Source organism: Ranitomeya imitator, chromosome 1 (assembly GCF_032444005.1).
Source record: "Ranitomeya imitator isolate aRanImi1 chromosome 1, aRanImi1.pri, whole genome shotgun sequence".
NCBI classification, from domain to species: Eukaryota; Metazoa; Chordata; class Amphibia; order Anura; family Dendrobatidae; genus Ranitomeya; species Ranitomeya imitator.
In genome coordinates this window covers 463,854,953-463,927,041 of record NC_091282.1, presented here as the reverse complement: position 1 = coordinate 463,927,041, position 72,089 = coordinate 463,854,953, and positions in this window count along the sequence as shown.

Below are 72,089 nucleotides of genomic sequence, written 5' to 3'. Positions count from 1 at the left end.
CCTCTTTCAGAATACCGACCGGCTCTAAGACCTCAGGAGAATCAGGCAAAAAACTCCTAGAGAGGGCATCAGCCTTAATATTCTTAGAATCCGGAAGGTACGAGACCACGAAATCAAAACGGGAAAAAAACAAGGACCATCGAGCCTGTCTAGGATTCAACCGTTTAGCAGACTCGAGGTAAATCAAATTCTTATGATCGGTCAAGACCACAATACGGTGCTTAGCTCCCTCAAGCCAATGTCGCCACTCCTCAAATGCCCACTTCATAGCCAACAACTCCCGATTGCCGACATCATAATTGCATTCAGCAGGCGAAAACTTACGGGAAAAGAAGGCACATGGTTTCATTAAGGAACCAACAGGATCCCTGTGAGACAAAACGGCCCCTGCCCCAATCTCAGAAGCGTCAACCTCAACCTGAAACGGAAGAGAAACATCTGGTTGGCGCAACACTGGAGCAGAAGTAAATCGACGTTTAAGCTCCTGAAAGGCAGAGACAGCCGCAGAGGACCAATTCACCACATCAGCGCTCTTCTTCATCAAATCGGTCAAGGGTTTAACCACGCTGGAAAAATTAGCAATGAAACGGCGATAAAAATTTGCAAAACCCCAAAATTTCTGAAGGCTCTTCACGGATGTGGGCTGAATCCAATCATGAATGGCCTGAACCTTAACCGGATCCATCTCTATAGACGAAGGCGAAAAAATGAAGCCCAAAAAAGAGACTTTCTGCACCCCAAAGAGACACTTAGACCCTTTTACAAACAGGGCATTGTCACGAAGGATCTGAAATACCATCCTGACCTGTTGCACATGAGACTCCCAATCATCGGAAAAAATCAAAAAATCGTCCAGATATACAATCAAGAATTTATCAAGATAAGTCCGGAAGATATCATGCATGAAGGACTGAAAAACAGATGGAGCTTTAGAGAGTCTGAATGGCATCACAAGGTATTCAAAATGGCCTTTGGGCGTGTTAAACGCAGTTTTCCATACGAACAAGATTATATGCCCCTCGAAGGTCAATCTTGGTAAACCAACTAGCTCCCTTAATCCTAGCAAACAAATCGGAAAGCAAAGGTAAAGGGTATTGAAACTTGACCGTGATTTTATTCAAGAGGCGATAATCTATACAGGGTCTCAAGGAACCATCTTTTTTAGCAACAAAAAAGAACCCCGCTCCCAACGGTGAAGAAGATGGCCGAATATGCCCTTTCTCCAAAGACTCCTCAATATAGCTCCGCATGGCGGTATGTTCAGGCACAGATAGATTAAAAAGTCGACCTTTAGGAAACTTACAGCCTGGAATCAAGTCAATAGCACAATCACAGTCCCTGTGCGGTGGAAGAAAACTGGACTTGGGCTCATCGAATACATCCTGAAAATCAGACAAAAACTCTGGAATCTCAGAAGGTGAAGAAGAGGAGATTGACATCAAAGGAACATCATTATGAACCCCCTGACAACCCCAACTAGTCACAGACATGGACTTCCAGTCCAACACAGGATTATGTACCTGCAACCATGGAAAACCCAGCACGATAACATCATGCAAGTTATGCAACACCAGAAATCGACAATCTTCCTGATGGGCTAGCACCATGCACATGGTTACCTGTGTCCAAAACTGGGGCTTATTTCTAGCCAAGGGTGTAGCATCAATGCCCCTTAAAGGAATAGGGTTCTGCAATGGCTGCAAGGGAAAACCACAACGCTTGGCAAACTCAAAATCCATTAAATTCAAGGCGGCGCCTGAATCCACAAACGCCATGACTGAAAATGATGACAATGAGCAGATCAAGGACACAGATAACAGAAATTTAGGTTGTACAGTACTGATGGTAATTGAACTGGCGATCCTCTTTGTCCGCTTAGGGCAGACAGAAATGACATGAGAAGCGTCGCCACAATAATAACACAACCTATTTTGACGTCTGAAACCTTGTCGTTTCCGTTCTAGACAGAATTCTATCACATTGCATAGGCTCAGAAATTTGCTCTGAGGATAACGCCACAGCGCGCACAGTTCTGCACTCCCGCAGGCGCCGGTCAATCTGAATGGCCAGAGATATAGAATCACTCAGACCGGAAGGCGTGGGAAACCCCACCACAACATCTTTAACGGATTCAGAAAGCCCCCTTCTGAACATTGCCGGCAAAGCATCATTATTCCATTTAGTCAATACAGACCATTTTCTGAATTTCTGACAATACAATTCTGCCGCCTCTTGACCCTGAGACAGGGCCAACAAGGTCTTCTCAGCTTGATCCATTAGGTTCATCATATAATAGTCCTAAAGCCTGAAAAAAGGAGTCAATATTAAGCAAAGCCGGATTCCCAGATTCCAGGGAAAACGCCCAATCCTGCGGGTCGCCATGCAGCAGGGAGATTACGATTTTTACCTGCTGAATGCAATCACCAGAGGATCGAGGTCTCAGGTCAAAAAACAGTTTACAGTTGTTTTTAAAACTCAAAAATTTAGAACTGTCACCAGAAAACAAATCAGGAGTAGGAATCTTCGGTTCTAAAGCCGGAGTCTGAACAATATAATCAGAAATACCTTGCACCCTAGCAGCAAGCTGGTCTACACGAGAAGCTAATTCCTGAACATTCATGCTTGCACCAGGCTCCTCAGCCACCCAGATATTAAGAGGGAAGAGAACACAAAAAAGACTGGAGAAAAAAAATGGCTCAAAAGCTTCCTTCCCTTCTTCTGAGATGCATTTAACTCATTGTTGGCCAGTTGTACTGTTATGATCCGGTGACCTTGGGGCTGCATGAGAACTTTCACTGGAGAAAGTGGCCACTATACTGACTGCAACCCTGAACTTAACACCGCAACTAGAAGTAGCCGTGGAGTGTACCTAACACACCTAGACACCTCTTCACAGCTGGAGGACTAAATACCCCTAAAGATGGAAATTGGAATACTATCTTGCCTCAGAGAAAATCCCCAAAGGATAGACAGCCCCCCACAAATATTGGCGGTGAGTCGGAGAGGAAAAAATATACACAGGCAGAAAAAAAGAGGATTTAGCACAGGAGGCCACTCTAGCTAAAATAGGAAAGGATAGGACAGAGTTCTGTGCGGTCAGTATTAAAACCCTTCAAAAATATCCACAGCAGAATATACAAAAAACTTCCTACATCTAACTAAAGATGTAGGAGCGTATATCTAAAACTCCAGTGAAACCAACCAGACTGAGAAAACACAGACACAGTCTAATCTGGACAAAAGAAAAACAAACGAACAGTACTGAAAATAAGCACACTGCATGTGTGCCACAGGAAAAGAAACAGACACTTATCTTTGCTGAACTGGCAGAAAAGCAGGAGAGGCCAGGCAGAGATCCAACACTTCCAAAGAAACATTGACAACTAGCAAGGGCTAAAGGATCCTGCACACCTAAATATCCCAGTCAGAATTGTAATTATCCGATACACCTGGCCAGGACTGCGAGTCAGAGACAACTGCATTCCCACCAACACCCACTGGAGGGAACCCAAGACCAGAATTCACAACAGTGTGCCATCTGTCTCTCATTTTGTGCCACAGAAAACCTACAGTGTAACACTGGGCCAGATTTTTTGACAATTCTCCCAGAAAAAAAAATAGTGGGAGATTAAGATTGGCATTTCTGCCTCAGTGCCAGTCCTGTGTGTGGAATCTGTCTCTCATTTTGTGCCACAGAAAACCTAGTGTGTAACACTGGCCTGATTTCTTGACAATTCTCCCACAATAAAGTAAAACAAGTGGGAGATTAAGATTGGCATTTCTGCCTCAGTGCCAGTCCTGTGTGTGGCATCTGTCTCTCATTTTGTGCCACAGAAAACCTAGTGTGTAACACTGGCCTGATTTCTTGACAATTCTCCCACAATAAGTAAAACAAGTGGGAGATTAAGATTGGCATTTCTGCCTCAGTGCCAGTCCTGTGTGTGGCATCTGTCTCTCATTTTGTGCCACAGAAAACCTAGCGTGTAACACTGGGCCAGATTTTTTGACAATTCTCCCAGGAAAAAAAATAGTGGGAGATTAAGATTGGCAATTTTGCCTCAGTGCCAGTCCTGTGTGTGGCATCTGTCTCTCATTTTGTGCCACAAAAAACCTAGTGTGTAACACTGGGCCTGATTTCTTGACAATTCTCCCACACTAAAGTAAAACAAGTGGGAGATTAAGATTGGCATTTCTGCCTCAGTGCCTGTCCTGTCTGTGGCATCTGTATTTCATTTTATGCCACAGAACACATACTGTATAAGAGCGGGCCACTTTTCTTCAATATTCTCCCTGAAAAAGTAAAAAGGGGGAGATTTTTATTGGTAGTGTGTTCATCTGTGTCAGTCCTGTTAGTGGCATATCTGTCTGCCACTGAAGCTGTGTACTGTTATACATTGGGCCTGATTTTCCCTGCAGTCTCACCCACCTATAAAGAGATATATAAATCCAACAGAAGTTTGAGTTCACCTTGTAACTGGTTTTACAGTAACAAATACCATTAGTTTGGTTACGTTTCTCAAACAATGAGGAAGTCTGGTTGAAGAGGTCGTGGCCGTGGGCGGTCATTGCCAGCTGGTAATGATGGTAGTGGTGGTGGAGCATCAGGTGGTCGTGGGAAAAGCAATATAGCACCTAAGTCTCGAGTTGTTGAGCCAGTTTCGTCGTCTGGCTACACAAGGCCTTGAACGCTCTCTTTTCTGGGAGTAGGAAAACCGCTTTTAAAGCCGGAGCAGCAACAACAAGTTTTGGCTTTCCTTGCTGACTCTGCCTCTAGCTCTTTCGCCTCCTCTTCTGAAACTGCTAAATGTAAAAGCAGCGTGTCGTCAGTGGATGTTCACGGTCAGGGACAAGTCGCTTCCTTGTCTTCTTCACCAAGAACAACAGAGAAGGATGCGTCAGGCGACACAACGGGTTACTCCATGGAACTCTTTACACATACCGTTACTGGGTTAGAAAGTGAAATAGTTAACAGGCCATGCCCATTACAAGTTGAATCGGACATGGAGTGTACAGATGCACAGCCAGATTACTATGCTGTTCCTTTGACTCAGACCAGAACATTGCCCTCGCAGTGTACTGATCCAGAATCTGCCCCTGATGAGACTATGGTTCCCCATCACGAACGCTATACGACCGGCTTACACGGTGACACAGACGAAGTTGCACACGAGATAGAAGAGGAGGTCATAGATGACCCAGTTGTTGACCCCGATTGGCAGCCATTGGGGGAACAGGGTGCAGGAGGCAGTAGCTCTGAAGCGGAGGAGGAGCCGCAGCAGGCATCAACATCGCAACAGGTTCCACCTGCCAGGCCCGTATCTGGCCAAAAACGCGTGGCAAAACAAAAACCAGTTGTAGGACAGCATGGCCATCTGGTTAAAGAAGCTCAGTCTGCAATGCCTGAAAAGGTATCCGATAGTAGAAAGTGTGCAGTCTGGCATTTTTTTAAACAACATCCAAATGATCAGCGCAAAGTCATCTGTCAAAAATGTTCAACTACCTTAAGCAGAGGTCAGAATCTGAAAAGTCTAAATACAAGTTGCATGCATAGACATTTAACCACCATGCATTTGCAAGCCTGGACTAACTACCAAACGTCCCTTAAGGTTGTAGCACCCTCGGCCAATGAAGCTAGTCAGCAACGCTACATCCCTTCCCTCACTGTAAGCCCACCATTTCCCGCACCACCTGCAGTAAATGTGCAGGTTTCGTCGCCAGGCCAAAGCAGTCAGGGAGTCACCAGGTTCGTGGTAGGAAACACTGCATGTAGGGCACCAGCAAGAATACCATCTCCAACCCTCTCTCAGTCTGCCATGTCCACCGGCACCCCCGCTAGTTCCACGATCTGCAGCTCTCCAGTCCAGCTCACCCTACATGAGACTCTCGTTAGGAAAAGGAAGTACTCATCCTCGCATCCGCGTATACAGGGTTTGAACGCCCACATTGCTAGACTAATCTTGTTACCGGTTAGTTGAAAGCGAAGCTTTCAAAGCCCTGATGGACTATGCTGTACCACGCTACGAGCTACCCAGTCAACACTTCTTTTCGAGAAAAGCCATCCCAACCCTCCACCAGCATGTAAAAGACCGCATCGTCCATGCACTCAGGCAATCTGTGAGTACAAAGGTGCACCTGACAACAGATGCATGGACCAGTAGGCATAACCATGGACGTTACGTGTCCATCACGGCACACTGGGTTAATGTGGTGGATGCAGGGTCCACAGGGGACAGCAATATTGGGACAGTTCTGCCTAGCCCACGGTCTAGGAAACAGTTGGCTATAGGCGTTGGCCCCCCTCCTCCTCCTCATCCTCCTGCAGAAGCGAGAACTCATCCACAGACCGCAGTCGCACGAGCACTCCATCCGCAGCTGCCACTGTTGCACACAAGGTGTCCCATTATGGGACAGCTAGTGGCAAGCGTCAGCAGGCTGTGTTGACAATGAAGTGTTTGGGCGATAACAGACACACCGCAGAAGTTCTGTCCGAGTTCTTGCAGCAAGAAACTCAGTCATGGCTGGGCACTGTACATCTTGAGGCAGGCAAGGTAGTGAGTGATAACGGAAGGAATTTTATGGCTGCCATAGCCCTTTCACAACTGAAACACATTCCTTGCCTGGCTCACACCTTAAACCTGTTGGTGCAGTGCTTCCTGAAAAGTTATCCGGGGTTACCTGACCTGCACAGACTTTGCTCGCATATCCGCCGTTCGTCCGTGCACTCCAGCCGTATGCAGAACCATCAGCGGTCTTTGAACCTTCCACAGCATCGCCGTTGCAACAAGGTGGAACTCCACACTGAACATGCTTCAGAGACTGTGCGAACAGAGGTGAGCTGTTATGTATTTGTGGGAGGATACACATACACGGGCAGGCAGTTGGATGGCAGACATGGAGTTGTCAGGTGTGCAGTGGTCGAAGGTACAAGACCTGTGTCAAGTCCTTCAGTGTTTTGAGGAATGCACACGGCTGGTTAATGCAGACAACGCCATAATAAGCATGAGCATCCCCCTAATGCATCTGCTGATGCAAAGTTTGACGCACATAAAGGAGCAGGTGTCTGCAGCCGAGGAAGAGGGAAGCCTTGATGACAGTCAGCCATTGTCTGGTCAGGGCAGTCTACAGGACGAGGCAGCGGGCGAAGAGGAGGAGGACGAGGAGGATGATGGGGATGAGTATTTTTTTAATGAGGAAGCTTCTCCGGGGCCAATAGAAACTGGTGGCGTTGCAAGGCCGGGTTCAGGCTTTTTGAGGGAGACAAGTGACGTAGATTTGCCAGAAACTGCCCCTCAACCCAGCACAAGCGCAGATTTGACAACTGGAACTTTGGCCCACATGGCGGATTATGCCTTACGTATCCTCAAAAGGGACCCACGCATTATTAAAATGATGACCGATGGCGATTACTGGTTGGCCTGCCTCCTTGATCCTCGCTATAAAGGCACATTGCAAAATATCATGCCACATGAGAACCTCGAACAAATATTAGCAACCAAACAAGCAACTCTTGTAGACCGTTTGATTCAGGCATTCCCAGCACACAGCGCCGGTGATGGTTCTCACACGAGCTGCAGGGGGCAACAGGGCAGAGGTGTTAGAGGTACACAAATCAGAAGTGGCGTTGGACAGAGGGGTTTTCTGACCAGGTTGTGGAGTGATTTCGCAATGACCGCAGACAAGACAAGTACTGCAGCATCAATTCAAAGTGACAGGAGACAACATTTGTCCAGTATGGTTACTAACTATTTTTCATCCCTTATCGATGTTCTCCCTCAATCGTCATTCCCATTTGATTACTGGGCATCCAAAATAGACACCTGGCCTGAATTGGCAGAATATGCATTGCAGGAGCTTGCTTGCCCAGCAGCTAGTGTGCTATCAGAAAGAGTATTCACTGCTGCTGGTTCAATGTTGACCGAAAAAAGGACTTGTCTGGCTACCCAAAATTTTGATGATCTAACCTTCATTAAAATGAACCACTCATGGATTTCAAATTATTTTGCCCCACCTTTCCCAGCTGACACCTAGCTTTCCTATAAAAGGTCTTGCTTGTGGACTGGTCTTACTGACTGTTCCAATCTCTTATTTTGCAGCTGCTGTTTGTCCAGCATACAACATGTTTACACCTCCCTAAATGGGCTAACTTCCCCCACGGGGCCGTGGTCTCGCCACTTGGCGCAAGCACCCGTGAGAGTGCTGTTTGTCTGAAGAAGTGGGTGTGCTCGGATTTCCGGTCTGCTTGGGCGGCGCATGCGCCGCTTAGGCGGCCGGGATTTACATCAGCGTCCTCAGATACCGATATGGTATAAAAAGCCCCTCGGTCATGTAAATACACACACCCCCTGACGAAGGACTGCGTGTCTGAAACCCGCGTTGGGGTGCACATTACCTAGCCGCTGGCAGCCTGGGAACATTCCCCTGACTTATTGTAAGTAAACTGGCATCTCTATTGCATCTGCACATAGCACTTTGTACTCATGGTTTTTTTGCTTGCATTTTGCACAATATGTTCCTCTGGTGAGGATTAATTTGTCGCACATAGCATTGCACTCAGTTTTATTTTCACTATGATCTTTTGTGATTTTTTGTGAGCTTTTTGGAAATTCTTTTATGATATTGATGCATATATTTATATATCACTGGTACACACTGGCTTTTATATATATACATTTTTTACATTTTTTATTTACCCCTGGTGTGCATACGTGTCAGACGGCCATCTTACCCTGTGGTATATTATGAGGATTTGGCTTGCCCTACTATTTGCGGCTTGATTTGTGCACATTTTTCTTGGAATATATCTATTTATATATATATTTTTATAATTTTTTTAAATGTTTGTCACTATTGCTATGAAATAAATAAAAATTGATTTTTATACTATAATCATTCCCTGTCACGTTCTCATTGGTTCGGGATTTTTTTGTTGAGAGCTTTGTTCTCTTCTCTTTAGTGGTTTTCCACTATAACTGTGGCACATGTGGTGACCCATTGATTATATTGGAACTTCTATTTTGATCTTTTAATTTGTCTATTATCTAGGTGTCACTACTGTGTCTTTTACTAGCTCTTGTTAAGTAGGTGTTGAAACAACACTGCATTTGGCCCACAAGTTGGTTCTGAGTTCTAGAGACGGTGTCTCCCGCTCCAAGGTGTTCTCCAGGTTCCCTCTCCCTGGCTTCTATCTTGAAGCTCTTGTTAAGTAGGTGTTGAAACAACACTGCATTTGGCCCACAAGTTGGGTCTGGGTTGTAGAGACGGTGTCTGCCGCTCCAAGGTGTTCTCCAGGTTGACTCTTGATAGCTTCTATCTTGTAGCTCTTGTTAAGTAGGTGTTGAAACAACACTGCATTTGGCCCACAAGTTGGGTCTGGGTTCTAGAGACAGTGTCTCCCACTCCAAGGTGTTCTCCAGGTTCCCTCTCCCTGGCTTCTATCTTGAAGCTCTTGTTAAGTAGTTGTTGTAACAACACTGCATTAGGCCCACAAGTTGGGTCTGGGTTGTAGAGACGGTGTCTCCCGCTCCAAGGTGTTCTCCAGGTTGCCTCATAATCGAAGCTGCATAGAGCCTATTTTGTTATTTTAGGCCTACTAAGTCTGTCTGTGGTCCCTCCTTCCAATATTCCTCCACTGACCACACCAATGCTGCGTGTGTACCCCTGGAACCTATTTAAAAGTGCATAGAGCCTATTTTGTTATTTTAGGCTTACTAAGTCTGTCTGCGGTCCCTCCTTCCAATAGTCCTCGACTGACCACTAGTGTTGAGCATTCCGATACCGCAAGTATCGGGTATCGGCCGATATTTGCGGTATCGGAATTCCGATAGCGAGTTCCGATATTTTTGCAATATCGGGAATCGGTATCGGGATGAATATTCATGTCTAAAATAAAGAATAAAAATAAAAAATATTGATATACTCACCCTCGGATGCACCCTGGTTGTAACCGCTGCAACCGGCAGCCTCTGTTCCTAAGAATGAGCGAGTGAAGGACCTGCGATGACGTCGCGGCTTGTGATTTGGTCGTATGAGCGGTCACATGAGCGGTCACGCGACCAATCACAAGCCGCGACGTCATCGAAGGTCCTTCACCCTGCATTCTTAGGAACGGAGGCTGCCGATTACACCGCTAAGGTCCAGGGTCCGCCGGAGGGGTGAGTATATCGATATTTTTTATTTTTATTCTTTATTTTTTACATGAATATGGATCCCAGGGCCTGAAGGAGAGTTTCCTCTCCTTCAGGCCCTGGGAACCATCGAGGAATACCTTCCGATATTTGTGTCCCATTGACTTGCATTGGTATCGGGTATCGGTATCGGCGATATCCGATATTTTTCGGATATCGGCCAATACAATCCGATACCGATACTTTCAAATATCGGAAGGTATCGCTCAACACTACTGACCACACCAATACTGCCTGTGTACCCCTGGAACCTATTTAAAAGTGCATAGAGCCTACTTTTTTTATTTTAGGCCTACTAAGTCTTTCTGCGGTCCCTCCTTCCAATTGTCCTTCACTGAGCACACAAATACAGACCGTGTACCCATGTAACCTTTTTTAAACCTGCATCGAGCCAACTTTGTGATGTAAGGCCTACTAGCAGTGTCTGTCTGTGCCACTCAATACAGCTGTCCTCTTAAAAAAAGAACCTGCAATTGTCAGGTTTTCAGCCTATCGGATTTTTAAAACTGCAGTGGGGCACTGGGGCTACAAGTTTGGTTGGGGCCTCCTAACAGTGTCTGCCGCTCCAAAGTTTTCTCCAGGTTAACTTTCCTGACCTTCTATCTTCAGGCTCTTGTTAAATAGTTGTTAAATGGAAGAAATGCAGTGGGGCTCCAAGTTTGGTTGGGGCCTACTAACAGTGTCTGCCGCTCCAAGGTGTTCTCCTGGTTTCCTGTCCTGAACTTCGATCTTCAGGCTCTCGTTAACTAGTTGTTAATATTACACTGTATTTGGCCTATTAGTGTGGTTGGGGCCTACTAACTGTGTATGCCGCTCCGTGCTGTTCTCCTGGTTTCCTGCCCTGAACTTCCATTTTCAGGCTCTTGTTAAGTAGTTGTTAATGTTACACTGCATTTGGCCTACTAGTTGGGTTGGGGCCTACTAACGGTGTCTGCCGCTCCTTGCTGTTCTCCTTCACTGAACAAAGCTGTGCCGCCTGTTTACTACTGTTGCCAATTTTGAACTGCATTTAGAATACTTACTGATTTGGGCCTACTCTCTGTGTCAGCCTCTCATTACAGTTGTCCTCCACTGAACAAAGCCATGCCACCTGGTTAGTCCTGTTACCAATTTTGAAATGCATTTAGCCCACTTTATTATTTGGGCCTAGATCTGTGTTTCCTCCTCATCCTGCTCATTGCCCAGCCAGTGCTAGATGACACTGCTGGTACATTGACCCAGACCGCTACATTCCCCTTGCACGCTACACAGCCAGATTCTGACCCTGCTGAAAGTGAGGTTCCCCTTCCCACATACTACACCACCTTACATGGGGACAAATAGGAAGGTGCAGATGAAAGTGCAGGTTCCTTCATTAGGTGGGGGGCCCACTTGTTCGCATTGCCACTGGCACAGGGCCCCTCATAGTACGCAAAAGTGTTGCTGCCGGTGGGAGGCGCCCCCGCCATGCAAACACACCACCGTACTTTGAGGGGCCCTGTGCCAGTGGCAATGCGAATGAGTGGGCCCCCCCCCATTCTTGCTCTGGATCACAGCACTTGCAAAGTTGAAATACTTACCTCTCCCTGCTCCACTGCCGTTACGTGGTCCATGTTTCCTGGGCCCACTAAATACTTGACCCAGCCATACCCCCACAAATTTTGCTATATTACCCCCAATGTCCAATGCCTAACTATTATTATAAGGTAAATTAAGATTGACAAGCTTCAGTACCAAGAATGGATGTTTTGGCCATTAAAATGGGCACTGTAGGTGTTTTCCTGGCCTCCACTCACTGCCGACTATGCTTCCCTATTGACTTGCATTGGGTTTCGTGTTTCGGTCGATCCCCAACTTTTTGCGATAATCGGCCGATTTCACTCGACTCGACTTTTGAGATAGTCGGGTTTCGCGAAACCCGACTCGACCCTAAAAAACTAAAAGTCGCTCAACCCTACTCTTGACCCCTTATATACTTATACATGGTTATTGGATCGCCCCTCAGTCGTCTTTTTTCTAGACTAAATAATCCTAATTTTTCTAATCTCTCTGGGTAGTGTAGTTCCCCCATCCCCTTTATTAATTTTGTTGCTCTCATTTGTACTTGCTCTAGTTCCATTATATCCTTCATGAGCTCTGGTGCCCAAAACTGTAAACAGTACTCCATGTGTGATCTAACTAGGGATTTGTATAGAGGCAGTATAATGCTCTCATCATGTGTATCCAGACCACTTTTAATGCACTCCATGATCCTGTTTGCCTTGGCAGTCGCTGCCTGGCAATGGCTACTCCAGGTAAGTTTATCATTAACTAGGATCCCCAAGTCCTTCTCCATGTCAGATATACCCAGTGGTTTCCCATTCAGTGTGTAATGGTGATATTGATTCCTTCATCCCATGTGTATAACCTTACCTTTATCATTGTTAAACCGCATCTACCACCTCTCTGCTCAAGTTTTCAACTTATCCAGATCCATCTGTAGCAGAATACTACCTTCTCTTGTATTGACTGCTTTACATAGGTTTGTATCATCTGCAAATATCGATGTTTTACTGTGCAAACATTCTACCAGATCGTTAATAAATATGTTGAAGAGAATAGGTCCTAACACCAACCCCTGCAGTACCCCACTGGTCACAGTGACCCAGTTAGAGAATATACCATTTATAACCACCCTTTGCTTTATATCACTAAGCCAGTTACTTACCCATTTACACACATTTTCCCCCAGACCCAGCATTCTCATTTTGTGTACAAACCTCTTGTGTGGCACAGTATCAAATGCTTTGGAAAAATCAAGATATACCACGTCCAATGAATCACCTTGGTCCAGTCTACAGCTTACCTCTTCATAAAAACTGATTATATTGGTTTAACAGGAGTGATTCCTCATAAACCCATGCTGATATGGAGTTAAACAGTTATTCTCATTGAGATATTTCCAGTGCAATGTTGGTACAGTTTCCCAAGTAATTACAGCTGAATACTAAACCATCTAGAATCGCAATCAGAAAAGTGCAGATATGACACCTCTTTCAAAGGGTCTAACCATTCCATATACTACATCTCCAAGATGCATGTTTGGCCACTTTTTTTTTAACGGCCTTTAACTTGATATCGAACCATGGCGACTTGATGGATGAACAATCTGTTGGAAAATCGATTTTGTTTAAGCCTAGATAGGTCTACCAGGATCTTCAACACCATTTTATTGATAATATCAATACCATCAGTTTTTGGATTTTCCTCTTTGCCTTGTTCCTTCTATTCTTCTGACCATGATCTCCTTATCCAGTGATTGCTCTCTTCGTATGAGGGGTCCAAATTAAGCAAGTCAAAGCTTGGTGATCCTTGCTTCAAGTGACATGTCTGGCTTGATTTGTTCAAAAATTGACTTGTTCTTTCTTCTTGCCTTCCATGGTATTGATTATGTATTAGACATATCTTGGTTGAATGTTCCTTGATTTTAAGACCTTGTACAGTGTCTTGATTGTTGATTTGGCCACAGCCATTCACCTATCAGCTTCCGTTGTCATTGCTGTTTAGTGATTATTGATACGAGTAGGTTGATGTCCTTTACAACTTTCAGTTTGTCGCTTTTCATCTCAAATCTGTGCCAGACAGATCAAGCAATAGCCAATATCTCTGTCTTCTTTGCATAAAGCAGCAGTCCCATGTTTGAGCTTTCCATCTTGACATTCTGTAATAAATCCTTCATTCCATCTACTCTTGTTGCTATCAATGTTGTACCATCTGCACATTTAAGATTATTGATGATTAGTGTTGAGCGATATCCAGAAGTATCGGTATCGGATTGGATCGGCCTATTATTCAAAAAATATCGGATATCGCCGATACCGATACCCGATACCAATGCAAGTCAATGGGACAAAAATATCGGAATTAAATTAAACCCTTTCTTTCCTTGTAGGTAAATTCAACATGAAGGAAAACAACAAAGAATAATGTAGGATGTATTGGGGGAGGTAGAGGAGACATTAAAGGCATAGGTTTAGGTCAATCAAATAGAATAGCAGGAATATTTTTTTTTTAAGACGTTCGGAGTTACAAAGATATTGACTATATTAAGATTTTTTATATTTTGTCAGATATTATGTTTCACTACTTCCATGCTCTTCACCGTCTTTTTTACTTCTCCCACACTTTCTTCTTTATCATCCTCAGCAGCAGCATCTTTTCATCAACTTCTCCTTCACCTTATTCATCTTCTTTTTCTTCTTCACCTTCTTCCTATTATTCTTTTCTTTTACATTCTTCATATTCTTTTTATTCAACTATTATTCTTCTTAAGATTCAACTTCTTCATCTTCTTCATATTCTTCTTCATCATATTCTTATTTGTGACAGGCCTTCCTGAAGTTGTTATCTATAAAAGTTTGAAGATTACACCTTCCGTTCTGCCTGTCACAAAAGATTTACAACAGGGTTTGTCCGCGTTCAGTTTGGCCTACAGCAGCAGGTTTTTTCCAGGGGCACCACGAGGAGGAATGGACTTACCCCCATACACTGCTTAGTCTTCTTCTGCTTATAATTTAGATAATATCTTTTGCTCTGACTTTTAGTCTTATGCGTAATGTTCTTCTGCTTTTTGTTCTGCAGCTTCTTGTTCTTCCGCTTCTCGGTTTTCAGGGTCGACGTCTCCAGGGTCGTTGTCTCCAGGGTCGTCGTCTCCGGGGTCGTCGTCTTCTTCGGGGTGGCCTTCAGGGTCATCGTCTTTAGGGTCTTGAACTTGGAAATGTAACGGAAGGTACAAGAAGGCTGAGGAACTGTTGAGAACCAGCTGACGACACTGGAACCCGGTTACTAAGCAGGAGGTACCCGTGCCAGAAAGCACTACCAAGGACCACCAGACGTTGGTGGAACTCGGAAACCCAGAAGGAGGCACCAAAGCCAAAGTCTCTGCCTGGAACCAGCTGACGGTACTGGAACCAGGAAGGGGAGCAGAAGGTACAAGAGCCAAAGACACTGCCGAGAACCAGCTGACGGTCCTGGAACCCGGATGGGTTTCCGAAGGTACAAGAGCCAATGGAACTACCGAGGACCAGCTGACAGTACTGGAACCCGGTTAATAAGCAGGAGGTACCCGTGCCAGAAAGCACTACCAAGGACCACCAGACATTGGTGGAACTCGGATACCCAGAAGGAGGCACCTAAGCCAAAGGCTCTGCCTGGAACCAGCTGACGGTACTGGAACCAGGAAGGGGAGCAGAAGGTACAAGAGCCAAAGACACTGCCGAGAACCAGCTGATGGTACTGGAACCCAGATGGGTAGCCGAAGGTACAAGAGCCAATGGAACTACCGAGGACCAGCTGACGGTACTGGAACCCGGTTACTAAGCAGTAGGTACCTGCGCCAGAAAGCACTACCAAGGACCCCCAGACATTGGTGTAACTCGGATACCCAGAAGGAGGCACCTAAGCCAAAGGCTCTGCCTGGAACCAGCTGACAGTACTGGAACCAGGATGAAGAGCAGAAGGTACAAGAGCAAAAGACACTGCCGAGAACCAGCTGATGGTACTGGAACCCAGATGGGTAGCCGAAGATATAAGAGCCAATGGAACTACCGAGGACCAGCTGACGGTACTGGAACCCGGTCACTAAGCAGGAGGTACCCATGCCAGAAAGCACTAAAAAGGACCACCAGATGATGGTGGAATTCGGATACCCAGAAGGAGGCACCTAAGCCAAAGGCTCTGCCTGGAACCAGCTGACGTACTGGAAACAGGATGGGGAGCAGAAGGTACAAGAGCCAAAGACACTGCCGAGAACCAGCTGACGGTACTGGAATCCAGATGGGTAGCAGAAGGTACAAGAGCCAATGGAACTACCGAGGACCAGCTGACGGTACTGGAACCCGGTTACTAAGCAGGAGGTACCCGTGCCAGAAAGCACTACCAAGGACCCCCAAACATTGGTGGAACTCGGATACCCAGAAGGAGGCACCTAAGCCAAAGGCTCTGCCTGGAACCAGCTGACAGTACTGGAACCAGGATGGGGAGCAGCAGGTACAAGAGCAAAAGACACTGCCGAGAACCAGCTGACGTTACTGGAACCCAGATGGGTAGCCGAAGATATAAGAGCCAATGGAACTACCGAGGACCAGCTGACGGTACTGGAACATGGTCACTAAGCAGAAGGTACTCATGCCAGAAAGCACTACCAAGGACCACCAAACGTTGGTGGAACTTGGATACCCAGAAGGAGGCACGTAAAACAAAGGCACTGCCTGGAACCAGCTGACGGTACTGGAACCAGGAAGGGGAGCAGAAGGTACAAGAGCAAAAGATACGGCTGAGAACCAGCTGATGGTACTGGAACACGGATGGCTACCTGAAGGTATAAGAGCTAATGAAACTACCGAGGACCAGATGACGGTACTGGAACCCGGTCACTAAGCAGGAGGTACCCATGCCAGAAAGCACTAAAAAGGACCACCAGACGATGGTGGAATTCGGATACCCAGAAGGAGGCACCAAAGCCAAAGGCTCTGCCTGGAACCAGCTGACGTACTGGAAACAGGATGGGGAGCAGAAGGTACAAGAGCCTAAGACACTGCCGAGAACCAGCTGACGGTACTGGAACCCAGATGGGTAGCAGAAGGTACAAGAGCCAATGGAACTACCGAGGACCAGCTGACGGTACTGGAACCCGGTTACTAAGCAGGAGGTACCCGTGCCAGAAAGCACTACCAAGGACCCCCAGACATTGGTGGAACTCGGATACCCAGAAGGAGGCACCTAAGCCAAAGGCTCTGCCTGGAACCAGCTGACAGTACTGGAACCAGGATGGGGAGCAGCAGGTACAAGAGCAAAAGACACTGCCGAGAACCAGCTGACGTTACTGGAACCCAGATGGGTAGCCGAAGATATAAGAGCCAATGGAACTACTGAGGACCAGCTGATGGTACTGGAACACGGTCACTAAACAGAAGGTACCCATGCCAGAAAGCACTACCAAGGACCACCAGTCGTTGGTGGAGCTTGGATACCCAGAAGGAGGCACCTAACACAAAGGCTCTGCCTGGAACCAGCTGACGGTACTGGAACCAGGAAGGGGAGCAGAAGGTGCAAGAGCAAAAGACACGGCCGAGAACCAGCTGATGGTACTGGAACACGGATGGCTACCTGAAGGTACAAGAGCTAATGGAACTATCGAGGACCAGATGACGGTACTGGAACCCGGTCACTAAGCAGGAGGTACCCATGCCAGAAAGCACTAAAAAGGACCACCATTCGATGGTGGAATTCGGATACCCAGAAGGAGGCACCTAAGCCAAAGGCTCTGCCTGGAACCAGCTGGCGTACTGGAAACAGGATGGGGAGTAGAAGGTACAAGAGCCAAAGACACTGCCGAGAACCAGCTGACGGTACTGGAACCCAGATGGGTAGCAGAAGGTACAAGAGCCAATGGAACTACCGAGGATCAGCTGACGGTACTGGAACCTGGTTTCTACGCAGGAGGTACCCGTGCCAGAAAGCACTACCAAGGACCACCAGAAGTTGGTGGAACTCAGATACCCAGAAGGAGGCACCTAAGCCAAAGGCTCTGCCTGGAACCAGCTGACAGTACTGGAACCAGGGCGATCTATTCAAGATTGTCTTCCTAAGAACCAGCTAGTGGCGCTGGAACGCAGCAGAAGGTCCACAGGAAAAAAAAAATTGCTAGGCCGCGAGGCGGCCGTAGTTACCGAAAACCCACAGTCCTACAGGGGGAGCTTGTCCTATTGGCACTACGGAACCAGCCTTGATTGCCAGTTCCCGCAGCCCACACAGGAAGCCCTTAAACTGCAGGCACCATAGAGTTGGCTAACCTGACTGCAACCTGACAGGACAACGTATTGGAGGCAAAGTGACCTTGACACTACCCAGAAACAGCTGGCGTGCTGGAACCGGGCTGGGCAGGAGGGAGTACCCGTTGCAAAGACACTTCTGAGCAGCAACTGGCAGTGTTGGAGCCCAGGGATTACATGAGAAACAGAATGTAGGCTGAGGCCTAATTGGAGCAAGTTGAAAGGGAACCTTTAACCCCCCCAGGCGTTTGCAACTAAAAGAGCCACCTTGTGCAGCACTAATGCTGCACAAGGAAAAGGTGTCTCTTTTGCTTATGCTCCTTGCACATGCTGAAGTTAACACTTATAAAATGTTGCCCCTCATACTGTGAAACTGTCCGGGAGGCAGGACTTTCCTTCCTAAGCAGATGCAACACAGCCATCATTCATACCCCCTTGGTGCCGTGCGCCGCCTCCTGAGCGTATTTTGAATCTGTCCTGGAGCCTGCAATGTTATGTTATCCCTTGGCTATGCACAGTTAGCGTTGCCCGTCTTCTGACATCATTTGTTGTCAGGCTGGCTGCGCTTGTGCAGCCGCCCTGCCCGAGATCCCGCCCCGCAGTGTCTTCTGATTTATTCACACTGCGGGGCTGGGATTCATGGGCATGCACAGTGCATATCTTCGCCTCTCACTCATATCCTTCCACCTTCTTCAGACTGTGCGGCGTCAGCTGATCCCTAAGTACATGGCACGGCGATTATGGATCAGCTGACGGCACACAGTCTGAAGAAGGTGGAGGCGGGGCGGGATCTCGGGCAGCGCGACCACACAGTCGCAGTCAGCCTGACATCAAATGATGTCAGAAGACGGGCAGCGCTAACTGCGCATGGCCAAGGGATAACATAACAGCGCAGGCTCCGGGACAGATTCAAACAAGTCTCAGGAGGCGGCGCATGGCGTCAAGGGGCTAATGAATGACAGCTGTGCGGCGTCTGAATAGGAAAGAAAAGTCCCGCCTCCGGGACTTTCACGGCATGAGGGGGCACATTTTATAAGTGTTTAGTTCAGCATGTGCAAGGAGAATAACTAAAACAGCCACCTTGTCCAAATGCAGCAGTAGTGCTGCACAAGGTGGCTCTTTCAGTTACAAACACCTGGGAGGGGACAGGTTCCCTTTAATTTCTGTAGAAGTGTGAGTGTAGAGAGAGCAGGAGAAATTGCCGGATACACTGCTGGGGATCAGCGGACGTTACTGAACCCCAATAACACGGCAGCAAGTTTTGACTGTGCAGACGGCACTTCAGGGCAGCAACTGGCGGTGTTGGAGCCCAGGGTCAATGCTAGGAGCAGAGTGTAGGCTGATGTCTAATTGGAGCTAGTTTAATATCGGTTGTAGTCTTAGTGTGGAGGGAGCAGGAGAAATTGCCGCACACAAAGCAGGGGAGCAGCTGGCATTACTGAACACCAATAACAGAGGAGCAACTGATGACTGTGCAGACAGCACTTCTGGGGAGCAACTGGAGGTGTTGGAGCCCGGGGTCAATGCAAGAAACTGAGTGGAGAACTTGCTGCACACACAGCAGGGGAGCAGCTGGCGTTACTGAACCCCAATAGCAGAGGAGCAACTGCTGACTGTGCAGACAGCACTTCCGAGCAGCAACTGGCAGTGTTAGAGCCCAGGGTCAATGCTAGAAGCAGAGTGTAGGCCGAGGCCTAATTGGAGCTAGTTTAATATTGGTTGTAGTCTTAGTGTGGAGGGAGCAGGAGAAATTGCCACACACACAGCAGGGGAGCAGCTGGCGTTACTGAACATCAATAAGAGAGGAGCAATTGTTGACTGTGCAGACAGCACTTCTGGGCAGCAACTGGCGGTGTTGGAGCCCAGGGTCAATGCAAGAAACTGAGTGGAGAACTTGCTGCACACACAGCATGGCGTTACTGAACCCCAATAACAGAGGGGCAGCTGTTGACTGTGCAGACAGCACTTCCGGGCAGCTAGTGGCGGTGTTGGAGCCCAGGATCAATGCAAGAAACTGAGTGGAGAACTTGCCGCGCACACACAGCAGGGGAGCAGCTGGCGTTACTGAACCCCAATGACAGAGGAGCAACTGTTGACTGTGCAGACAGCACTTCCGGACAGCAACTGGCTTTTTTTAAGTGCATTGAACAGCAAGGTGGATTGCAGCTCAGAGGAAAAAGAAAGAAAAATCTTTAAATCTTTAGCTTAGCGAGTGTGAATAAGCTGAGTGTGACCGGAGCGTAAGTGTGAACGGCGTTAAGTGTGACTTGTGATTCAGTGACTTTGGATTCAGGGAGTTTCCGAGGGAGGAATTACTGAATTGCTGTCTGTATTTTATTAATACTTTGCATTTGTTTGTTTTTTGTTTTTTTTTATTTAACGGTTCTGTCTGGTGCAATCCTCATTAGGAAATGTGCTCCACTATTGTTAATGCCATCCAGTGCACATCTTGCCACATGTATGCAGTCCTTGATCAGCCGGTCGAGCGTGCATACGGCTGTGCGAGATGTGAGCACGTTGTGCATTTGGAAGCCCAGATTCTGGATCTAAATGTGCAGCTGGCAACACTGAGATCCATTGACAACATGGAAAGGAGTCTTCTGCTCACTGAGCAGATGCTCAATGGGATAGATGAGGTGGGGGATGGTAGGATGGAGCTGCAGGATGGTGAAGTAGCAAGCTGGGTGACAGTTAGTAGGCCGGGTAGAGGGAAGAGTGCCAGGGAGGCTAGTCCTGATCTGGCACACCCCAATAAGTTTGCTAAGTTGACAGATGAGGGGGGTGCCAATACAGGGGTAGCACTGCTGCAGCAAGGCATGTCCTCTGAAAGCCGGAGGAGTGACTGCTCCAGTAAGGAGGGAAATAGGAGAGCATGGCAGGCCAGACAGGTGCTGGTATTGTGGGACTCAATTATTAGGGGAACAGATAGGGCAATCTGTCACAAACAAAGGGATCGTCGAACGGTGTGCTGCCTACCTGGTGCTCGAGTCCGACACATTGCTGATCAAGTGGACATATTACTGGGAGGGGCTGGTGAGGACCCAGCGGTCATGGTGCACATTGGCACAAATGACAAAGTTACAAAGTTAGAGGTAGGTGGAATGTCCTTAAAGATGATTTCAGGGAATTAGGCTGCAAGCTGAAAGCATGGACCTCCAACGTAGTATTTTCCGAAATACTGCCTGTACCACGTGCCACGCCAGATAGGCAATGGGAGATTAGGGAGGTTAATAAGTGGCTCAAGAATTGGTGTAGGAAGGAGGGGTTTGAGTTCCTGCAGAACTGGGCTAACTTCTCAGTTGGCTACAGGCTCTACGCTAGGGATGGGCTGTACCTCAATGGGGAGGGTGCAGCTATGTTGGGGGAGAAAATGGCTAGAAGGTTGGAGGAGTGTTTAAACTAGGGATTGGGTGGAGGGTATTCATTTTACAGGAGGGGAAGATAGTGCAGATAGAGACCTGGGCACAAATAAGGAAGATGGGGGTGGCGGTGGCATGGGGGGTGGGGTTAGAACAGTTAATAATTTAAGAAAGAATAGAGGTACAGAGAGGAACATCAAGTGCATGTATACTAATGCCAGAAGCCTTGCCAACAAAATGGACGAATTAAAATTAATGCTGTTGGAGCATAATTATGACATGGTGGAGATATCTGAAATGTGGCTGGATGAGAGCCATGACTGGGCTGTTAACTTGCAGGGTTATAGTCTGTTCAGAAATGACCGAATGGATAGGCGAGGGGGAGGGGTATGTCTATATGTAAAATCGTCCTTAAAACCCATCCGGCGTGATAATATAGGTGAATCTAATGAAAATGTAGAGTCCCTGTGGGCAAGGGGAGGGGGAAATAATAATAAATTACTGATAGGGGTTTGTTATAAATCTCCAAAAATAATGGAAGCAATGGAGAATATCCTCGTAAAGCAAATTGATGAAGCTGCGACTCAAGGGGAAGTCATTATTATGGGGGACTTCAACTACCCTGAAATAGATTGGGAAATGGAAATCTACAGTTCCAGCAAAGGTAATCAGTTTTTGACAACTATGAGAGACAATTACCTTTCACAACTGGTTCAGGACCCAACAAGAAGGGGGGCACTGCTAGACCTAATATTAACCAACAGGCCAGACCGCATATCAAATACTGTATAAGGGTTTGGGTCACTTGGGGAACAGTGATCACAAGATAATAAGTTTTCATGTATCCTTTAATAAAATGTGTAGTAGAGGGGTTACAAGGACACTAAACTTCAGGAGGGCAAATTTCCAACAGATGAGAGAGGATCTTGGTGCAATTAACTGGGACGATATCCTGAGACATAAATATACACAAAGAAAATGGGAGACATTTATTAGCATCCTGGATAGGACCTGTGCACAGTATATACCGTATGGGAATAAATATACTAGGAATAGGAGGAAACCAATATTGCTAAATAGAGCTGTAAGGGGTGCAATAAGTGACAAAAAGAAAGCATTTAGAGAATTAAGGGAAGTAGGTAGTGATGAGGTATTAAATAAATACAAAAAATTTAATAAATTCTGTAAAAAGCAAATCAAGGCAGCAAAGATTGAGACAGAGAGACTCATTGCCAGGGAGAGTAAAAATAATCCCCAAATATTCTTTAACTACGTAAATAGTAAGAAACTAAAAAATGATAGTGTTGGCCCCCTTAAAAATTGTCTGGGTGAAATGGTGGATGAGGATGAGGAAAAAGCCAATATGCTAAATGACTTTTTTTCATCAGTATTTACACAAGAAAATCCCATGGCAGACAAAATGACTAGTGATAGCGGACAACACCGTCTCTACAACCCAGACCCAACTTGTAGGCCGAATGCAGTGTTGTTTTCAACAACTACTAAACGAGAGCTTGAAGATTGAAGCAATGGAGAGGAAACCTGGAGAACACCTTGGAGCGGAAGACACCGTCTCTACACCCCAGACCCAACTTGTAGGCCGAATGCAGTGTTGTTTTCAACAACTACTAAACGAGAGCTAGAAGCTCAAAGCTATGGAGAGGAAACCTGTTATGAACAGGTAATTCAGAACCACAATGGACCTTGAAGTTCTGAGCACACAAAGTGACCTGACAATTACCAAAAACATAGGACGAGCTCTGAGACGTGGGAACTCTGCTGACCGCAATCCCTAATCCTATCACACCACACTAGAGGTAGCCGTGGATTGCGCCTAACGCTCCCTATGCAACTCGGCACAGCCTGAGAAACTAACTAGCCCTGAAGATAGAAAAATAAGCCTACCTTGCCTCAGAGAAATTCCCCAAAGGAAAAGGCAGCCCCCCACATATAATGACTGTGAGTAAAGATGAAAATACAAACACAGAGATGAAATAGATTTAGCAAAGCGAGGCCCGACTTACTGAATAGACCGAGGATAGGAAAGATAGCTTTGCGGTCAACACAAAAACCTACAAACAACCACGAAGAGGGGCAAAAAGACCCTCCGCACCGACTAACGGTACGGAGGTGCTCCCTCTGCGTCTCAGAGCTTCCAGCAAGCAAGAAAAACCAATATAGCAAGCTGGACAGAAAATATAGCAAACAAAAGTAACACAAGCAGAACTTAGCTTATGCAGGATAGAGAGGCCACAGGAACGATCCAGGAGGAAGCAAGACCAATACTAGAACATTGACTGGAGGCCAGGATCAAAGCACCAGGTGGAGTTAAATAGAGCAGCACCTAACGACTTAACCTCTCACCTGAGGAAGGAAACTCAGAAGCCGCAGTACCACTCTCATCCACCAAAGGAAGCTCATAGACAGAACCAGCCGAAGTACCACTCTCGACCACAGGAGGGAGCTTGGCCACAGAATTCACAACAGAAACCTGGGGAACACCTTGGACCGGCAGACACCGTTAGTAGGCCCTACCGAAGTAGTAGTAGTAGCCCCAATGCAGTTTTCAAATTCCTATAGGCTGAAAACCAGACTATTGATGCTCAGCTTTTTTAAAAGGAGGACAGCTGTATTGAGTGGCGCAGACAGACACAGGTAGTAGGCCTTAAACACAACATTTGGCTCAATGCAGTTTAAAAAAGGTTACAGGGGTACACAGGCAGCATTGGTCTGTTCAGTGGAGGACAATTTCAATTATGGACCACAGACAGAGTTTGTATGCCTACTATTAAAAAAAGGATGCTCTATGCAATTTAAAATAGGTTCCAGGGGTACACGGGCAGCAGTGGACAGGTCACTGGAGGACTAGTGGAAGGAGGGACCGCAGACAGGCGTAGTAGGCCTAACATAACAAAATTTGGCTGTAGGCACTTTAAAATTGGTTCCAGGTGTACACGGGCAGCAGTGGTCTGGTCAGTGGAGGACTAGTGGAAGGAGGGACCGCAGACAGGCATAGTAGGCCTAACATAACAAAATTTGGCTGTAGGCACTTTTAAATTGGTTCCAGGGGTACACGGGCAGCAGTAGACAGGACACTGGAGGACTAGTGGAAGGAGGGACCGCAGACAGGCGTAGTAGGCCTAACATAACAAAATTTGGCTGTAGGGACTTTAAAATTGGTCCAGGGGTACACGGGCAGCAGTGGTCTGGTCAGTGGAGGACTAGTGGAAGGAGGGACCGCAGACAGGCGTAGTAGGCCTAACATAACAAAATTTGGCTGTAGGCACTTTTAAATTGGTTCCAGCTGTACACGGGCAGCAGTAGACAGGACACTGGAGGACTAGTGGAAGGAGGGACTGCAGACAGGCGTAGTAGGCCTAACATAACAAAATTTGGCTGTAGGCACTTTAACATTGGTTCCAGGGGTACATGGGCAGCAGTGGACAGGTCAGTGGAGGACTAGTGGAAGGAGGGACCGCAGACAGGCGTAGTAGGCCTAACATAACAAAATTTGGCTGTAGGCACTTTTACATTGGTTCCAGGGGTACACGGGCAGCAGTGGACAGGTCACTGGAGGACTAGTGGAAGGAGGGACCGCAGACAGGCGTAGTAGGCCTAACATAACAAAATTTGGCTGTAGGCACTTTAAAATTGGTTCCAGGGGTACACGGGCAGCAGTGGTCTGGTCAGTGGAGGACTAGTGGAAGTAGGGACCGCAGACAGGCGTAATAGGCCTAACATAACAAAATTTGGCTGTAGGCACTTTAACATTGGTTCCAGGGGTACACGGGCAGCAGTGGACAGGTCAGTGGAGGACTAGTGGAAGGAGGGACCGCAGACAGGCGTAGTAGGCCTAACATAACAAAATTTGGCTGTAGGCACTTTAACATTGGTTCCAGGGGTACACAGGCAGCAGTGGACAGGTCAGTGGAGGACTAGTGGAAGGAGGGACCGCAGACAGGCGTAGTAGGCCTAACATAACAAAATTTGGCTGTAGGCACTTTTAAATTGGTTCCAGGGGTATACGGGCAGCAGTGGTCTGGTCAGTGGAGGACTAGTGGAAGGAGGGACCGCAGACAGGCGTAGTAGGCCTAACATAACAAAATTTGGCTGTAGGCACTTGTAATTCTCTTGCAGGGGTATGCAGGCACTATTGGTGTTGTCAGCGGAGGCCGATTATAATGAGTGTCTGCCAGTTAGTACTCCAAAAAAATAAATAGATGTTAATGTCTCGCATTACAACAAAACCAAAACACAAAAGGGTGGAATACTTAGGTACAGGGGTGAGCTCCTCTACTGAGTTTTAGACCTAGTAATTTGGCGCTAATTATTTACTGGTGTAAATATAGGACACTGCCCCTGACTATGTTAAGTACCATCATACATGTCAACACAATGGTATTGTCAGTGCCAGGCATTGAATGATGTCAGCGCATAGACTAAACATTGGTGGAACTGTGAGAGATAATTGTGCAAGTGGTAGAGCAATGTTTGAGCTGGGGGGGGAACTCTCTTGTGGCCGGCGGTACAGGCCCAGGGCCCCTCATGTTACAACAGTGTATCTGACGTTGGGTGCGCACCACCACCGCCAGAGACACTTTATTGTACTATGAGGGACCCAGTGGCAGTGCCGTCGACCAAAAGCGGGCACACCCACCTCTTCAGACAAACGGCACTCTCACGGGTGCTTGCGCCAAGTGGCGAGACCACGGCCCCGTGGGGGGAGTTTGGCCATTTTGGGAGGTGTAAACATGTCGTATGCTGGACAATCAGCTGCTGCAAATTACGCGATTGGAAAAGTTAGTCAGAGTAGTCCACAAGCAAGACCTTTTCATAGGAAAGCTAGGTGTCAGCCGGGCAAGGTGGGGCAAAAGAATTCAAAATCCAGTTGTGGTTCATTTTAATGAAGGTTAGATCATCAACATTTTGGGTAGCCAGACGAGTCCTTTTTTCGGTTAATATTGAACCTGCAGCACTGAATACTCTTTCTGATAGGACACTAGCTGCCAGGCAAGCAAGCTCCTGCAATGCATATTCTGCCAATTCTGGCCAGGTGTCTAATTTGGATGCCCAGTAATCAAATGGGAATGACGGTTGAGGGAGAACATCGATAAGGGATGAAAAATAGTTAGTAACCATACTGGACAAATGTTGTCTCCTGTCACTTTGAATTGATGCTGCAGTACCTGTCCTGTCTGCGGTCATAGCAAAATCACTCCACAACCTGGTCAGAAAACCCCTCTGTCCAACGCCACTTCTGATTTCTGCACCTCTAACACCTCTGGTCTGCTGCCCCCTGCAGCTCGTGTGAGAACGATCACGGGCGCTGTGTGCTGTGAATGCCTGAAGCAAACGGTCAACAAGAGTTGATTGTTTGGTTGCTAATATTAGTTCCAAGTTCTCATGTGGCATAATATTTTGCAATTTGCCTTTATAGCGAGGATCAAGGAGGCAGGCCAACCAGTAATCGTCATCGTTCATCATTTTAGTAATGCGTGTGTCCCTTTTGAGGATACGTAAGGCATAATCTGCCATGTGGGCCAAAGTTCCAGTTGTCAAATCTGCGGTTGTGCTGGGTTGAGGGGCTGTTTCAGGCAAATCTATGTCACTTGTGTCCCTCAAAAAAACAGAACCCGGCCTTGCCACGCCACCAATTTCCAGTGGCCCCGGAAAAGCTTCCTCATTAAAAAAAATACTCATCCCCATCATCCTCCTCATCCTCCTCCTCCTGTTCACCCGCCACCTCGTCCTGTACACTGCCCTGACCAGACAATGGCTGACTGTCATCAAGGCTTTCCTCTTCCTCTGCTGCAGACGCCTGCTCCTTTATGTGCTTCAAACTTTGCATCAGCAGACGCATTAGAGGGATGCTCATGCTTATTATGGCATTGTCTGCACTAACCAGCCGTGTGCATTCCTCAAAACACTGAAGGACTTGACACATGTCTTGTATCTTCGACCACTGCACACCTGACAACTCCATGTCTGCCATCCTACTGCCTGCCCGTGTATGTGTATCCTCCCACAAATACTTAACAGTACGCCTCTGTTCGCACAGTCTCTGAAGCATGTGCAGTGTTGAGTTCCACCTTGTTGCAACGTCTATGATTAGGAGATGCAGGGGAAGGTTCAAAGACCGCTGATAGGTCTGCATACGGCTGGAGTGTACGAGCGAATGGCGGATATGCGAGCAAAGTCCGCGCACTTTGAGGAGCAGGTCGGATAACCCCAGATAACTTTTCAGGAAGCACTGCACCACCAGGTTTAAGGTGTGAGCCAGGCAAGGAATGTGTTTCAGTTGGGAAAGGGAAATGGCAGCCATGAAATTCCTTCCGTTATCACTCACTACCTTGCCTGCCTCAAGATCTACAGTGCCCAGCCACGACTGTGTTTCTTTCTGCAAGAACTCGGAAAGAACTTTCACGGTGTGTCTGTTGTCGCCCAAACACTTCATAGCCAATACAGCCTGCTGACGCTTGCCAGTAGCTGCCCCATAATGGGACAACTGGTGTGCAACAGTGGCAGCTGCGGATGGAGTGGTTGGGTGACTGCGGTCTGTGGACGAGCTCTCGCTTCTGCAGGAGGACGAGGAGGAGGAGGAGGGGGTGCGAACGGCTACAGCCAACTGTTTCCTAGACCATGGGCTAGGCAGAACTGTCCCAAAATTGCTGTCCCCTGTGGACCCTGCATCTACCACATTCACCCAGTGTGCCGTGATGGACACGTAACGTCCCTGGCCATGCCTACTGGTCCATGCATCTGTTGTCAGGTGCACCTTTGTACTCACAGATTGCCTGAGTGCATGGACGATGCGCTATTTAACATGCTGGTGGAGGGCTGGGATGGCTTTTCTCGAAAAGAAGTGTCAACTGGGTAGCTCGTAGCGTGGTACAATGTAGTCCATCAGGGCTTTGAAAGCTTCGCTTTCAACTAACTGGTAGGGCATCATCTCTAACGAGATTAGTCTAGCTATGTGGGCGTTCAAACCCTGTGTACGCGGATGCGAGGCTAAGTACTTCCTTTTTCTAACCAGAGTCTCATGTAGGGTGAGCTGGACTGGAGAGCTGCAGATCGTGGAACTAGCGGGGGTGCCGGTGGACATGGCAGACTGAGAGACGGTTGGAGACGGTATTGCTGCCGCCGGTGCCCTAGATGCAGTGTTTCCTACTACGAAACTGGTGATTCCCTGACCCTGACTGCTTTGGCCTGGCAAAGAAACCTGCACAGACACTGCAGGTGGTGCGGAAAATGGTGGCCTTACACTGACGGAAGGGATGTAGCGTTGCTGACTAGCTTCATTGGCCGAGGGTGCTACAACCTTAAGGGACGTTTGGTAGTTAGTCCAGGCTTGCAAATGCATGGTGGTTAAATGTCTATGCATGCAACTTGTATTTAGACTTTTCAGATTCTGACCTCTGCTTAACCCCTTTACCCCCAAGGGTGGTTTGCACGTTAATGACCAGGCCAATTTTTACAATTCTGACCACTGTCCCTTTATGAGGTTATAACTCCGAAACGCTTCAACGGATCCTGGTGATTCTGACATTGTTTTCTCGTGACATATTGTACTTCATGATAGTGGTAAAATTTCTTTGATAGTACCTGCGTTTATTTGTGAAAAAAACGGAAATTTGGCGAAAATTTTGAAAATTTCGCAATTTTCAAACTTTGAATTTTTATGCAATTAAATCACAGAGATATGTCACACAAAATACTTAATAAGTAACATTTCCCACATGTCTCCTTTACATCAGCATAATTTTGGAACCAATTTTTTTTTTTGTTAGGGAGTTATAAGGGTTAAAAGTTGACCAGCAATTTCTCATTTTTACAACACCATTTTTTTTTAGGGACCACGTCTCATTTGAAGTCATTTTGAGGGGTCTATATGATAGAAAATGCCCAAGTGTGACACCATTCTAAAAACTGCACCCCTCAAGGTGCTCAAAACCACATTCAAGAAGTTTATTAACCCTTCAGGTGTTTAATAGGAATTTTTGGAATGTTTAAATAAAAATGAACATTTAACTTTTTTACACAAAAAATTTACTTCAGCTCCAATTTGTTTTATTTTACCAAGGGTAACAGGAGAAATTGGACCCAAAAAGTTGTCCAATTTGTCCTGAGTACGCTGATACCCCATATGTGGCAGTAAACCACTGTTTGGGCGCATGGGAGAGCTCGGAAGGGAAGGAGCGCCGTTTGACTTTTCAATGCAAAATTGACAGGAATTGAGATGGGACGCCATGTTGCGTTTGGAGAGCCACTGATGTGCCTAAACATTGAAACCCCCCACAAGTGACACCATTTTGGAAAGTAGACCCCCTAAGGAACTTATCTGGATGTGTGGTGAGTACTTTGACCCACCAAGGGCTTCACAGAAGTTTATAATGCAGAGCCATAAAAATAAAACAAAATTTTTTTCCCACAAAAATTATTTTTTAGCCCCCAGTTTTGTATTTTCCCTAGGGTAACAGGAGAAATTGGACCCCAAAAGTTGTTGTCCAATTTGTCCTGAGTACGCTGATACCCCATATGTGGGGGGGAACCACCGTTTGGGCGCATGGGAGGGTTCGGAAGGGAAGGAGCGCCATTTGGAATGCAGACTTAGATGGAATGGTCTGCAGGCGTCACATTGCGTTTGCAGAGCCCCTAATGTACCTAAACAGTAGAAACCCCCCACAAGTGACACCATTTTGGAAAGTAGACCCCCTAAGGAACTCATCTTGATGTGTTGTGAGAGCTTTGAACCCCCAAGTATTTCACTACAGTTTATAACGCAGAGCCATGCAAATAAAAAATATTTTTTTTCCACAAAAATTATATTTTAGCCCCCAGTTTTGTATTTTTCCAAGGTTAGCAGGAGAAATTGGACCCTAAATGTTGTTGTCCAATTTGTCCTGAGTACGCTGATACCCGATATGTGGGGGGGAACCACCGTTTGGGCGCATGGGAGGGCTCGGAAGGGAAGGAGCATCATTTGGAATGCAGACTTAGATGGATTGGTCTGCAGGCGTCACATTGCGTTTGCAGAGCCCCTAATGTACCTAAACAGTAGAAACCCCCCACAAGTGACCCCATATTGGAAACTAGACCCCTCAATGAACTTATCTAGATGTGTTGTGAGAACTTTGAACCCCCAAGTGTTTCACTACAGTTTATAACGCAGAGCCGTGAAAATAAAAAATCTTTTTGTTTTCCCACAAAAATTATTTTTTAGCCCCCAGTTTTGTATTTTCCCAAGGGTAACAGGAGAAATTGGTCCACAAAAGTTGTTGTCCAATTTGTCCTGAGTATGCTGATACCCCATATGTTGGGGTAAACCCCTGTTTGGGCACACAGGAGAGCTCGGAAGGGAAGGAGCACTGTTTTACTTTCAACGCAGAATTGGCTGGAATTGAGATCGGACGCCATGTCGTGTTTGGAGAGCCCCTGATGTGCCGAAACAGTGGAAACCCCCCAATTATAACTGAAACCCTAATCTAAGCACACCCCTAACCCTAATTCCAACGGTAACCCTAACCACACCTCTAACCCTGACACACCCCTAACCCTAATCCCAACCCTATTCCCAACTGTAAATGTAATCTAAACCCCAACCCTAACTTTAGCCCCAACCCTAACTGTAGCCCCAACCCTAACCCTAACCCTAACCCTAGCCCTAACCCTAGCCCTAACCCTAACCCTAACCCTAGCCCTAACCCTAGCCCTAACCCTATCCCTAGCCCTAACCCTAGCCCTAACCCTAGCCCTAACCCTAACCCTAGCCCTAGCCCTAACCCTAGCCCTAACCCTAGCCCTAGCCCTAACCCTAGCCCTAACCCTAGCCCTAACCCTAACCCTAGCCCTAACCCTAGCCCTAACCCTAGCCCTAGCCCTAACCCTAGCCCTAACCCTAGCCCTAACCCTAGCCCTAGCCCTAACCCTAGCCCTAACCCTAGCCCTAATGGGAAAATGGAAATAAATACATTTTTTTTTATTTTTCCCTAACTAAGGGGGTGATGAAGGGGGGTTTGATTTACTTTTATAGCGAGTTTTTTAGCGGATTTTTATGATTGGCAGCCGTCACACACTGAAAGACCCTTTTTATTGCAAAAAATATTTTTTGCAATACCACATTTTGAGAGCTATAATTTTTCCATATTTTGGTCCACAGAGTCATGTGAGGTCTTGTTTTTTGCGGGACGAGTTGACGTTTTTATTGAAAACATTTTTGGGCACGTGACATTTTTTTATCGCTTTTTATTCCGATTTTTGTGAGGAAGAATGACCAAAAGCCAGCTATTCATGAATTTCTATTGGGGGAGGCGTTTATACCGTTCCGCGTTTGGTAAAATTGATAAAGCAGTTTTATTCTTCGGGTCAGTACGATTACAGCGATACCTCATTTATATCATTTTTTTATGGTTTGGTGCTTTTATACGATAAAAACTATTTTACAGAAAAAATAATTATTTTTGCATCGCTTTATTCTCAGGACTATAACTTTTTTATTTTTTTGCTGATGATGCTGTATGGCGGCTCTTTTTTTGCGGGACAATATGACGTTTTCAGCGGTACCATGGTTATTTATATCTGTCCTTTTGATCGCGTGTTATTCCACTTTTTGTTCGGCGGTATGATAATAAAGCGTTGTTTTTTGCCTCGTTTTTTTTTTTTCTTACGGTGTTTACTGAAGGGGTTAACTAGTGGGACAGTTTTATAGGTCGGGTCGTTACGGACGCGGCGATACTAAATATGTGTACTTTTATTGGTTTTTTTTTTTTATTTAGATGAAGAAATGTATTTATGGGAATAATATTTTTTTTTTTTTTTCATTATTTTGGAATATTTTTTTTTATTTTTTTTACACATTTGGAAATTTTTTTTTTTACTTTTTTACTTTGTCCCAGGGGGGGACATCACAGATCAGTGATCTGACAGTTTGCACAGCACTCTGTCAGATCACTGATCTGACATGCAGCGCTGCAGCCTTCACAGTGCCTGCTCTGAGCAGGCTCTGTGAAGCCACCTCCCTCCCTGCAGGACCCGGATCCGCGGCCATCTTGGATCCGGGGCTCGAGCAGGGAGGGAGGTGAGGAGACCCTCGCAGCAACGCAATCACATCGCGTTGCTGCGGGGGGCTCAGGGAAGCCCGCAGGGAGCCCCCTCCCTGCGCGGTGCTTCCCTGCACCGCCGGCACATCGCGATCATCTTTGATCGCGGTGTGCCAGGGGTTAATGTGCCGGGGGCGGTCCGTGACCGCTCCTGGCACATAGTGCCGGATGTCAGCTGCGATAAGCAGCTGACACCCGGCCGCGATCGGCCGCGCTCCCCCCGTGAGCACGGCCGATCGGCTATGACGTACTATCCCGTCCAGGGTCAGATAAGCCCAGGGCACCTCGACGGGATAGTACGTCTAAGGTCACAGAGGGGTTAAGGTAGTTGAACATTTTTGACAGATGACTTTGCGCTGATCAATTGGATGTTGTTTAAAAAAATGCCAGACTGCACTCTTTCTAACATCGGATCCCTTTTCAGGCATTGCAGACTGAGCTTTAACCGGATGGCCACGCTGTCCTCCAACAGGTTTTGGCTTTGCCACGAGTTTTGGGCCAGATACGGGCCCGGCAGATGGAACCTGTTGCGATGTTGATGCCTGCTGCCGCCCCTCCTCCTCCGCTTCAGAACTACTGCCGCCTGCACCCTGTTCCCCCAATGGCTGCCAATCGGGGTCAACAACTGGGTCATCTATAACCTCCTCTTCTAGCTCGTGTGCAACTTCGTCTGTGTCACCGTGTAAGTCGGTGGTATAGCATTCGTAACGGGGCACCATAGTCTCATCAGGGTCTGATTCTGGTTCAGTACCCTGCGAGGGCAATGTTGTGGTCTGAGTCAAAGGACCAGCATAGTAGTCTGGCTGTGGCTGTGCATCAGTGCACTCCATGTCAGATTCAACTTGAAATGGGCATGGCCTGTTAACTGTTTCACTTTCTAAGCCAGGGATGGTATGTGTAAAGAGCTCCATGGAGTAACCCGTTGTGTCGCCTGCTGCATCCTTCTCTGTTGCTGTTTTTGCTGAAGAGGACAAGGAAGCGACTTGTCCCTGACCGTGAACATCCACTAACGACGCGCTGCTTTTACATTTACCAGTTTCAGAAGAGGAGGCAAAAGAGCTAGAGGCTGAGTCAGCAAGGTAAGCCAAAACTTGCTCTTGCTGCTCCGGCTTTAAAAGCGGTTTTCCTACTCCCAGAAAAGGGAGCGTTCGAGGCCTTGTGTAGCCAGATGACGAACCTGGCTCCACAGCTCGAGACTTAGGTGCTATATTGTTTTTCCCATGACCACCCGATGCTCCACTACCACTACCATCATTACCAGCTGGCAATGAACGCCCACGGCCACGACCTCTTCCACCAGACTTCCTCATTGTTTTAAAAACGTCACCAAACTAACGGTATTTGTTACTGTCAAACAACTTACAAGGTGAACTCTAACTTCTGTATGATTTAGATATCCCTTTATAGGTGGGTGAGACCGCAAGGAAAATCAGGCGCAATGTTACACACTCTGTTTTCTGTGGCACCAAATGAGAGAGATGCCACACACGCAGGACTGTCACTCAAGCAGAAAGGCCAATATTAATCTCCCACTGTTTTTTTTTTTCAGGGAGAATTTAAATACCAAATTTTTTTTTAAAAAACACTAGGCTTTCTATGGCCCACTATTTAAGAGAGATGGCACACTCAGGACTGGCACACAAGCAGAAAGGCCAATATTAATCTCCCACGGTTTTTTTTTTCAGGGAGAATTTAGATACCAAATTAAAAAAAAAACACTAGGCTTTCTATGGCCCACTATTTAAGAGAGATGGCACACTCAGGACTGGCACACAAGCACAAAGGCCAATATTTATCTCCCACTGTTTTTTTAATTTTTTCAGGGAGAAGTTAGAAACCAAATTAAAAAAAAACAATAGGCTTTCTATGGCCCACTAATTAAGAGAGATGGCACACTCAGGACTGGCAGACAAGCAGAAAGGCCAATATTAATCTCCCAATGTTTATTTTTTTTCAGGGAGAATTTAGATACCAAATTTTAAAAAAAACACTAGGCTTTCTATGGCCCACTATTTAAGAGAGATGGCACACTCAGGACTGGCACACAAGCAGAAAGGCCAATATTAATCTCCCACTCTTTTTTTTATTTTTTCAGGGAGAATTTAGATACCAAATGTAAAAAAAAACATTAGGCTTTCTATGGCCCACTAATTAAGAGAGATGGCACACTCAGGACTGGCAGACAAGCAGAAAGGCCAATATTAATCTCCCACTGTTTTTTTTTTCAGGGAGAATTTAGATACCAAATTTAAAAAATAAACCACTAGGCTTTCTATGGCCCACTATTTAAGAGAGATGGCACACTCAGGACTGGCACACAAGCACAAAGGCCAATATTAATCTCCCACTGTTTTTTTAATTTTTTCAGGGAGAAGTTAGAAACCAAATTAAAAAAAAAAACAATAGGCTTTCTATGGCCCACTAATTAAGAGAGATGGCACACTCAGGACTGGCAGACAAGCAGAAAGGCCAATATTAATCTCCCAATGTTTATTTTTTTTTCAGGGAGAATTTAGATACCAAATTTAAAAAAAACAAACACTAGGCTTTCTATGGCCCACTATTTAAGAGAGATGGCACACTCAGGACTGGCACACAAGCAGAAAGGCCAATATTAATCTTCCACGGTTTTTTTTTTTTCAGGGAGAATTTAGATACCAAATTTAAAAAAAGAAAACACTAGGCTTTCTATGGCCCACTATTTAGGAGAGATGGCACACTCAGGACTGGCACACAAGCAGAAAGGCCAATATTTATCTCCCACTGTTTTTTTAATTTTTTCAGGGAGAAGTTAGATACCAAATTTAAAAAAAACAAACACTAGGCTTTCTATGGCCCACTAATTAAGAGAGATGGCACACTCAGGACTGGCACACAAGCAGAAAGGCCAATATTAATCTCCCACATTTTTTTTTTTTTCAGGGAGAAATTAGATACCAAATTTAAAAAACAAACACTAGGCTTTCTATGGCCCACTATTTAAGAGAGATGGCACACTCAGGACTGGCACACAAGCAGAAAGGCCAATATTTATCTCCCACTGTTTTTTTTTATTTTTTCAGGGAGAAGTTAGATACCAAATTGAAAAAAAATTACTAGGCTTTCTATGGCCCACTATCTAAGAGAGATGGCACACACAGGACTGGCACTCTAGCAGAAATGCCAATCTTAATCTCCCACAACATATTTTTTTAGGGAGAATTTAAAAAAAAAAAAAAAAAAAAGGACTGTCCTACAATTACTATCTCCCTGCAGTAATCTCAGCCAGGTATGGCAGGCAGCAATAAGAAGGAGTGGACTGCTGCACAAATTAAATCAAATGTGTGGACAAACAAAAAAGATAGCTGTGCAGAAAGGAAGGAACAACAGGATTTGTGCTTTGAAAAAAGCAGTTGGTTTGCACAGCAGCGAACACACAGCAATGCAGCTATCAGGGAGCCTTCTAGGGCAGCCCAATGAGCTACAGCGCTGAGGAAAAAAAAATGTAGCTTCCACTCTCCCTGCAAACAAAAGGTGGTGTTGGACAGTGGAAATCGCTACAGCACAAGCGGTTTGGTGGTTAATGGACCCTGCCTAATGCTATCCCTGCTTCTGACGAAGCGGCAGCAACCTCTCCCTATGCTCAGATCAGCAGCAGTAAGATGGCTGTCGGCGGGAACGCCTCTTTATAGCCCCTGTGACGCCGCAGACAGCAAGCCAATCACTGCAATGCCCTTCTCTAAGATGGTGGGGACCAGGACCTATGTCATCACGCTGCCCACACTCTGCGTCCACCTTCATTAGCTCAGAAATGGCGCTTTAAGCGTCATTGAAACGCGACTTTGGTGCGAAAGTCGCGTACCGCATGGCCGACCCCACACAGGGGTCGGGTCGGGTTTCGTGAAACCCGACTGTGCCAAAAGTCGGCGACTTTTGAAAATGAACGATCCGTTTCGCTCAACCCTAATGGCTGAGCTGCGTCTCATTACGAAGGAAAGTCCCACCTCCGGGACGGTTTCACGGTATGAGGGGACACATTTTATAAGTGTTTAGTTCAGCGTGTGCAAGGAGCATAACTAAAAGAGCCACCTTTTCCTTGTGCAGCATTAGTGCTGCACAAGATGGCTCTTTTAGTTACAAACGCCTGGGAGGGACAGGTTCCCTTTAATATCTGTGGTTGTGTCAGCGTGGAGGTAGCAGGACAAATTGCTGGATACATATCTGGGGATCAGCTGAAGTTACTGAAACCCTATAACACGGCAGCAAGTGTTGACTGTGCAGACGGCACCTCTGAGCAGCAACTGGCGGTGTTGGAGCCCAGGGTCATTCAGGGTGTAGGCCGAGGTCTAATTGGAGCAAGTTTAATGTCTGAAGTTGTGTGAGTGTGGAGATAGCAGGAGCAATTGCCAGATACACAGCAGGGGAGCAGCTGACATTACTGAACCCCACTAACACAGGAGTGAGTGGTTTTCTCTGTGCAAACGGCACTTCCGAGCAGCAACTGGCGGGGTTGGAGACCAGGGAATCCAGGAGAAACAGAGTGTAGGCCAAGGCCTGCACTCGAGGCAGTTTAATATCTGTTGTTGTGTCAGCAGGAAGGTAGCAGGAGCAATTGCCGGATACACAGCAGGGGAGCAGCTGACGTTACTGCACCCCACTAACACATGAGTAAGTGTTTTTCTCTGTGCAAATGGCACTTCCGAGCAGCAACTGGCAGTGTTGGAGTCCAGGGTCAATCAGGGTGTAGGCTTTGGCCTAATTGGAGCAAGTTTAGAATCTGAAGTTGTGTTAGTGTGGAGATAGCAGGAGCAATTGTCGGATACACAGCAGGGGAGCAGCTGACATTACTGAACCCCACTAACACATGAGCGAGTGTTTTTCTCTGTGCAAATGGCACTTCCGAGCAGCAACTGGTGGTGTTGGAGACCAGGGAATCCAGGAGAAACAGAGTATAGGCTGAGGCCTACACTCGAGGCAGTTTAATATCTATTGTAGTGTGAGCGTGGAGGTAGCAGGACAAATTGCCAGATACACAGCTGGGGATCAGCTGACATTACTGAACCCCACTTACACAGGAGTGAGTGGTTTTCTCTGTGCAAACGGCACTTCTGAGCAGCAACTGGCGGTGTTGGAGACCAGGGAATCCAGGAGAAACAGAGTGTAGGCCAAGGCCTGCACTCGAGGCAGTTTAATATCTGTTGTTGTGTCAGCAGGGAGGTAGCAGGAGCAATTGCCGGATACACAGCAGGGGAGCAGCTGACGTTACTGCACCCCACTAACACATGAGCAAGTGTTTTTCTCTGTGCAAATGGCACTTCCGAGCAGCAACTGGCAGTGTTGGAGTCCAGGGTCAATCAGGGTGTAGGCTTTGGCCTAATTGGAGCAAGTTTAGAATCTGAAGTTGTGTTAGTGTGGAGATAGCAGGAGCAATTGTCGGATACACAGCAGGGGAGCAGCTGACGTTACTGAACCCCACTAACACATGAGCGAGTGTTTTTCTCTGTGCAAATGGCACTTCCGAGCAGCAACTGGCGGTGTTGGAGACCAGGGAATCCAGGAGAAACAGAGTGTAGGCTGAGGCCTACACTCGAGGCAGTTTAATATCTATTGTAGTGTGAGCGTGGAGGTAGCAGGACAAATTGCCAGATACACAGCTGGGGATCAGCTGACGTTACTGAAACCCAATAACACGGCAGCAAGTGTTGACTGTGCAGACGGCACTTCTGAGCATCAACTGGCAGTGTTGGAGCCCAGGGAATCCAGGAGAAACAGAGTGTAGGCAGAGGCCTACATTCAAAGCAGTTTAATTATGTCTTGTAGCGTGAGCGTGGAGGTAGCAGGACAAATTGCCAGATACACAGCTGGGGATCAGCTGACGTTACTGAAATCCAATAACACTGGGTCATGTGATGACTGTGCAGATGGCACTTCTGGGCACCAACTGGCGGTGTTGGAGCCCAGGGATTACAGTTCAGGTGGTAGAAACATGAACACAACCGGAGACCTGGATACTGTTGCCAACCAATTATTTAATCTGGAAGAGGAGTGGCAAATTCCTGTGAGATCCAGGCCTTGTTCATTTTCAGAAAAGTAAGCCAGTCCACATTATCGGAGGATAGTCGCATGCGACGGTCTGTTAGTACACCACCTGCGGCACTAAAGATGCGTTCCCATAATACACTAGCAACAGAGCAAGCCAGCACCTCCAATGCATACTGGCTAAGCTCTGGCCATGTATCCAGCTTAGACACCCAAAACTTGAAGGGGGAAGAGCCGTCTGGGAGCACGCTGAGAGGGCAAGACATGTAGTCTGTCACCATCTGACGGAAACGTTGGCTCCTGCTGACTGGAGCCATCTGATGGTGTAGACATTTGTGGCGTGCACACAAAATTTTGCCACATTTGGGCCATACTGGTCTTGCCTTGTGCTGAGGCACTGCTTCTGCTCCCTCTTTGTGCAGAGCTTCCTCCATTGCCTCGATGCACTGAGCTGCTTTGTAAAGAACTAGCAGCACTGCTCTCGATTGGACTGGAGAAGATGATGGACTGCACCAGTGTGTCTTGGTACACCCGCATTTTATGCTCCCGGTTCAAAGGTGTTATGAGGCTTTGAAAGTTGTCCCAGTAGTGAGGATCTAGGAGGGTGTACACTCAATAATCAGCCATGTTGAGAATGTGGGCAATGCGGCGGTCGTTTCTCAAGCACTGCAGCATGAAGTCAAGCATGTGCTGCAGACTGCCAACTGGCCAAGAAACGCTGTCCCCTGCTTGAGGCGTCATCTCTGCCTGCTCTGCATCACCCCACCCTCGCTCTACATACTGTGTACCTCCCTCCTCTGGACAGATGTCTTCCTCCTCCATTGACTCCTCCTCATCCTCCTCACAAAGTGTGCCCTGCCTAGGCCTTTGTGAGGAACCACGTTGCACAGACTGTTGAGAAGCAGATGGCATTTGTGACTCCTCATCCTCCACCTCTTCCACAACCTCATCCCTTAGTGCTTGCAGTGTTTTTTCAAGCAGGCAGATAAGTGGGATAGTCATGCTGACCAGTGCATCATCTGCACTCGCCATCCGCATGGAATCATCAAAGGCACACAAAACCTGGCAGATGTCCTTCATAGTGGCCCACTCTGTGGTTGCGAAGTCTGAACGGCGCGCAGTGCGACTTCTTTGCGCCTGATGCAGCTGGTACTCCATTACTGCTGGCTGCTGCAAACACAACCGCTCCAACATATGTAATGTTGAATTCCACCTGATGGGTAGGTCACATATTATGCGATGTTCAGGAAGGCGGATTCGGTGCTGCAGAGCTGCAATGCACGATCTTGCCATGCTGGAACGCCGCAAGTGAGCACACTCTAGAAGGACCTTGTGTAGCAGTGCATCAAGATCCGGATAGTCCCTCAAAAAACTCTGCACGACCAAGTTGAACACATGTGCCAGACATGGGATGTGAGTGAGGTTGCCAAGGGCCAAAGCTGCCACCAGATTTCGGCCATTGTCACACACTACCATGCCTGGCTGGAGATTCGCTGGCAGTAACCACACATCGCTCTCCTGCTTGATGGCATTCCAGAGCTCCTGCGCTGTGTGGCTTCGATGCCCCAATGAAATTAATTTCAATACGGCATGCTGACATTTGGCCACGGCTGTGCTCATATCGGTCATAACAAGTAAGCGTTCATGGGTCCATGTGGAGGTGGACAGTGACGGCTCTTGCAGCGCTGATTCAGAGGAACTGGAGTATGAGGAGGAGTCAATGTGTACAGACTGGATTCCTACAATACTTGGAGTTGGCAGAACACATACAGCGCCACTCTCATGATGTGTACCCAACTCCACAACATTTACCCAATGGGCAGTGAGGGAACGGTATCGTCCCTGTCCATGGTGACTGGTCCACGCATCGGTGGTGAGGTGGACCTTGCTACTGATGATGTTTAGTAGCACATGTTTAATGTTTCCCTTCACATGCTTTTGCAGGGCAGGGACAGCTTGCCTGCTGAAATAAAAGCAGCTGGGCACGTTGTATTGTGGGACTGCCAATGCCATCAATGTACGGAAGGTGTCAGTCTCTACCAGCCTGAATGACAGCATTTCAAGGGACAGTGGTTTTGCAATGCCAGCATTCAGAGCCTGTGCTCGGGGGTGGTTTGCCGAGAATGGCTGCCTTTTCTCCCATGCCTGTTCTACCGATGGCTGTAGAGTGGGCTGGGAGTGTGAGGATGACTGGGAATGTGGTGCTGTGGGTGGAATTACACTGGGTCTCTGGACAACAGTGCCAAAGGTTCCTCCATGGCAATCGTGTGATGAAGCCGAACCAGCTGTGTGTGAGCTGGAGGAAGAGGCTACAACACGAGCTGTAGAGGTGGTAGGTCCCGCTGCAGGTTGGCCTAGGTCTTCAGTGTGTTTTTGTAATTTCACCACGTGCTTGGTCCGCACATGTTTCCACATATTAGTGGTATTGTGGTTGCTGACACTTTTCTCTCTTTTGACTTTCTGATGACACAGCTTGCATTTGACAAAGCAAATGTCATCTGCAACTGTGTCAAAAAAGGACAACGCACTGCAAGTCTTGGGAGCACCCCTTTTGGCTTTGGGAAGAGGCATGCTCCTAATGGGTGCCGAAGTGAAGGCTACAGGCAACGCAGTCTTCCCCCTCCCTCTCCCTCCTTTTTGGGCCGTTCGGGGAATCTCTTCCTCAGAGCTGCTCCCACCACCTTCCTGTAGCTCACTGTTGTGAGTTCTGTTTTTGGGCTCCCTCTGGTGGTTACTGATGGTACTGGGTGACTTGTGTTCTCTGCGGTCTCTGGTGTCCACCTGTTCTATCAGGTTATGGGAGTTTCCTATTTAACCTGGCTTTGTTGTCATTTCCTCGCAATGTATTCAGTGTGTCTTTTTACCTCTGCTCCCTGCGTCTGTTATCTTCAGGACAAGCTAAGTATCATGCCCTCAGCTGCAGGTTCGGTCTCTGCTGTGAAGGGAGACCGGCACCTTTCACACAGCTCCACTGGTACTACTCACCCTGTCCGTGGCTCCAGACGATCAGCGGCTCCTTTCTCTGCTAAGAACCTGCATCCTCTTGGCAGGTCTCCTGGAAATGCTCTTAGGAGGCGCGCCCCGCTTCCTGCACATACTTAAAACAGCAGAGCACCTGTTCTCTATTAAGGCTCTCTGTGCTATGATGCTCTGTGCATAAAAGGCATCCTCCCATTATGGGAGGTGCCTGGACAATGTGTTCATTCTATTGTTTATGGCCCTCTGCTCAGTCCACACTCTGCTGTGCTCTGCTCTGCAAAGTGTAGTTTACTTTTGGTTTTCTAATCCCTCTGTCTCCTCAGTATCCTCCGCTGGCAGTTCCCTATTCTGGATCCTTCTGGACTCCCCGGTTTCCACTCCAGGCTGACTGAGCTGCTCCTCGCAGAACTATCCTGATATTGCTGCCGGCTGGATCAGCCTTTCCGAAACTACACAGAGCTTCCAGGATCCTCTTCACTGATAGAGCTTGAATTCCACCGTCTTGTTTATATGGTCTGTACGGGTCGTCCCTCTGGTCCGGGTACTGCGGCATTTAGGCCATCTGGTGTTGTGACGGGGGAATCCCTGTATAGGGGTACACCTTGCCCGGTGCTCCACTACGTGGTTCAGTGTTGTGGTCCAGAGGGTTCTTCTCTCAGGCACCTCTTTCTGTTTGTTTAAAACTTCATTTTATTAAATACCTTTGCATTTTGAAGCCATTCTCCTGTCTCTTGTGTACCGGGTATACAGCTGCCACTGCTCCATCAGTGGTCTAGTGAGTCCACTATATTTCCCCATGCCCTGTGGGCGTAACAGTTTGTCCAGGCCATGGACTCCGCTGATACCCGATACTCAGTTCAGAGAGAGCTGGCTACGCTTTGTCAGGACCAGGATCAGCTAGTTTCCTTCATGCAAACTCTGGATACCCGCTTATCTACTCTACAGGTTGCCGAGTCCACCAACATGACACAGCTAGCAGAGCTCCGTCTGGAATTCAATCGCCAACTTGAGACGCAGACCCACTTGTTGGACTTCATGACCTCTGTGGATGACCGGTTAACTAAGGTACAGCATCTGACGGTTGAGCCCACCATGAGACCCTGTCCTCGTCTCTGCAAGCCTCCTCGTTACTATGGTGACCCCAAGTTGTGCAGAGGATTTCTCAACCTATGCTTGCTGCATTTTCATTTTTTGCCTCAGCATTTTCAGACAGACATGGCCAAGGTGGCTTTCCTTACCTCTCATCTGGAGGGAGAGGCTTTAGCTTGGTTCAACCCCCTAATGGAGCGGAATGATCCCATCGTGTCTGATCTGCAGGTATTCTTGGACACGTTCCGCAAGATATTTGACGAGCCTGGTCGTGCTACATCTGCCATGGAGTCTCTCTTCAATCTGCAACAGGGCTCGCTCTCGGTCGGTCAGTATGCCATCCGTTTCCGCACCCTAGCTTCGGAGCTCCAGTGGACCAATGAGCCGCTGGTCGGAGCCTTCCGGCGAGGGCTATCTGGAAGAATTAAGGATGAGTTGGCAGTCAGGGACCTACCCGAGACTTTGGATGATCTCATATCCCTCGCCATTCGGATTGACCTGCGTCTTCAGGAGCGCTCCAGAGAGAGGATCTTCGAGAAGCAATTTCCACATCCAGCATCTTCTTCACCGAAACCCCGGTTTCCGCCTTCTCATGCTCTTGTCTCTGGGGATGGACCCATGGAGCTTGATCGCGTAAAGGTGAAGAGGAATCTGCAGGAGATGCCCACTAGAAATCCGTATTGTTATAGCGGATGCTTCGCTCCCGAGCAATGCAGTGGAGCTGAGAGGCCGAAAGAACTCTTCCGCCTAGGACAGGTAAGGGAGGTCTCCCTAAGTGAGAATGATTCCTCTCCTCCACTAACTATATCCATACAGGTGATCTACGGAAAGGTGCGGTTCTCCGAGATGGCCTATCTGGACTCTGGGTCTGGTGGAAATTTCATTCAAGAAACTGTGGCCAGGTGGTTCGGGATCCCAATCATTCCTCTACAGCGGACCCAGTGCATTATCTCTGTAGATGGAAGACCCCTGAAGGATTCCATTCTTGGCATCACCGAGGAGGTGGAACTTCAGATTGGAGCACTCCACAGGGAGAAGATTTCTTTCTATGTGTTGCCGAATCTTTCTCCACCATTTCTACTAGGTCTTCCGTGGCTGCGTCTCCATGAACCTGTCCTGGATTGGCTGTCTGGGGATATCCTTCGTTGGGGTCAGTCCTGTTTCGATCACTGCCTCAAACCGGTTCGGCCTGGTTCTATCCTGCGGCCTCCTGCAGCTTTACCCGGGTTACCTCGTGCCTACTGGTCCTTCGCAGATGTGTTCGACAAGAAGGAAGCCGAGACTCTTCCTCCTCACAGGCCTTACGATTGTCCCATCGATCTTGTTCCTGGATCTTCTCCGCCTCGAGGTAGGATCTACCCTCTTTCTCCCACTGAGACTCAAGCCATGACCGAGTACATTAAGGAGAATTTGGCTCGAGGGTTTATCCAGAAGTCCTCCTCTCCGGCTGGAGCTGGATTCTTCTTCGTCAAGAAGAAAGATGGATCTCTTCGCCCGTGCATCGACTATCGTGGTCTCAACCTAATAACTGTAAAGAATAGATATCCTCTTCCCTTAATTCCAGAGCTTTTTGATCGTCTTCGAGGTTCCCGAATTTTCACCAAGTTGGATCTCCGTGGGGCTTACAACCTCATCAGGATACGATCTGGGGATGAGTGGAAAACTGCCTTCAACACGAGAGATGGTCACTATGAATATCTGGTGATGCCCTTCGGCTTAAGCAATGCACCCGCCGTCTTCCAAGAGTTTGTCAATGACGTATTCCGTGACCTGCTCTATGTTTGTGTGGTGGTGTATCTGGACGACATCCTGGTGTTTTCTCCCGACTTACCAAGTCACAGGAGGAATGTTCGTCTTGTTCTTCAACGATTGAGGGAGAATCGTCTCTATGCAAAGTTCGAGAAATGTCTGTTTGAACAGAGGTCTTTACCCTTTCTTGGCTACATCATTTCCGATACAGGTCTCGAGATGGATCCAGAGAAAGTCTCTGCCGTGCTTAAGTGGCCCCGACCTGAGGGAATCAAGGCCATTCAGCGGTTCCTGGGATTCGCCAACTATTATGGGCAATTCATCCCTCACTTCTCCTCTTTGGTAAGTCCACTCACTGCCTTGACCTGTAAAGGTGCCAAACCTAAGGATTGGACTCCTGAGGCTGAGTCAGCTTTCTCCTCCCTCAAACAAGCTTTCTCAACCGCACCGGCCCTGCACAGACCAATGATCAACAAACAGTTTTTCCTTGAAGTGGACGCTTCGTCATCTGGAGCCGGAGCGGTCCTCACACAAAAACTGCCTACCGGTAAGATGGTGACCTGTGGTTTCTTCTCTAAGGCATTCTCGCCCTGTGAACGTAACTACTCGATTGGGGATAGAGAGTTACTGGCAATTAAGCTCGCCTTAGAGGAATGGCGATATCTGCTTGAAGGCGCAGTTCATCCAGTCATCATCTACACTGATCATAAAAATCTGTCCTATCTTCAGTCTGCTCAAAGACTCAACCCTCGCCAGGCTCGTTGGTCTTTATTTTTTGCTCGGTTCAATTTCTCTCTCCATTTCCGTCCTGCAGAAAAAAATATTAAAGCTGATGCGCTTTCCAGGTCCTTCCTGTCTGACGACCTTGAAGAGGAGCCTCAGCATATCATTGAACCGTCCAAGATGATCACGGTGGCTCCAGTCAAGCTATCGCAGCCCCCTCCCGGTAAGACCCTTGTAACTGAAAGAGACAAGAGGAGAGTTCTACACTGGGGTCATTCTTCTAAGCTTGCCGGACACGCCGGTCAAAAGAAGACTTTACAATTAATATCTCGACACTACTGGTGGCCCACCTTGCGCCAAGATGTTTTGGACTTCGTTGCAGCCTGTCCCTCCTGTGCTCGTAATAAAACACCCAAGAAACTGCCAGCCGGTCGCCTCCTCCCGCTACCGATTCCGTCTGCTCCCTGGCAACACATTGCCATGGACTTCATCACAGATTTGCCAGCATCATCTGGTTGTACAGTAATCTGGGTTGTTGTGGACAGGTTCTCCAAGATGGGACACTTCACTCCGCTATCTGGTCTCCCTTCTGCTCCTAAACTTGCGGAGCTCTTCATTCTGCATGTCCTTCGGCTTCACGGACTTCCACTGCACATTGTCTCTGACAGAGGAGTTCAATTCGTCTCCCGATTTTGGCGGTCCCTCTGTAAGCTGTTGGAGGTCACCCTGGACTTCTCCTCGGCCTATCACCCACAATCTAATGGCCAAGTGGAGAGAGTGAATCAAGTCATCACCAACTATCTGCGACACTTCGTGAATGGTCACCACAGCAACTGGGCTGACCTGCTGCCGTGGGCGGAGTTTTCTTACAACAATCATGTTGGTGAGTCTTCCTCTAACTCCCCGTTTTTCATTGTTTATGGACAGCATCCTAGGATCCCGACTCCATTGCTTCTTGCCTCCGGCAATCCTGCGGCTGACTCCCTGGCCAAGGACTTCACAAAGGTTTGGACTGAGACCAGGACCTCTCTGGTGAAGGCATCGGTTCAAACCAAGAAGCATGCGGATAAGAGACGTCTGGATCCACCACCTTTTCAACCAGGAGATAAGGTATGGCTGTCTTCTAAGCACATCCGTCTTAAGGTCCCTTCTTATAAGCTGGCTCCTCGTTTCATCGGTCCCTTTGAAGTGCTCCACCGGATCAATGATGTGTGCTATCGTTTGAAGTTGCCTGCCTCCTTACGGATCCATAACTCCTTTCATGTCTCCCTGCTGAAGCCAGTTGTTCTCAGTCGCTTTACCCAGGATCCAGGTAATTTTCCTCCTCCTGTCTGTTCTGAGGATGTCTATGAGGTGAAGGACATATTGGCCATGAAGAAAAGAGGGGGCAGGTCGCTCTTTCTGGTTGATTGGAAGGGATATGGTCCTGAGGAGAGGTCGTGGGAGCCTGAGGAGAACATTAATGCCCCGGTCCTTCTTAGAAAGTTCCTGGCAGGTTTGAGGAAGGGGGGGCGTAAGGGGGAGGGTACTATCATGCCCTCAGCTGCAGGTTCGGTCTCTGCTGTGAAGGGAGACCGGCACCTTTCACACAGCTCCACTGGTACTACTCACCCTGTCCGTGGCTCCAGACGATCAGCGGCTCCTTTCTCTGCTAAGAACCTGCATCCTCTTGGCAGGTCTCCTGGAAATGCTCTTAGGAGGCGCGCCCCGCTTCCTGCACATACTTAAAACAGCAGAGCACCTGTTCTCTATTAAGGCTCTCTGTGCTATGATGCTCTGTGCATAAAAGGCATCCTCCCATTATGGGAGGTGCCTGGACAATGTGTTCATTCTATTGTTTATGGCCCTCTGCTCAGTCCACACTCTGCTGTGCTCTGCTCTGCAAAGTGTAGTTTACTTTTGGTTTTCTAATCCCTCTGTCTCCTCAGTATCCTCCGCTGGCAGTTCCCTATTCTGGATCCTTCTGGACTCCCCGGTTTCCACTCCAGGCTGACTGAGCTGCTCCTCGCAGAACTATCCTGATATTGCTGCCGGCTGGATCAGCCTTTCCGAAACTACACAGAGCTTCCAGGATCCTCTTCACTGATAGAGCTTGAATTCCACCGTCTTGTTTATATGGTCTGTACGGGTCGTCCCTCTGGTCCGGGTACTGCGGCATTTAGGCCATCTGGTGTTGTGACGGGGGAATCCCTGTATAGGGGTACACCTTGCCCGGTGCTCCACTACGTGGTTCAGTGTTGTGGTCCAGAGGGTTCTTCTCTCAGGCACCTCTTTCTGTTTGTTTAAAACTTCATTTTATTAAATACCTTTGCATTTTGAAGCCATTCTCCTGTCTCTTGTGTACCGGGTATACAGCTGCCACTGCTCCATCAGTGGTCTAGTGAGTCCACTATATTTCCCCATGCCCTGTGGGCATAACACTAAGTTTTGATTTTCCTGTTCCACGTTTTGCTTAATTTTTGTCTTAGTCCAGCTTGCAGATATGTGATTCCTTGCTGCTGGTTGCTCTAGTGGGCTGAAATTACTCCTCATGTTCCATGAGTTGGCACATGAGTTCAAGTAATTTCAGGATGGTTTTTTGAAGGGTTTTTCGCTGACCGCGCAGTTCACTTTTGTATCCTCTGCTATCTAGCTTTAGCGGGCCTCATTTTTGCTGATTCTATTTTCATAACTACGTATGTGCTTTCCTCTCATTTCACCGTTATTACATGTGGGGGGCTGCTATTTCTGTGGGGTGTTTCTCTGGAGGCAAGTGAGGTCTGTGTTTCTTCTTATAGGGGAAGTTAATCCTTCGGCTGGCGCGAGACGTCTAGGAATCATCGTAGGCACGTTCCCCGGCTACTGCTAGTTGTGTGTTTAGGTTCAGGATCGCGGTCAGCTCAGGTTCCATCACCCTAGAGCTTGTTTTGTTTTTGTGCTTGTCCTTTTGTGATCCCCTGCCATTGGGATCATGACAGTATAGCCGGCCAGAAAAAATTGGTCACTGTCATGATCCCAATGGCAGGGGATCACAAAAGGACAAGCACAAAAACAAAACAAGCTCTAGGGTGATGGAACCTGAGCTGACCGCGATCCTGAACCTAAACACACAACTAGCAGTAGCCGGGGAACGTGCCTACGATGATTCCTAGACGTCTCGCGCCAGCCGAAGGATTAACTTCCCCTATAAGAAGAAACACAGACCTCACTTGCCTCCAGAGAAACACCCCACAGAAATAGCAGCCCCCCACATGTAATAACGGTTTAATGAGAGGAAAGCACATACGTAGTTATGAAAATAGAATCAGCAAAAATGAGGCCCGCTAAAGCTAGATAGCAGAGGATACAAAAGTGAACTGCGCGGTCAGCAAAAAACCCTTCAAAACACCATCCTGAAATTACTTGAACTCATGTGCCAACTCATGGAACATGAGGAGTAATTTCAGCCCACTAGAGCAACCAGCAGCAAGGAATCACATATCTGCAAGCTGGACTAAGACAAAAATTAAGCAAAACGTGGAACAGGAAAATCAAAACTTAGCTTGTCCTGAAGATAACAGACGCAGGGAGCAGAGGTAAAAAGACACGCTGATTACATTGATAGCCGGCGAGGAAATGACAACAAAGCCAGGTTAAATAGGAAACTCCCATAACCTGATGGAACAGGTGGACACCAGAGACCGCAGAGAACACAAGTCACCCAGTACCATCAGTAACCACCAGAGGGAGCCCAAAAACAGAACTCACAACAGCTCACGTCATGATGGGTCAAGGACCTCATCATCTACACTACCCTCTTCCAACAACTGCTTCTAGAGGGTAGTCTCGGCAGCACAGTACGCACGAGAAAGGGGCACCTGAGTCTCATCATCAGATGCATACTGAGTAGGGTTGAGCGAAATGGGTCGGTCATTTTCATAAGTCGCCGACTTTTGGCAAAGTCGGGTTTCATGAAACCCGACCCGATCCCTGTGTGGGGTCGGCCATGCGGTACGCGACTTTCGCACCAAAGTCGCGTTTCAATGACGCGAAAAGCGCCATTTCTCAGCCAATGACGGTGGACGCAGAGTGTGGGCAGCGTGATGACATAGGTCTCAGAGATAGCGTTAGGCAGGGTACATTAACCCCCAAACTGCTTGTGCTGTAGCGATTTCCACTGTCCAACACCACCTTTTCTTAGCAGGGACAGTGGAGGCTAGATTTTTTTTTCCTCAGCATTGTAGCTCATTGGGCTGCCCTAGAAGGCTCCCTGATAGCTGCATTGCTGTTTATACACCGCTGTGCAAACCAACTGCTTTTTTCAAAGCACAAATCCTGTTGCTCCTTCCTTTCTGCACAGCTATCTTGTTTGTTTGTCCACTCTTTTGACTTTTTTTGTGCAGCAGTCCACTCCTTGTTATTGCTGCCTGCCATACTTTGCTGAGATTACTGCAGGGAGATAGTAATTGTAGGACAGTCCCTTTTTTTTGTTTCGTTATATCTCTTCAAGCCACTTTCTGCCACAGAAAATATACTCTAATACAGTGGCCCAGATTTATTCACTAGTCTCCCTGAAGAAAAAAAAAAAAAGAAAAAGGGTGCAGATTAAAATTGGCAAATCTGTATCAGTGGCAGTCTTGTGTGTGGCATCTGTGTCTCATTTTCTGGCACAGAAAACATACAGTCTAACAGTGGGCCTGATTTCTTGCCAATTCTCCCCCCAAAAATAGTGGGAGATTAAGATTGGCAATTTTGCCTCAGTGCAAGTGCTGTGTGTGGCATCTGTCTCCAATTTTGTGCCACTTTAAACCTAGTGTGTAATAATGGGCCAGATTTCTTTTAAATTCTACCTGAAAAAAAAAATAGTGGGAGATTAAGATTGACATTTCTGCTTCAGTGCCACTCCTGTGTGTGCCACCTGTCTCAAATTTTGTGCCACATTAAACCTAGTGTGTAATACTGGGCCAGATTTCTTTTAAATTCTCCCTGAAAAAAAAATAGTGGGAGATTAAGATTGGCATTTCTGCTTCAGTGCCACTCCTGTGTGTGCCACCTGTCTCAAATTTTGTGCCACATTAAACCTAGTGTGTAATACTGGGCCAGATTTCTTTTAAGTTCTCCCTGAAAAAAAAATAGTGGGAGATTAAGATTGGCATTTCTGCTTCAGTGCCACTCCTGTGTGTGCCACCTGTCTCAAATTTTGTGCCACATTAAACCTAGTGTGTAATACTGGGCCAGATTTCTTGTAAATTCTCCCTGAAAAAAAAAATAGTGGGAGATTAAGATTGGCATTTCTGCTTCAGTTCCACTCCTGTGTGTGCCACCTGTCTCCAATTTTGTCCCACATTAAACCTAGTGTGTAAAACTGGGCTAGTTTTTTTTTTTAAATTATCCCAGAAAAAAAAATAGTGGGAGATTAAGATTGGCATTTCTGCTTCAGTGCCACTCCTGTGTGTGCCACCTGTCTCAAATTTTGTCCCACATTAAACCTAGTGTGTAATACTGGGCCAGATTTCTTTTAAGTTCTCCCTCAAAAAAAATAGTGGGAGATTAAGATTGGCATTTCTGCTTCAGTGCCACTCCTGTGTGTGCCACCTGTCTCAAATTTTGTGCCACATGAAACCTAGTGTGTAATACTGGGCCAGATTTCTTTTAAATTCTCCCTGAAAAAAAAAATAGTGGGAGATTAAGATTGGCATTTCTGCTTCAGTGCCACTCCTGTGTGTGCCACCTGTCTCAAATTTTGTGCCACATTAAACCTAGTGTGTAATACTGGGCCAGATTTCTTTTAAGTTCTCCCTAAAAAAAATAGTGGGAGATTAAGATTGGCATTTCTGCTTCAGTGCCACTCCTGTGTGTGCCACCTGTCTCAAATTTTGTGCCACATTAAACCTAGTGTGTAATACTGGGCCAGATTTCTTTTAAATTCTCCCTGAAAAAAAATAGTGGGAGATTAAGATTGGCATTTCTGCTTCAGTGCCACTCCTGTGTGTGCCACCTGTCTCAAATTTTGTGCCACATTAAACCTAGTGTGTAATACTGGGTCAGATATCTTTTAAATTCTCCCTGAAAAAAAAATAGTGGGAGATTAAGATTGGCATTTCTGCTTCAGTGCCACTCCTGTGTGTGCCACCTGTCTCACATTTTGTGCCACATTAAACCTAGTGTGTAAAACTGGGCAAGATTTCTTTTAAATTCTCCCTGAAAAAAAAAACAGTGGGAGATTAAGATTGGCATTTCTGCTTCAGTGCCACTCCTGTGTGTGCCACCTGTCTCAAATTTTGTGCCACATGAAACCTAGTGTGTAATACTGGGCCAGATTTCTTGTAAATTCTCCCTGAAAAAAAAAATAGTGGGAGATTAAGATTGGCATTTCTGCTTCAGTGCCACTCCTGTGTGTGCCACCTGTCTCAAATTTTGTCCCACATTAAACCTAGTGTGTAATACTGGGCCAGATTTCTTTTAAGTTCTCCCTCAAAAAAAATAGTGGGAGATTAAGATTGGCATTTCTGCTTCAGTGCCACTCCTGTGTGTGCCACCTGTCTCAAATTTTGTGCCACATTAAACCTAGTGTGTAATACTGGGCCAGATTTCTTTTAAATTCTCCCTGAAAAAAAAAATAGTGGGAGATTAAGATTGGCATTTCTGCTTCAGTGCCACTCCTGTGTGTGCCACCTGTCTCAAATTTTGTGCCACATTAAACCTAGTGTGTAATACTGGGCCAGATTTCTTTTAAGTTCTCCCTAAAAAAAATAGTGGGAGATTAAGATTGGCATTTCTGCTTCAGTGCCACTCCTGTGTGTGCCACCTGTCTCAAATTTTGTGCCACATTAAACCTAGTGTGTAATACTGGGCCAGATTTCTTTTAAATTCTCCCTGAAAAAAAATAGTGGGAGATTAAGATTGGCATTTCTGCTTCAGTTCCACTCCTGTGTGTGCCACCTGTCTCAAATTTTGTGCCACATTAAACCTAGTGTGTAATACTGGGTCAGATATCTTTTAAATTCTCCCTGAAAAAAAAATAGTGGGAGATTAAGATTGGCATTTCTGCTTCAGTGCCACTCCTGTGTGTGCCACCTGTCTCACATTTTGTGCGACATTAAACCTAGTGTGTAAAACTGGGCAAGATTTCTTTTAAATTCTCCCTGAAAAAAAAAACAGTGGGAGATTAAGATTGGCATTTCTGCTTCAGTGCCACTCCTGTGTGTGCCACCTGTCTCAAATTTTGTGCCACATGAAACCTAGTGTGTAATACTGGGCCAGATTTCTTGTAAATTCTCCCTGAAAAAAAAAATAGTGGGAGATTAAGATTGGCATTTCTGCTTCAGTGCCACTCCTGTGTGTGCCACCTGTCTCCAATTTTGTCCCACATTAAACCTAGTGTGTAAAACTGGGCTAGTTTTTTTTTTAAATTATCCCAGAAAAAAAAATAGTGGGAGATTAAGATTGGCAATTCTGCCTCATTGCCAGTGCTGTGTGTGGCATCTGTCTCTAATTTTGTGCCACAGAACATATACTGTATAAGAGTGGGCCACATTTCTTTAATATTATGCCAGAAAAAATAAAATGGGGAGATTTTTATTGGTAGTGTCTGCATCAGCGTCAGTCCTGTTAGTGGCATATCTGTCTGCCACTTAAGCTGTGTACTGTTATACATTGAGCCTGATTTTCCCTGCAGTCTCACCCACCTATAAAGGGATATATAAATCCAACAGAAGTTTGAGTTCACCTTGTAACTGGTTTTACAGTAACAAATACCGTTAGTTTGGTTACGTTTTTCAAACAATGAAGAAGTCTGGTGGAAGAGGTCGTGGCCGTGGGCGGTCATTGCCAGCTGGTAATGATGGTAGTGGTGGTGGAGCATCAGGTGGTCGTGGGAAAAGCAATATAGCACCTAAGTCTCGAGTTGCTGAGCCAGGTTCATCGTCTGGCTACACAAGGCCTCGAACGCTCCCTTTTCTGGGAGTACAAGAGTAAAGATAGAAAGGGGCGCACCAATATATAATGTCACAGTCACCATCAAGGGGTGCAATACTTAGTCTATAAATGGAACAGGACAAACGAAAAGAGAAAGGGTAGACTAAAAATAGTATGCACAACCCAAAATATAGAGACAATCGGTAATACCATAAAGCAAAACACCTTTATTAAACACCTCAAAAAACATGTTAAAAATATTTAAAAACAAATGTACAAATCCCTATACCCACCATATCCCATAATAAATGACAATCCCATAATACAATAGGAAAACAGTAATATCCTACCCTAGATGCACCTAGTCACATATGCTCTCCTGCAAAAATGTGCCTATACAGGCCGCAAAGGACTCGACCACAATATGTCAGTATCCACTGCTAATAACCAAAAAATGAAACATCCATGCAATACATGGTCCTGAGATTGGAATGTGATAGCATGCTATATAACAGCTGTGGATACAACCTGTCCTGCATCAATTCTGGTATATGGAGATGCAGCAATGTCAAAGGGCACAGAGCACCACAAGGGTTAAATCCACATAGAGCCAGGGAACATAACAGCCCCAAAATGGCCCTGAGGTAGGAGAAGGATAAGGTGGGAGCGCACCCCACGCGTATCACTGCCTCCGCAGCTTCGTCAGGGGACGTCTGGGAGTAGGAAATCCGCTTTTAAAGCCGAAGCAGCAAGAACAAGTTTTGGCTTTCCTTGCTGACTCAGCCTCTAGCTCTTTCGCCTCCTCTTCTGAAACTGCTGATTGTAAAAGCAGCGCGTCGTTAGTGGATGTTCACGGTCAGGGACAAGTCGCTTCCTTGTCTTCTTCACCAAGAACAACAGAGAAGGATGCGTCAGGCGACACAACGGGTTACTCCATGGAGCTCTTTACACATACCGTTCCTGGGTTAGAAAGTGAAACAGTTAACAGGCCATGCCCATTACAAGTAGATTCTGACATGGAGTGCACTGATGCACAGCCACAGCCAGATTACTATGCTGTTCCTTTGATTCAGACCAGAACATTGCCCTCGCAGTGTACTGATCCAGAATCAGACCCTGATGAGACTATGGTGCCCCATCACGAACGCTATACCACCGGCTTACACGGTGATACAGACGAAGTTGCACACGAGATAGAAGAGGAGGTCATAGATGACCCAGTTGTTGACCCCGATTGGCAGCCATTGGGGGAACAGGGTGCAGGCGGCAGTTGCTCTGAAGCGGAGGAGGAGGAGCCGCAGAAGGCATCAACATCGCAAAACCAAAACCAGTTGTAGGACAGCATGGCCATCCGGTTAAAGAAGCTCAGTCTGCAATGCCTGAAAAGGTATCTGATAGTAGAAAACGTGCAGTCTGGCATTTTTTTAAACAACATCCAAATAATCAGTGCAAAGTCATCTGTCAAAAATGTTCAACTACCTTAAGCAGAGGTCAGAATCTTAAAAGTCTAAATACAAGTTGCATGCGTAGACATTTAACCACCATGCATTTGCAAGCCTGGACTCACTACCAAACGTCCCTTAAGGTTGTAGCACCCTCAGCCAATGAAGCTAGTCAGCAACGCTACATCCCTTCCCTCACTGTAAACCCACCATTTCCCGCACCACCTGCAGTAAATGTGCAGGTTTCGTCGCCAGGCCAAAGCAGTCAGGGAATCACGAGTTTCGTAGTAGGAAACACTGCATGTAGGGCACCAGCAAGAATACCATCTCCAACCCTCTCTCAGTCTGCCATGTCCACCGGCACCCCCGCTAGTTCCACGATCTGCAGCTCTCCAGTCCAGCTCACCCTACATGAGACTCTCGTTAGGAAAAGGAAGTACTCATCCTCGCATCCGCGTACACAGGGTTTCAACACCCACATTGCTAGACTAATCTCATTAGAGATGATGCCCTACCGGTTAGTTGAAAGCGAAGCTTTCAAAGCCCTGATGGACTACGCTGAACCACGCTATGAGCTACCCAGTCGACACTTCTTTTCGAGAAAAGCCATCCCAGCCCTTCACCAGCATGTAAAAGACCGCATCGTCCATGCACTCAGGCAATCTGTGAGTACAAAGGTGCACCTGACAACAGATGCATGGACCAGTAGGCATGGCCAGGGACGTTACGTGTCCATCACGGCACACTGGGTTAATGTGGTGGATGCAGGGTCCACAGGGGACAGCAATATTGGGACAGTTCTGCCTAGCCCACGGTCTAGGAAACAGTTGGCTGTAGGCGTTCGCCCCCCTCCTCCTCGTCCTCCTGCAGAAGCGAGAGCTCGTCCACAGACCGCAGTCGCACGAGCACTCCATCCGCAGCTGCCACTGTTGCACATGAGGTGTCCCATTATGGGACAGCTAGTGGCAAGCGTCAGCAGGCTGTATTGGCAATGAAGTGTTTGGGCGACAACAGACACACCGCGGAAGTTCTGTCCGAGTTCTTGCAGCAAGAAACTCAGTCATGGCTGAGCACTGTACATCTTGAGGCAGGCAAGGTAGTGAGTGATAACGGAAGGAATTTTATGGCTGCCATAGCCCTTTCCCAACTGAAACACATTCCTTGCCTGGCTCACACCTTAAACCTGTTGGTGCAGTGCTGCTTGAAAAGTTATCCGGGGTTACCCGACCTGCTCCTCAAAGTTCGCAGACTTTGCACGCATATCCGCCCTTCGCCCGTACACTCCAGCAGTATGCAGAACCATCAGCGGTCTTTGAACCTTCACCAGCATCGCCTAATCATCGACGTTGCAACAAGGAGGAACTCCACACTGCACATGCTTCAGAGACTGTGCGAACAGAGGCGTGCTGTTATGTATTTGTGGGAGGATACACATACACGGGCAGGCAGTTGGATGGCAGACATGGAGTTGTCAGGTGTGCAGTGGTCGAAGGTACAAGACCTGTGTCAAGTCCTTCAGTGTTTTGAGGAATGCACACAGCTGGTTAGTGCAGACAACGCCATAATAAGCATGAGCATCCCCCTAATGCATCTGCTGATGAAAAGTTTGACGCACATAAAGGAGCATGCGTCTGCAGCTGAGGAAGAGGAAAGCCTTGATGACAGTCAGCCATTGTCTGGTCAAGGTAATCTACAGGACGAGGTAGCGGGCGAAGAGGAGGAGGATGATGGGGATGAGTATTTTTTGAATGAGGAAGCTTCTCCGGGGCCAATAGAAACTGGTGGCGTTGCAAGGCCGGGTTCAGGTTTTTTGAGGGAGACAAGTGATGTAGATTTGCCTGAAACTGCCCCTCAACCCAGCACAACCGCAGATTTGACAACTGGAACTTTGGCCCACATGGCAGATTATGCCTTACGTATCCTCAAAAGGGACCCATGCATTATTAAAATGATGGCCGATGACGATTACTGGTTGGCCTGCCTCCTTGATCGTCGCTGTAAAGGCAAATTGCAAAATATCATGCCACATGAGAACCTCAAACAAATATTAGCAACCAAACAAGCAACTCTTGTAGACCGTTTGATTCAGGCATTCCCAGCACACAGCGCCGGTGATGGTTCTCACACGAGCCGCAGGGGGCAACAGGGCAGAGGTGTTAGAGTTGCACAAATCAGAAGTGGCATTGGACAGAGGGGTTTTCTGACCAGGTTGTGGAGTGATTTCGCAATGACCGCAGACAGGACAGGTACTGCAGCATCAATTCAAAGTGACAGGATACAACATTTGTCCAGTATGGTTACTAACTATTTTTCATCCCTTATCGATGTTTTCCCTCAACCGTCATTCCCATTTGATTACTGGGCATCCAAAATAGACACCTGGCCTGAATTGGCAGAATATGCATTGCAGGAGCTTGCTTGCCCAGCAGCTAGTGTGCTATCAGAAAGAGTATTCAGTGCTGCTGGTTCAATATTGACCGAAAAAAGGACTCGTCCAGCTACCCAAAATGTTGATGATCTAACCTTCATTAAAATGAACCACTCATGGATTTCGAATTATTTTGCCCCACCTTTCCCGGCTGACACCTAGCTTTCCTATAAAAAAGTCTTGCTTGTGGACTGGTCTTACTGACTGTTCCAATCTCTTAATTTGCAGCAGCTGTTTGTCCAGCATATGACATGTTTACACCTCCCTAAATGGGCTAACTCCCCCCACGGGGCCGTGGTCTCGCCACTTGGCGCAAGCACCTGTGAGAGTGCCGTTTGTCTGAAGAGGTGGGTGTGCCTGTTTTTGGTCGACGGCACTGCCACTGGGTCCCTCATAGCACAATAAAGTGTCTCTGGCTGTGGTGGCGCACAACCAACGTCAGACACCCCGTTGTAACATGAGGGGCCCTGGGCCTGTACCGCCGGCCACAAGAGAGTTTCCCCCCCCAGCTCAAACACTGTTCTACCACTTGCAAAATTATATCTCACAGCTCCACCAATGTTTAGTCTATGTGCTGACATCCTTCAATGCCTGGCACTGACAATACCAATTTGTTGACATGTATGATGCTAGTTAAAATAGTCAGGGTCAGTGACCTATATTGACACCAGTAAATATTTAGCGCCAAATTACTATGTCTGAAACTCAGCAGAGGAGCCCACCCCTGTACCTAAGTATGCCACCCTTTTGTTTTTTGGTTTTGTTGTTTTGCGAGACATTAACATCTATTTATTTTTTGGGAGTACTAACTGTGTCAGACACTCCTTCCAATCGTCCTCCGCTGACCACACCAATGCTGCCTGTGTACCCCTGCAAGATAATTCAAACTGCATTGAGCCTAATTTTTTTATTGTAGGCCTACTAAGTCTGTCTGCGGTCCCTCCTTCCAATTGTCCTCCGCTGACCACACCAATGCTGCCTGTGTACCCCTGCAAGATAATTCAGACTGCTTTGAGCCTATTTTTTAAAATTTTAGGCCTACTAAGTCTGTCTGCGGTCCCTCCTTCCATTTGTCCTCTGCTGAACACACCAATGCCGACCGTGTACCCATTTAACTTTTATTCATCCTGCAGTGAGCCTACTTTGGGGTGTAAGGCCTACTAGCAGTGTCTGTCTGCGCCACTTAATACAGCTGTCCTCCTCTAAAAAAAATAGAAAAAGGCTGATTTTCACCTTGTCAGAATTATAAAACTGCTTTGGGGCCACAAGTTTCGTTGTGGTCTACTAACTGAGTCTTCCGCTCCAAGGTGTTCTCTCTGTTGCCTCTCCCTAGCTTCTATCTTCAAGCTCTTGTTAAGTAGTTGTTGAAACAACACTGCATTTGGCCTACAAGTTGGGTCTGGGTTGTAGGGACGGTGTCTGCCGCTCCAAGGTGTTCTCCGGGTTGCCTTTCCCTAGCTTCTATCTTCGGGCTCTCGTTAAATTGTTTTTAATATAACACTGCTTTTGGCCTACTTGTTTTGTTGGCCCTACTAACGATGTCTGCCGCTCCTTGATGTTCTCCTCCACTGAACAAACCAGTGCCGCCTGTTTACTTCTGTTTCCAATTTTGAACTGCATTTAGCCTACTTACTGATTTGGGCCTACTCACTGTGTCAGCCTCTCATTACAGTTGTACTCCACTGAACAAAGCAATGCCCCCTGGTTAGTCCTGTTACCAATTTTGAACTGCATTTAGCCCACTTTATTCTTTGGGCCTATATCTGTGTTTCCTCCTCATCCTGCCCATTGCCCAGCCAGTGATAGATGAGTCTGCTGGTACATTGACCCATAACGCAACATTCCCCGTGCACGCTACACAGCAAGATTGTGACCCTGCTGAAAGTCAGGTTCCCCTTCCCGCATACCATACCACCTTACACGGGGACAAAGAGGAAGGTGCAGATGAAAGTGCAGGTGCCTTCATCAGGTGGGGGGAGGAATACTCGTTGGCGATGTCACTGGCACAGGGCCCCTCATAGTACGCAAAAGTGTTGCTGCCGGTGGGAGGCGCCCCGCCGTGCAAACACACCGCCGTACTTTGAGGGGTCCTGTGCCAGTGCCAATGCCAACGAGTGCGCCCCCCCTGCTTGCTCAGGATCACAGCACTTGCAAAGTTTAAATACTTACCTCTCCCTGCTCTACTGCCGTGACGTGGTCCACATTTCCTGGGCCCACTAAATACTTGAACCAGCTTTACCCCCCACAACTTTAGCCAAATGACCCCCAATTTCCAATGCCTTACTATTGTTATAAGGTAAATTAAGATTGACAAGCTTCAGTAACAAGAATGGATGTTTTTGCCATTAAAATGGGCACTGTAGGTGTTTTCCTGGCCTCCACTCACTGCCGACTATGCTCCCCCATTGACTTGCATTGGGTTTCGTGTTTCGGTCGATCCCCGACTATTTGCGATAATCGGCCGATTCCACTCGACTCAACTTTTGAGATAGTCAGGTTTCGCGAAACCCGACTCGACCCTAAAAAACTAAAAGTCGCTCAACCCTAATACTGAGGTGTGCTGACCGGAGGCACTAGCCCACCCACCTATTCAGATTCAGGGAGACAAAGCTGTTTTGCATCACTGCATACTGCCTCTTCTTCCATTTCTCGAATGCTGCTTGGCTGGCCCCCTCTTTCCAAGCCAAGAGATTCAGAGAACAGAAGTAGAGATGGCTCCTGTCCTGGGCTCTCTGACTGCCTGGGCAATTTGGCAGGTGGTGAAGAGACAGATGGGTGCTCTTCAGTGCTCTGTGCCTGAGAGGATGTGGCACTAATTGAAGTTGATGCGTTAGCTGCCATCCATCTGACAACGACTTCAATTTGTTCGTCCCGCAGCAGTGGTGTACGGCAAGCTCCTACAAAGCTGTGCATGAAGGACTGTTCCCTGCTAAAACTGGGGGATAATGAGTCACCGGTGCCCACAGCAGGCACAGAATCCCCACGTCCTCTCTCTGCTCCACCTCCACGCCCATGACCACGTGCCTTACTGCCTGCCTTCTTCATCTTGGTAGACTGATAAAGATAGGCAGAAAAGTACTAAGGGCTTAGTGTGCTTATTTCTGAACAGTTGCTAACAGGTATAAGAAACACTAATTTTATAAAGTGTGGACTAGACTTTAATATGAGCTAATGTGGCCTACGCAACTGTAAAGTGGAGTGTTTGGTGAACTTTATTAACTTTCTGTTTTTTTCGCAGAACAGACTACAGAGTGAGCTGCACTCACACAGAGACCGTGCAGACAGCCGTGAACGGCGCTGCAAGGCCAAAAAAGCTCCTCTATGTACTCCTATATAGTATTTTTCCACAATCTAGCAGGATATGGATGGAAACCCACTAATAGGATAAATTTGAAAAAAATGTGCAGCAGGCAGCGCTAATTGAAAAAAGAACAATGGAACAGTATGAGGCAGTGACGCACCCTGAGCTGACTACAACCAGCTGTGGAGGCAGAAAAGACTACAGAGTGAGCTGCACTCACACAGAGACCGTGCAGACAGCTGTGAACGGTGCTGCAAGGCCAAAAAATCTCTATGTACTCCTATATAGTGTTTTTCCACAATCTAGGAGGATACGGATGGAAACCCACTAATAGGATAAATTTGAAAAAATGTGCGGCAGGCAGCACTAACTGAAAAAAAGGACAATGGAACAGTATGAGGCAGTGACGCAACCTGAGCTGACTACAACCAGCTGTGGCGGCAGAACAGACTACAGAGTGAGCTGCACTCACACAGAGACCTTGCAGACAGCCGTGAATGGCGCTGCAAGGCCAAAAAAAGCTCCTCTATGTACTCCTATATAGTGTTTTTCCACAATCTAGGAGGATACGGATGGAAACCAACTAATAGGATAAATTTGAAAAAATATGCAGCAGGCAGCACTAATTGAAAAAAGGACAATGGAACAGTATGAGGCAATGACACACCCTGAGCTGACTACAACCAGCTGTGGCGGCAGAACAGACTACAGAGTGAGCTGCACTGATACAGAGACCGTGCAGACAGCCATGAACTGCGCTGCAAGGCAAAAAAAGCTCCTCTATGTAATCCTATATAGTGTTTTTCCACAATCTAGCAAAATACGGATGGAAACCCACTAATAGGATAAATTTGAAAAAATGTGCAGCAGGCTGCACTAATTGAAAAAAGGACAATGGAACAGTATGAGGCAGTGACGCACGCTGAGCTGACTACAACAGCGCTGCAAGGCAAAAGCAAGGTTCTCACACAACGGTTGTTAAATTAGCATGGGTAAAGCACAATGAAGCAAATCGCTGCCTCAAAACTGGCCCTCAGTCAGAACACAGCATCCTATCCCTAATTGAATTCACAGCAGAGTGAACCCAAAATGGCGGCGGCAGCGACTTTTATAGTGCATCATGACATCATTTCAGCAGCCTATGACAGCCATGCCAGTAGTTACATGCCTAACATGCAGAACAGGATGTGCCCACACTTCTAATGATTCTTCATTGGCTGAATTAAATGAAACTGGCTCTTTGCATTATGGGAACTTCCGATTCCGGTATCCAATATTGCAAAAGTATCGGAACTCGGTATCGGTATATTTGCAGTATCGGAATGCTCAACACTATTGATGATTCATCCAACATTTTTGATTCCTTGTTTGGCCACTAGGGCCATAAAAAAGAACAGTTTATATTTTTGGAAGACTCAAAAGATTCCTTCAGTATCAACTTAAACTGCTCTTAGACATTTATGTGCATTGGAGATATCGGTTCACCCAACTGTTAGTACAATAATGACTCCATTTTTTTTATTACAATTAAATAAAAGTGGGTCATTAATATTAAGTAGTGTTTATATTCCAATTTATTCATAACATGCATATTTGAATACAATGAAAATGAGAAAAATATGGATAAAATATGATTGAGCTCAGTTTTAGGATGATATGTTAAAAGAATTATGCCAACATTTTCAATTAGAATGTGTTTAATGTTTCAGCACAGCTACATAAACATCACATCTTCAGCTTCCCAAAAACAATTAAGAGTTTGTAGTTAAAAAGAAATCTTGGAAAGTTTATCTAAAACATTTTCCCAGGCTTTGGGTGAAATTTGTTAATTAGCATTTATGCAATTAGCATTTTCCCAGACCCAACAAATGGATTTTAACACCAACCCTCTGTGATTTGTGCATTAGGATACTAGCAGTGATTTTCTAACAGACCCTCAGTTTTGGTGGCAGGTGGCCTTTGGTACAAAAGACTCATTAAAGCACCTTCTGGTAGTCTTTGAGAATGAAGCAACCAGATGGGAGGACTCCTCCACAGGGTTCCTCTGCTTGAAATAAGAATATTTTTCCTTCTACGTTGGGGATAGGATATTTTTCTATTCCCTCCAATTAATGAGCTCCAGAAGTTCAAAGCCTGATGCATTGGGATTTATATCATGCTATGTTTAGAGTGCTCTTGGTTAAGACTGGGCTCTGTCTCAGGAAAAGATTAAACCAGTCCAGATAGAGCTTTAGATTTGAAATTCTACAGCTATTAGTGAGAAAATGTCTGGTAATTGTCAAAAGCTTTTGATTGAAATGCAAACTGACACATAGATGACCAGATTTTTTTCTACTAAATATATAAATTTTATAAAATCTTAAATTATCCTAAAGTTCGTTTGCTGTAACATGCACATGCCCATGATGTCTTTATAAATGAGTGCAATAATTTCTCTAATTTGCATTCCAATTGATATTCCCTATGGTTTTTCATTTGCTCTCTAGTTGTTTTGTAAGAAAAGCTAAGAAAGGCAATATACACATGTACTCTCATGTGCTCGTAACACTTGTCATTCTGCCATTGATGCAGACAGGTTATATTTAGATATGAGCGGTGTTCGAGTCGAATTGTTCACCAATCTCAAATTCGAGCTGTTTTGGGCGGTGTTCGAGTCGTTTGACAAACCCGAACGATTTGCTTAAAATTCGGCTGTTCGAGTTTCTGTTTGATAACTGTTCGTTCAGCAAAAGCCTCGCATGATTTGCACATTAAAACTGTTTATCATTGTTAATAGACTGTTTAAGTGTATAGTGGGCGTGGGGGACGGGGGATAGATCTGTGCTGAAATAACGCCGATCTCCATTTTTTTTTCTTTCCATCATTTACAGTGGGGCGGTGCAGTCTCTCAGCCTATCAGCAGTGCACACACACAGCAATGTGCATGTGATGCACACAAGCAAGGGCATGTGTCATTGGCTGTGTATGTCACATGTCCTTGCCCTATAAGAACCAGCTCTTTGCCCCGTCGCCACCATTTCCTCACTGGTGCAGCTTAGTGTTAGACGGCACCGCTGCTGCTGTGAGCGCTATACAGACAAAGAGTGCTTTTTTGGAGCGAATTGTCAGAGAGATAGGTTTAGGGAGTCGGGAGAAGTCAGGACTAGTTGTAATATCAGCCCTTTTCAGGGTAGGTTACAGCAGTTCATAGCACTGTTTGCCAGGCAGGTCTGTGCCAGTGCTGTGCAAGTGTTTATCACAGCATTTGGTATAGTTTTGGACCTAGGAGCAGTGTCAGCATGTCAGCAGAGTAGCCCGCCTGTAAAAATAACTACACCTCCTGTGTATCTCAATTTTTACTGCATCTAATCCTGTTATTAGTTTTGGGCCTAGGAGTAGTGTCTGCACGTCCGCAGAGTTGCCTGCCTGTGAAACATACTATACTGCCTGGGTATCTCTATTTTCACTGCATCTAATCCAGTTATTAGCTTAGGGCCTAGGAGCAGTGTCTGCACGTTAGCAGAGTAGCCTGCCTGTGAAACAAACTATTCCACCTGTGCATCTATATTTTCACTGCATCTAATCCATTTATTAGTTTAGGGCCTAGGAGCAGTGTCTGCATGTCAGCAGAGTAGAGTAGCCCACCTGTGAAACAAATTATACCGCCTGTGTATCTCTATTTTCACTGCATCTAATCCAGTTATTAGTTTAGGGCCTAGGAGCAGTGTCTGCACGTCAGCAGAGTAGCCCGTCTGTGAAACAAACTATACCGCCTGTGTATCTCTATTTTCACTGCATCTAATCCAGTTATTAGTTTAGGGCCTAGGAGCAGTGTCTGCATGTCAGCAGAGTAGCCCACCTGTGAAACAAATTATACCGCCTGTGTATCTCTATTTTCACTGCATCTAATCCAGTTATTAGTTTAGGGCCTAGGAGCAGTGTCTGCACGTCAGCAGAGTAGCCCGCCTGTGAAACAAACTATACCGCCTGTGTATCTCTATTTTCACTGCATCTAATCCAGTTATTAGTTTAGGGCCTAGGAGTAGTGTCTGCACGTCAGCAGAGTAGCCCGCCTGTGAAGCAAACTATACCGCCTGTGTATCTCTATTTTCACTGCATCTAATCCAGTTATTAGTTTTGGGCCAAGGAGCAGTGTCTGCATGTCAGCAGAGTAGCACGCCTGTGAAACAAACGATACTGCCTGTGTATCTCTTTTTTCACTGCATCTAATCCAGTTAATATTTTAGGGCCTAAGAGCAGTGTCTGCACATCAGCAGAGTAGCCCGCCTGTGAAACAAACTATACCACCTGTGTATCTCTATTTTCACTGCATCTAATCCAGTTATTAGTTTAGGGCCTAGGATCAGTGTCTGCACTTCAGCAGGGTAGCCCGCCTGTGAAACTTACTACACCACCAGTGTATCTCTATTTTCACTGCATCTAATCCAGTTATTAGTTTAGGGCCCAGGAGCAGTGTCTGCACATTAGCAGAGTAGCCCGCCTGTGAAACAAACTATACTGCTTGTGTATCTTTGTTTTTACTGCATCTAATCCAGTTATTAGTTTAGGGCCTAGGAGCAGTGTCTGCATGTCAGCAGAGTAGCCCGCCTGTGAAACAAACTATACCGCCAGTGTATCTCTATTTTCACTGCATCTAATCCAGTTATTAGTTTAGGGCCTAGGAGCAGTCTCTGCACGTCAGCAGAGTAGCCCGCCTGTGAAACAAACTATACCGCCAGTGTATCTCTATTTTCACTGCATCTAATCCAGTTATTAGTTTACGGCCTAGGAGCAGTGTCTGCACGTCAGCAGAGTAGCCCTCCTGTGAAACAAACAATACCGCCTGTGTATCTCTGTTTTCACTGCATCTAATCCAGTTGTTAGTTTTGGGCCTAAAAAGTCACAGAGAAAAAAGCAGAGATGTTTTACCTGCTGAAGCCTCCAACTGCATGCACCAGCAGGGCTCAATGGACCAGATAAATGATGGCAAACACACAGGTGCAAAAAATACCGATGAAACAACCACTTTCAATCCAGTGTTGGCTGTTTGGCATTAGTGCACAAAAAGATAAGAGATACTAGTCTGTATATGGCATAATTCACACACGCAATACAGAGTATCTGGTTTGCAGCCTATTAGTAACGCACATACAGGCGGGCTGCCCAGTGCTACAAAATGCATGCTGTGTGAACAGAGGCCAATAGTTTACAGAGCCATCTTGGTCCAACTGCACCCTGCAAGATAAAGTGCAAAAAGAAAACCACATATCAATATATGGAAGGTATTAGTTTATATTGGGGCCTCAATACGTAAACTGGCAACCCACGTCACGGGTCCTTACAATTTGCCAGTCCTAACGCTAAACATTGGATAAAAGCTCACCGACACAAAAAGAGGACTTAAAAATGCTCCAAAAAATTCAAAAAAGTCACAGAGAAAAAAGCAGAGATGTTTTACCTGCTGAAGCCTCCAACTGAATGCACCAGCAGGGCGCAGCGGACCAGATAAATGATGGCAAACACACAGGTGCAGGCGCAGTCGGACCAAGATGGCTCTGTAAACTATTGGCCTCTGTTCACACATCATGCATTTTGTAGCACTGGGCAGCCCGCCTGTATGTGCATTACTAATAGGCTGCAAACCAGATGCTCTGCATTGCGTGTGTGAATTATGCCATATACAGACAAGTATCTCTTATCTTTTTGTGCACTAATGCCAAACAGCCAACACTGGATTGAAAGTGGTTGTTTCATTGGTGTTTTTTGCACCTGTGTGTTTGCCATCATTTATCTGGTCCGCTGCGCCCTGCTGGTGCATTCAGTTGGAGGCTTCAGCAGGTAAAACATCTCTGCTTTTTTCTCTGTGACTTTTTTGAATTTTTTGGAGGATTTTTAAGTCATAGTTTGGGGCTTTGGAGCAGTGTCTGCACGTCAGCAGAGCAGCCCACCTATGAAACAAACTATACCGCCTGTGTATCTCTATTTTTACTGCATCTATTCCAGTTAATAGTTTAGGGCCTTGGAGCAGTGTCTGCACGTCAGAAGTGTAGCCCGCCTGTGAAACAAACTATACCGCCTGTGTATCTCTATTTTCACTGCATCTAATCCAGTTATTAGTTTAGGGCCTAGGAGCAGTGTCTGCACGTCAGCAGAGTAGCCCGCCTGTGAAACAAACTATACCGCCTGTGTATCTCTATTTTCACTGCATCTAATCCAGTTATTAGTTTAGGGCCTAGGAGCAGTGTTTGCACATCAGCAGAATAGCCAGCCTGTAAAAGAAACTATACCGCCTGTGTATCTCTATTTTCACTGCATCTAATCCAGTTATTAGTTTAGGGCCTAGGAGCAGTGTCTGCTCATCAGCAGAGTAGCCCGCCTGTCAAACAAACTATACCGCCTGTGTATCTCTATTTTCACTGCATCTAATCCAGTTATTAGTTTAGGGCCTAGGAGCAGTGTCTGCACATCAGCAGAGTAGCCCGCCTGTGAAACAAACTATACCGCCTGTGTATCTCTATTTTCACTGCATCTAATCAAGTTATTAATTTAGGGCCTAGGAGCAGTGTCTGCACGTCAGCAGAGTAGCCCGCCTGTGAAACTAACTATACTATACAAGGACCATCTAGCCTGGCGAGAATTTAGCTGCTGGGCGGTCTGTAAATAAACCAAATTCTTGTGGTCTGTGAATTCTTGGAAGGGAAAACGAGCCCCCTCCAAGAGATGTCTCCACTCTGAGAAGGCTAACTTCATTGCTAGCAACTCCCTGTCCCCGATGGAATAATTCCTCTCCGCTGGTGTGAAGGTTTTGGAAAAGAAGAAGCAAGGATGCTTCCGACCTTGAGGATCCTTTTGGAAGAGGACTGCAGCAGCACCAACGGAAGAGGCATCCACCTCCATTATAAACGGCTTATCTACATCGGGGCAATGTAGAATGGGAGTGCTAGCAAAATGATATTTAATAGAAGTGAAAGCCTTGGAGACCTCCACAGACCACAATTTGGGATTTGCTCCCTTCTTGGTGAGGGCTACCAAGGGAGCTACCAAAGTTGAGAAATGAGGAATGAACTGGCGATAATAGTTAATGAACCCCATAAAGCGCTGCACCGCGTTAAGGGAATGGGGTTCTTGCCAGTCCATCACAGCCTGTAGTTTGGCAGGATCCATAGCCAATCCTCGGGCGGAGATGATATAGCCCAGGAAAGGTAAAGACTCCTACTCAAACACACATTTCTCCAACTTGACATAGAGGGAATTAGTTCGTAAGAGGTTGAAGACTCTGCAAACATCTCTCCGGTGGGAGTCAATATCTGGAGAGTAGATGAGAATATCATCCAGATAGACTACGACCGAGGTGGAGAGCATATCCCTGAAGATATCATTTACAATGTCTTGGAAAACAGCTGGGACATTACAGAGCCCAAAGGGCATCACTAGATACTCATTGTGCCCATCCCTGGTGTTAAAAGCCGTCTTCCATTCGGCCCCCTCACAGATGCGAATCAGGTTGTAAGCTGTTGTGAATTCTGTGGCCAAGCTCCCTCCTGTGGTCGTGAGTGGTACTGCGGCTGGTTCTGTCTATAAGCTTCCTTTGGTGGATGAGAGTGGTACTGCGGCTTCTGAGTTTCCTTCCTCAGGTGATGAGGTTAAGTCGTTAGGTGCTGCTCTATTTAACTCCACCTGGTGCTTTGATCCTGGCCTCCAGTCAATGTTCTAGTATTGGTCTTGCTTCCTCCTGGAACGTTCCTGTGGCCTGTCTATCCTGCATAAGCTAAGTTCTGCTTATGTTATTTTTGTTGCTATATTTTCTGTCCAACTTGCTATATTGGTTTTTCTTGCTTGCTGGAAGCTCTGAGACGCAGAGGGAGCACCTCCGTACCGTTAGTCGGTGCGGAGAGTCTTTTTGCCCCTCTGCGTGGTTGTTTGTAGGTTTTTGTGTTGACCGCAAAGCTATCTTTCCTATCCTCGGTCTATTCAGTAAGTCGGGCCTCACTTTGCTAAATCTTTTTCATCTCTGTGTTTGTATTTCATCTTTACTCACAGTCATTATATGTGGGGGGCTGCCTTTTCCTTTGGGGAATTTCTCTGAGGCAGGGTAGGCTTATTTTTCTATCTTCAGGGCTAGTTAGTTTCTCAGGCTGTGCCGAGTTGCATAGGAAGTGTTAGGCGCAATCCACGGCTACCTCTAGTGTGGTGTGATAGGATTAGGGATTGCGGTCAGCAGAGTTTCCACGTCTCAGAGCTCGTCATGTTTTTGGTAAATGTCAGGTCACTTTGTGTACTCTGCACTTCAAGGTCCATTGTGGTTCTGAATTACCTGTTCATAACAGTAAGCACCCCGCAGATCTAGTTTAGTAAACACCCTTGCTCCCCGAAGCCTATCAAAAAGCTCAGATATCAGGGGCAGAGGATATTTATTCTTAACGGTGATGGTGTTAAGACCCCTGTAGTCAATGCATGGACGTAGTTCTCCACTCTTCTTCTGCACGAAGAAGAACCCAGCCCCTGCAGGTGACACTGACTTTCTAATGAATCCTCTTGCCAGATTTTCCTGGATGTACTGAGACATTGCCTCCGTCTTTGGGATAGATAATGGATAGACTCGACCCCGGGGAGGCTCAGCACCAGGCAAGAGGTCAATAGGACAGTCATAGGGGCGGTGAGGCGGAAGAGTCTGCGCAGCCCTTTTGGAGAACATGTCAGCATAGGACCAATACTGCTTGGGCAGAGAGGAAAGATCTGCGGGTACCTCTGTTGTAGCAACCTGAACGCTCTCCCTCTGACACCTACCCCCACAAGGTTCACCCCATCCCAAAATTCTGCCTGTGGACCACTCGATATGAGGAGAGTGGTACCGTAGCCAAGGCATCCCTAACAGGACCTCATCAATTCCTTCAGGCATGATGAGCAGAGATATAATCTCCTGATGATATGGCAACAAGGACAGAGTGAAAGGGATGGTCTGTTGTGTAATCTGTGAGGGCAGTGTCGACCCATTCACCACTCGTACAGTTACTGGTTGAGCTAGCATTACCAGGGGTATTGCATGACATTGGACGAAGGCAGAAGACATAAAATTGCCCTCTGCCCCAGAATCCACGCCGAGCTCTACTGAGTGAGTGAATGAGCCTATTTTAATTGTCCCCTTAAAGGACAATTTGGAGGCAAACGTCGCCGTGTCTAGTGTACCTCCACCTACTACCACTAGATGCTGACATTTCCTCGACCGCTGTGAACATCTGGTTGCAAAATGTCCTGACTGCTGGCAAACATGGCAGACCTTGAGTGGCTGAGCGGTCTGGGACTTAGATCCCGCTCGTGACACTTCCTTGGCCTCATGTGACTCAGGAACCAGGACCGGAGATTCCAAAGGTTTGGCGAAGGTGGGAGCCAGCCGAAACCTCTGCCTACACTGGGCCCGCTCTAACCTCCGCTCGTGAAAACGGACGTCAATTCGGGTAGACACAGCTATTAACTCCTCCAGTGTGGCGGGAACCTCCCTTGTGGCCAGTGCATCCTTCACGTGGTCAGCCACCCCCCTCCAAAATATAGGGATAAGGGCTTTATCCGACCACTCCAGCTCAGATGCTGGGGTGCGGAAGTGGACGGCAAAATGGCTGACCAAGGACAAGCCCTGAGTCAATGCCAACAGTTGGTGCGCCGTATCATGGGTGACTCGAGGCCCTAAAAAGACCTGTTTCAGAGTGCTCAATAACAGCGGAGCACTCTGCACCACATGATCACCAGCTGCCACAGCGGTGTAGCCCACTCCAACGCCCTGTCCGACAGGAGAGACACAATAAATCCCACCTTTGCCCGCTCTGTGGTGAAACGTGCGGCCAGAAGCTCGAGGTGTATAGAGCACTGGCTCACGAAACCCCTACAAGATTTACTATCTCCAGAAAATTTCTCTGGCAGCGGGAGGCGAGATAGAGTCGGAGCAGGGGAGTCAGTGGACAAGGTAGCTGCAGCCACGCTAGCAGCCTGAACAGCAACTGTGGTAACATCCACAGCTGAGGTTGAGCGCTCGAGAGCCGCCAACCTACCTTCCAGCTGCTGGATGTACCGCAAGGATTGCTGTTTATCCACCATTTACTAGCCAGACCCTGGCGCTAGTATTCTGTTAGGGCTAGCGGAATGCACCGAGTAAATATAGATGTTTATTATTATTATTGATGCGTTCGCAGCCCGGGGTCCACCGTGCAGGAGAACCTGCTGCTAGTAAATGGTGGCACTATTTGGCGGTATAGACTAGCTCTGTTACTTCACAGAGTAGCTGTAAAAGGAAAGCACTGCGCCCTGTTAGACTTCACAGGAGCACAGGCTAACTGCCCAACAGAGAGCAGTCAGTGGTCATGCATGCACACAAAACTCCTTGCCGGAGGTGCCAGCATTCTAGGGGCTTATTTCAGCCAGGTCCCTGAATACAAACAAACACACAATCTCCTCACCGGAGGTGCCGGTATTCTAGGGGCTTATTTCAGCCGGGTCCCTGAATACAATCTCACATGAGCACACTGGCGCAAAGCACATAACTCAGAAAGATACTACCGCATGGCCGTGCGGTCATGCGCACCTTATGTAGCTGCAGCAACTACAGGACCTTCCAAAAAAGGACCAGTGGGAAACTGCCACAGAACTTGAGCAACTTCAGGACCTTCCTAGAGTACCAATGGGAATAGCTGCAGTACCTGAGCATGTAACCCTTGATCTCCAATGAGAGATCTTACCCTGGGCATGCTCAGAAGGGGAAAAGTAGGACTTAGTCCAAAGATGTCTGCTTGCTGCTGATCAGTACTGGCTACAATGGCAGAAGCTGGAAGGATAGCAGTAACCCTTCGCACTGTGTCAGACTGAGCATGACGCTGGGACCAACGCCTCCGCTGAGCAGGCTTCACTGCGGCAGGAGAGAATGGGAGACTGCAGCGGAGATGGCTCAAGATTCCCCCTGTGCAGAGGCAGGAACTCCACCCCTAACAAACAGATTTGGCGGAAAAAAATGGAGTCGGTGGAAAAAAAAGGATCTGGCAGAAAAAAAACAGATCCGGTGGGAAAAACGGATCCTGCGGAAAATAACAGATCTGTTTTCTTCAAAACTCGCCGAATTGTGCCTGACGGCAAAAACCTGATGTGTGAAAGCAGCCAGATATATGGATAGATACATCTATGTATCTATAGATATTAGGGTTGAGCGAAACAGGTCGGCCAGATTCAGAAGTCGCTGACTTTTGGCAAAGTCGGGTTTCATGAAACCCGACCGGACCCCTGTGTGGGGTTGGCCATGAGGTCGGCGATCTTCTGAATCTGGTATCGGAATTCCGATACCGATTCCCGATATGTTTAAGATACCGGGAATCGGTATCGGAATTCAGATTTAAGTGTAAAATAAAGAATAAAAATAAAAAATATTGCTATACTTACCCTCGGACGCGCCCTGGTTGTAACCGGGAGTCTTCCTTCCTAAGAATCAGCGCTTGAAGGACCTTTCGATGACGTTGCAGCTTGTGATTGGTCGCGTGAGCGGTCACATGGGCGTCACGCGACCAATCACAAGCCGTGACGTCATCAAAAGGTCCTTCAAGCGCTGATTCTTAGGAAGGAAGGCTGCGGGTTAGAACCAGGGCGCGTCCGAGGGTGAGTATATTCCTAACAGGTATATACTCACTCTCGGATGCATCGGGTAATGTCACTGCTCTATAGGACCCTCAGTGACACACTGACAGGAAACAATGGCTCCTGCAGTGCATCCCTGAGAGGTTACCTTAGGACAAAGTCTCACTTTATGGCAATTGCTGCGTGCGAAAATGCCTCACACAGCAATGCCAAAAGTGAGACTAGGGACTATTTTTTTACAGCGGTGGAGGAATACAGTGCGGAAGGACACCTTCCTACCATCATTGTGTTCTTGGAGCCCCTGGAGAGCGGTCACATCAGCTGATGCTGCCGTTCTCCACGGGAGATCGTCATGGGACACTCGTGGATTTCTGCGGACAGGGAGTATATTGGTTGTTTGTTATTTTAATCTTTTTTTACAGATGACACTGGCTTCGAGGAACAAAGTGACAAGTAATGGTGAGTAT